A 72,089-nucleotide genomic window follows, 5' to 3' on the forward strand; every position below is an offset into this window, starting at 1 on the left:
TCTAATCATAGAGATCTTCCTCACCAAAAATCAGCCCATTCCAAAACTTTTAACCCATGTAGGACAAAAAACGTTTGTTAAAGTGTGGTAAAACTTAGGGTGCTGAACATTTTCCATATATATATATATATATAATATATATATATATATATATATAAGTTTTACCACACACTTTAACAAACGTTTTTTGTCCTACATGGGTTAGAAGTTTTGGAATGGGCTGATTTTTGGTGAGGATGATCTCTATGATTAGAATATCATCTTCCCCAAAAATCAGCCCATTCCGAAATGTTTAGCTCCATGTTTACATGTTGAAAAATCGTGAACCGTCTATTTTTTGTAAATCATTTTTGATGGGGTTAGAAGTTTTGGAATGAACTGATTTTGGTGAGGATGATCTCCTCACCATAGAGATCATCCTCACCAAAAATCAGCCCATTCCAAAATTTCTAACTCATGTAAGACAAAACACGTTTGTTAAAGTGTGTGGTAAAAGTTAGGGTGCTGAACGGGACCCTATATATATATATAGCTCACTGTTGATTCAGAAAAATCTATGGCTTAAATTAGCACTAATGTGGCACATAAAGTGGTTATTTTAAGTATATGGCTTAGGTCAAAGCCGATTCAAGTCTTTAATAATCATTAAATATCGGATAAGAAACAAATCCTTCCACGTCTTTGGTATACGTTGGAGATGCTCCATTTTATGCTAACTTACGACGTGCCCTACCTTTATTTATATCCATTATTATACACCATTACTAAATTACGTAAATACCCTTGTTTCCAACTTATAATAGATAAAAACCTTTTTTTCCCCAAACCTATTCAAAAAAATTTTGTAATTATTTTTAATGTATGAAACCCTGGCTTCAAATCCATTGTTTAATCTCATGCTAATCCTTAATTTTTAGATCACATTGATTTTTCTATTCAATATATATATATATATATGGGATTTAATAACAATGGGAAGATGCCGTATTTTAAATTGTATTCTTTAAAAAAGAAAAATTATTAAGAATAGTCCAAATTGTACCTTGCAATACTTGACTTCTTCCTTCAATCCATGAAAATGGGTATTACTAATTTATAAATATAAGTTCAATTCCAAACTCTCTTTGATATATAAATTTTGAATTTTCAAGCCAGGTTGAACGCTGAACATTCGATCTTGTGACTAAGAATCTTATAATTCAATCTAATATCATAAAAAATACAATAAGTATTTTCACATAATGATATCTAGTAAGTGTACGTACACACACGGAGATGAAAGATCCAAAAGTGCTTTAATTAAACAAGAGTAGCTACTCCCACTAACTAAGTAATATTTTAAATCTTATTAAGCGTGAGCTCAACTTATGGCATCAAAAAACATGATCCGATGCCAGAGGGATGTAGAAGACAAAATACTATAAACTTAAATTTTTTTATTTTCACCGTTAAATTTTATTTTTAAATTTGGGAGTTCACTGGAAGTTTAGTAGCTGTCCATTTTCAAAACGTTGGATCAAGTACAAAATTAAATTAAAAAAAAAAATTTCACACTTTTTCTAGAGGACTGTGGTGTTGGATCCATAACAACAAATTTAGGAATTAGGAACGATGTTTTAAATAAGTGTTAAGCCGTTTCTATTTAAAACGGTTTTACACAGTTTTACCAATGAAAACCGTTTCTAAATGGTGTATTTTGATTAGCAATGTCGCAGGAGAAATATGTTTTGGGTCTCATTCAAAGTTAACAAACCGAACGAAAAGAGATGAGGCAGTTTCTCTCCTTACGAGCCCTACCCATTCGATTTTGAGAAGTCGAAAAGAAGATCAGATTTCGCGTTCAATGATTTCGATTTCGAGAAGAAAACTTCAAGTTCACTCTGATCTTTATCTCAGGGAATAGAATTCTAAAGCTCAAGAAGGAGATCAGATAGCTTCTCCATCCTCACAAAATCCTATTCATTTGGATTTCGCGAAGGAATCATCAAGTTCGCTCTGATTTTTGTCTAGGGAATGAACCCTAAAGCTCAAGAAGGAGATCAGTCTTCTCCATTCTCACAAACCCACCTATTTCGATTTAGATCTAAACACTAGAATCTTAGAAATCTTTATAAAAGCTTTAATTCTCTTCGATTTCGGAGTTTTTTTTTAATCCAGTAATGGCTTTGATTTAGTTTAAAAACCTGAATTTTCAATGATTTATTGTTTATTTTTCTCTCATATTGATATGTAGGATCGAAAACCTCATAATTTAGAGGTGAATTAGTTCGAATAAATTAAAAGTTTTTTTTTTTTTTTATCACAAATTTATTGAATTTTGAGGTTTAATTTCTGAGCACTTCTTGATTTCTTCTGACATAAACTAGAATTAGCTCTGCTAGTTTTCTTTCTGTAAGTTATTTTGGAGTATTTTCCTTTTTCGACCTACTAGTCCCTAGGAAGGAATTTTGAGAATAAAAAACAAGTTTGAAATTTTTGACCAAATACTCGATCAGACCAAATTGTCATAAAATTTTCTTCATCGAAACTAGCTAATTTGATTTATATAGTGATTTTGATCTCTCTTCAGAGATCTCTAAATGGAGGCAACAAAGAGTGGAAAAAATAGTCATGGGGGCAACTAAGAGTGGAAAAAAATTTGTGGAGACAATAGTGACAGATTTCTTTATTCGCCACTAAAACCTATGGCAATAACACATTAATCCATAGAATTTGAAAACTCTTGTCTCCTGTGGCAGAATCTATGGCAAGTGCCACCACAGCCCCCACTCTAAATTTGCCCTTGTCTTGATGGAGAGATAGGTGGATCAATTGTTGCTTCCTACTTCTGATCACCAATGAAACGAATAATTGGTTTTCCAAGGAAACAGGCGGGAAGAGGTTCTGAAATATAGGGTTTAATGATTGGCATGAAAGTGCCGACTTAATTAGCTAAGTTGGTAAGGTTTGTGAAGTGTTAATACCATGACCTGGGTTCAAATCCATTGATCTCATAATCATCTCTGCTGTCAACTAAACCTTCCTTGCTTAGCAAAATTAAAAAAGAAACAAGTGGCATGGAATACCATATGGAAAGAGATTTGTTCTTCATCTATAGAATATTGCTCGTTGAGGAACTATTGTATTCTGTTTTCTATTGTGGATTCCAACAAAAAGAAAATAAATTTCTGGCTTCTGGCTTTTGGCTTCTTTCAGAAAAGTGTATTTTGTGCTTTCTAGTCTTATATGGGCATTTTAAAATCATCTTATTTGGAACAGTTGATTTACGTTGTTGGTCCAATGTGCCGAAATTATTCTTATTTGATAATCAAAGTGTTCAACAAAATGTATCATAATTCAAAACTTTGGTTTGTTAACGAGGATATAACCAGAAAGTCAATTTCTCAAGCAACTTTGGGCTTTGTGGAATTGTTTAATGGACACCAATAAAACACTACAAAAAAAAAAAAAAAGAAATTTCTGTTGGCACCTCACCTCAAACGTTATGAAGGTTTGGCTTAAATTATAATCTCAACATTCTCCTCCATATAAAATCCTAAACACATTCAAACAATATTCTCCTATAAAATCCTAAGAAAAAAAAAAAAGAAAATAAATTTCTGGCTTCTGGCTTTTGGCTTCTTTCAGAAAAGTGTATTTTGTGCTTTCTAGTCTTATATGGGCAATTTAAAATCATCTTATTTGGAACAGTTGAATTATATTGTTGGTCCAATGTGCCGAAATTATTCTTATTTGATAATCAAAGTGTTCAACAAAATGTATCATAATTCAAAACTTTGGTTTGTTAATGAGGATATAACCAGAAAGTCATTTCTCAAGCTTTGGGCTTTGTGGAATTGTTTAATGCACACCAATAAAACACTAAAAAAAAAAGAAATTTCTGTTGACACCTCACCTCAAACGTTATGAAGGTTTGGCTTAAATTATAATCTCAAACATTCTCCTTCATATAAAATCCTAAACACATTCAAACAATATTCTCCTATAAAATCCTTAAAAAAAAAAAAAAATCTTTATTTTTAATTAGGGTGCCAATAACTAATAAATAGTAGACCTAAGTTAAGTTAAATTCGAAGGCCCATTGATTCTCTCTCCGGACTTCAGCCTCTTCCTCTGGGGTGTAGTCATTCTCGATGTTAAATGTCTTGCGAATCTCCTCTGCTGTCTTTCCCTTCATCATATCAGCTACAGTCTGACACGTCAACCCCAACAAACTCTTTATTTCCAAATAGTTTGCAGCCTAACATAAATCATAAAATCAGTTAACAATATGTTGAAACCCTAGAAATCGAAAAGAAGAGAAAAAAAAAGAATCTCACTACACTAACCCAAATTAGGTCAATGAGAGTGGCTTGATCAACCTTGACAAAGTCAGCATCCCAGGTCTTGAGGTCAGTTTTATGAGCAATGGTGGTGGAGTTTTCAAAGTCAGCATCACAGATAATGTTGAAGTTATTTTTATGAGCAATGGTGGTGGTGGAGGTTTCAACGTGTTTCTTGCAGTATTCGATGATCTTTGCTAAGATCTTACCAGTAACGTTGGGTAATGGAATCAAATCTTCTGCACAATCGACCTCGATCATATGTTTGATGGTTTCAGATTGAAGAGCCACATCTTCCTCCACATCGAACACTTCTCCATCACAACTCCTCAAAGTCACTTTCTTCGACATTATAATTTCTCTTTCTCTCTCTCTCTCTATTTACAAAGATTTCAATCTATCAATTTTTTACCCCTTATTTATAGAGTAGAAAAACGAAGTATCTTTCTAATCTCAGCACTTACAGAATTGGAGTCCGACTTTGAAGCGGGCAGCCAGCTTCAAATTTCGAGGAAACCCTCTTCATTACAATATTTATGATTTATCCATCTAATTTTAGTTATACTCGTACTCGTATCTTGCCGTTATGTAATCGGGGGACTTTACCAGATAGGCCTAATTATTGCCCCCTTTTTTATTATTATTTTTTTATTATTATTTTTATTGAAAGCTCCTTTGGAGTTCTAACAAACTCCAAGGGAACCCTTGCGTTATAAAGATTGTTACCAACCAAACCTTATTTTATAAAATTTCCTATGTAGAAAAACTTAGAGCCGGGATCCACGTCAAAAATTCAAATTAATAAGATTAATTTGGTACTTTACATACTTTGTAGCTATTAACCACCTCAATTTGTGGCTTTCAAAAACATGATCTAATGCCACAAACATGGTTTTAAATTTTGTTTGAGACCGAAATGAATTGGACACTAAGACAACTTGTTTAATTTGTCATTAAAATATGCATTTGTCATTTTTATAAGTTAAGAACTTGTGAGTTCGTCACTTTTAATATCTACAAATTTATTGGTATACCAGTGAATATACAAGTGACGAATTCACTCGAAATACATGTTTTGGGAATTAAAATGAAAAGTGTACCCAAATCAGAATTTGGACATAAGTTGCGCACGTTTTGAGAAAAATCCTTTATATTTGTTAGATTTAAGATTTTATATAGACCTAATCCTAATTGTAAACAATTGTTGAAGTTGTTTGAACATGTTATAATTCTTTGTAATTTTGAAATAATAACTTCAACCAAACTTTTGTAATGTTGAATGGTGTGTGTTAATCTACCCAAAAAAAAAAAAAAAAGTTGTCATAAATAATTTAAGAAATTGGTGTGTAATAGTTAAAAGTTGCGGTGCCAATAATAATTTTATATTTTTCCTCCCAAACCTTTGTACTGTAGTCCATTTAGTAGTAAACTTTTTTCTTTCTTCTTCAACCTCATCTCTCATTATAATGTTTTTAAAATATTCAAATTACCCTTTTTTCCTCATCTTGTGAATGAAAAATGGAAAATGATATGCTTCTAATTTTGAACGTTTAGATGTATTTTTTCGATCTACTTCAATGATTTACACACACACAAAATGGAAAACGAAGTTGAGATTCTATATATATTCATTTTTGGGCGATTACATTGTAACTTTTGATTCTAGTGTCCGTTTTTAACTAGGATGTATGCATTTTGAATGTTTCAAGAATATATATCCAGTATTGAAGTTGAAAAAAAGTAAAAGAAAAACGGAAAAAATCTGGATCGCATTTACAATATTGAGTTCACTCCATTTTAATGGCAAGTTAGACAACTTTTATTATTGAGTTCAATAAAATTTTTGAATTCAAGCTTTTGTAATGGATATATCCACACTGTAGTTGACATATCTGCCACAATAGCTCTTACAAATGTCCCCCTCAATAGTTTTTGAAATTTGATGAATTCAACAATAAGAGTTGTTGTGGCGAATATATCGATTATATATTTGTCGTATTTATAGCTTGAATAAGAAATTTTAAAAATGTCAAACTTGGCAATAAAACGGTTAAACTCGACATTATAAATGTGATACATTTTTTTTTTTTTTTCGTTTTTCGACTTAAATATTGGATAAACTTCTCGAAATACCCAAAATGCATAGATCATGGTTGCGTAACAGACACTCGAGTCAACAAGTTACAACGTAATCTTCAACTTCAATTTTTTTTTCTTTTTTATTTTATAAATTGTCTTAAGAAAAAAAAACATCTAAATGTTCAAAATTGGGAGTATATTGTAATGCCCCATATTTTTATTCACATATCTCGAGGAAATTTGTAGGCAACCAATATAATTTTTTTTTGAGTTGGAATTTGATAAATTTGATTACACCATTAGATGTGCAACAAAAAATTAATCAAAATAAACTATAAGATTGCAAAAATCAGAGTTCGGGACACAAACTTACTAAAAATACGAGAACAATTATATTAATGATCATTATGACCCTAGGATTAAATAACAACATAAAGACAAATTTATAAATTTTATTCTTAGTACGTACTCTCCCTGCGTCAAAACAGTAACATTTCGATGTCACTGTAGCGCTAAATTCGGCGGCCCTAATCCATCATTTATATTTCGTCAATCCACAGCCCACGTTTAGGCCTATTAAAAAAATTCGACAGGCTTAGTGCACCGAATTCTTTTCCCTCGTTTTAACGGCCCATCTCTTAATTACCGAACTCTCGAGTTTCTCTCGTCTCTCTCTCATTCGAGTTTCTCTAATCTGTAAGTCTCTCGTCTCGATCTCTCGATCTCTGATCTCTCCTCTCTCTGTAACTCTCTCGATCTGTATGTCTCTCGATCTCTCATCTCTCTCTCACCTATTCGATTGATTGATTCAGAAAATTACTGATCATCTTCTTCGATTTAAGCTCAAATCGAAGAACTGAATCTCAAATCCTCTCGATCTCGTCGTCATCTGCGCCTTCCAAGAACTGAAGCTCAAATCGAAGAACTGAATGAAATGTTGATTGAAGAAGAAGGAGATTTAATTATTTGAGTCAGATCTCAGGAGGAATTTAAGAGGAGTTGACAATCATCTAAGTGATCACAACAAGAAGTAAGTATTAGAAAGAATCAAGGTTCTTTGTTATCTGAATCTATGAGGGCTGTTTTCTTTCTTTCATTCATTCTTTTTTTTCATTTGGTTCTTTGAGATTTAATTTTGATCTGTTTAAGAAACTGTGAATTTGCAGATCTAAAATATGAGAATTGGTTTTTCAAATACTAAAATTAATAGGTCTTCTTTGGGATTTTGAATTATTTATGTAGATCTAACTGTTGATGTTTATCCAAGAATGTTTTTATGTTTTCGACTGATTGAGTGACTAAATTTTCGAATGAGGTTTGATAACATTCCATGTCAAAACCTAATTTGTCTATCAATCTCCAATATTTTTTACTTTTTTTTTTTATTCTGATTCACATAAGGAAAATCACTGAATATATCATATTGCTTGTCATATTATCATATATGATATTTTCCCCTAACAAAATGATGTTATCATCTCCTTTTTACGACCAGCTTTGTTACTTATACCTAATTTTTTTTATTGTCCTTGATACTATTAGAACTCTAAAATCCGTAGAATTTTAGTTATCGTGTTGTTTTTGCATGCTATTATGTGTTTTAAAAGGGTTGCAATTCATCCATATATGTGGATACACATATCATGTGAAGGAGTTATACTAAAATAATCATATATATAGTTGAAATGAAAACATATTTGACATACACAATACCTTAAAATAAAATCTGAGGTTCTACTAGAGTTGTGACAAGATTTCCTAGAGGTTCTGTTTATCATTAAAGGTATTGTTTAGTATGGTAGAAATTGTGTATGAATAGGTTTTGGTTGGGGTCAGGTCACAATACTCTGAATGAATGAATGTGTGATGAGATGGGCTGCTTTGAAGGGATAATAAATAAGGAAACCAGGTGGCTGTGTATATGGGACTGCTTGAAGAGGATTTGAGAGGGTGATGGATGTATTAGATCTCAGCTTTAGGAGCTTTTGATGTTGCAAGTAGGGTTAGGGTACACATGAAAGAGGAGATTAAAAGGGAACTAGATTCTTACCAATTTATGGAGGCTAAGGTCTTGGGTCACATCAACCTCATACACCAGAGGAGGGAGAGGTGTTATGCCTCTCTAGCAATATAGCTGGAACAGAACTCCTGTTCTTATCATTATCATTAAAGCTCATCCCAAAAATTTGGTTCCTCCATTTGAGTGTGACTTTCAATCCAAACATAAATGCATATGCATTTTAGGTGTTTCATAAAGATATATTCAATGGAGAATTCACCACTTTTAAAAGTGGGGAATTCGTTGCTTTGTTGGTGGTTAATACATTGCTTTTGAAACTAATGAATTAGTCGTTATATAATTTCTTTAAGAAATATTTAAAATGCATATATAATAATAAAATAGCTACTCATGTAGAGGTTTTTTGGGGATTTCGCTCTTTGAGATTTGTGTACTTTATTTATCCCAAAATAAGCCTGTATTTACCATTATGATATATCATTTAATTTGCAAGGAACAAGAGGAATTAGTTTATACTTTAAAATATATTGGTATACTTTTCAGCGGTTAGTCTAAATTACTTGACAAACATTTAAGTTATGGTATACTAACTCAATTACTGAAATATACAAACATCATATCTCTCCATCCCATAAATCAACGACTGACTTAAAGAGTCCATCAATTGACACTAGCCATTCTACTTTAAAAATCCTTTCTTGTGGAATAAGGCCCATCATTTGCAACTCCTCCTTACTTAGCTCCCAATCAAATATCTCCATATTTTTCTTCAATCTTTCCTAAAAAATGATAAAATTATATATGAATGCAGTATGAGATTTAGCAGTCGACCCAATAGGTGATATACTAAGGGAAAGCCCATTGATATATGGTTTTTGTCATGTGCAATGAAGACCGATAACAGCCCCAATTAGAAAGAAGTGTAAGTTGAAGGTTATAAAAGAGAGAGATGACCAAAAAGGATAAAATATGACGACATTTGAATTAATGTAAGAAATGGCTCTCAACATAATTGTATAGGGGAACAAGATACATTCAGGTGACTTCAAATTTTGGGGATAAATCTTTGATGACGAGGATGTATTAGTAGTTATTATGTCTGCTATCATTTGTTAGCATCAAGGCTTCTTCAGAGCTTGTATGTGCATAGGTCCTTTGCCTCTTGTGGGAATTCTTTTATGCATGAGGCACAGCATTGGTAATTAAATGCTAATAAGCAAGCCCATCTTTAGTTCTTCTGTCTCTATATAAATAGTGTTGCTTATTTATGTGTATTTTCTGGTTTGCAGGTGGAGAGTGATGCTATACATTGCTAGTGTCCCTGGTTTTATCATTACCCTTGGGGTGATGTAGAGAGAGGTTTGTCGGCTGCTCCCCTCTGCGAAAGGCGACCATAAAGGCGTAAGTAGTTATCTCTTTTGTTAAGTTAGCTATGTGGCAAAACCATGGGCTGAACTAAATAAGATAGCTATTAGCTATTAAGATTATAGAAGTGATAAATACTTGGGGCTGGACTTGGAAAGCTCTAGAAATTCCCACAAGGGTGTGGTTGGCTTTTTAATTTCACTATAGTCTTTTTATAACTGATTTCAGAATCTGTCATCTAGTCAAGGAGTTGAATAATGCTTCTAGAAGTGGTTGGTTGGTTGGTTACTGGTAAACCACTTGTTCTGTGTGAGCTCTCTTAGTTAGTATGCCATCTATTTAAGCATATATTATGAGAAGAAACCTATCATTTTTATTTTGGATGGGTTTAGAAAAATCTAGGGATCATTTGTTTACTGTTGTTATCATCAAGGTTTAAATTCTCATCTCAAGGCACTGTCGTAGTCTAAAGATGAAAACTCAAACAGTCTCTATTGAGACAGTCTGAAAGCATTGAATATTTTGGGATCAAATGTTCCGTTCCATTATCAATTCTCAGTAGAAATCAAAACATAGTCTCTATTTAGATGCAATTCATGGTCTCTATTTACTGTTGTTTCTAGGTTTATGAACTCATAGTTGAAAATGTTGGCAGGAATTTCAACTATGGTCCAACAGGTGAGACATTGGGGTTCGATGGCCAACTAGAACCAATGAACTTTGGGTGAGTATGATGACTATAGGAGAACGATTATTCTTCCATGTATCTCAAATTTACACTATATATTATAGATCCATTAGTGACTACATCACAATAATACTAATAGTGAAAATTTTGACCTGCTTTATTTGTCTAACAAATTCCACAAGTCACCTCCACAAATCCACTTTTTTGTTGTTGTTGTTGTTGTAAATGCTGCATTTGGCAGGAAAGTTAGTGTTTTGTTTTGTGCTTTCGAACTTTCTTCTGTTTTCATAGTAAAAAATTACCTACTGTTCACTTTAGAAGATCTTTGCACATGCTGTTATTTGCAATTTTTACTGTCAGTTACTAAAATTCTGAAAGACATGCTTTTGATTTTGTGCCTGTCTTATGAATTTTTTTTTTCCAGCCTCAATAGGCTAAGTAGAGATGCGTGCTCTTTATTTGTGTTTGAGGACAGAAGTGTAATTGTTTGATTGATGATGCACGTTGTACATATTTCCAGGTCAAGAACACAAGAACTGTGAATCGAACCGGGCAGCTAACTGGCTATAAGCTGGTGCCTGGTTAAAATTGTTTGTCACCAACCCTTTACCTATCAAATGCACTCTTAGACCAGCATTAAATACACGTTAATACATGATCTTTATTGTGAAGTGATGCCAGGCAATACCAGGAGGCTTTTTTCCTTCACTTATCCCTTTAATTAGAATGAAAAAGAGATATATAGTATTTGTATGGAAATAGGCTGGGCGTAAAGGCTTTCGGACTGTTTATTTTATCTATTTTTTCAGATTTTGGACTGTTTAGATGGGTGAATTTTATCTATGCAATCAGCAATCATTATGGTAGCCTAGGTGGTGGTCACTATTCTGCATATGCAAAGGTAAGAGACATAAACCAGAATCTGCTTCTATTTGGGATTTGTTGGTGTATGATTGAGAATTTGTAATTTATTTTATCGAATGTGCAGCTACTTGAAGGGGACAGGTGGTACCATTTTGATGACAGTCACGTTTCTCCTATTAGTAGAGGTGAAATCAAGACATCCATAGCTTATGTGTTGTTCTATCGGAGAGTTAAAGTTGAATCAGATGAAGGAGCAGGTGAACAATCTCAGGTTCATTCTCCAAGCAATTAGAGCAGAGCACTAGATGGGATGATGAGAAGCAACTTCAAGACATGTACTTTGATGAAGTCAAGTTCAGGATGGATACTTTCCAAGGAACTTGATCCGTTTTCATTTGGGAAAATGAAAACAGCAATGCCAAGTTCTATGGGATCATCTTCATGGAGTCAAACAACATAAAACTTTGAGTTGGCCAACTAGAACCAATGTACTTTGAATGTTTTTTGATCTCCAAAAGTTGAAGGTGCAAATGTAAAATTCTTTCATTTGTGGTACAAGGGGTTCCATTCTTTCATTTCGATGGCGAGAGGTCTTTCAAGTTACTGTGGAATCTGAATTCAATGGAGAAAACACTCATTGTACATGATTGAACTTGGTTGTTTTAGGTCCATGTCATCAAGAGTGGATGGTAAAACCTTGTTTTAGGTTTTAGACTTCATTACATTGATGTATGTGAACATGATCTCAGGAATTCTTACAATATGTGAGATTAAAATTTTGACTTATATAAGTAATATTTTTTTTTAAATCTTATTATTCTTTGATACTATGAATTGAATGCTTGAATGCAAATTGGTGTGGATGGGATGTGAATGTCAATATGGATATGAATGTGTGATTTTTTTTGTAGGTATGGGTTGAAGACAAATGCATAAAAAAGAGTTTTCAGTAGTCTTTAAATATAGTATTCGGCGGCCTAAAGCCGTCGAAATTCTGTTAAAAAATTCAAATTCGACAGTTTTGGACCGTCGAATTTAATAATTCGACTGTTTTTGGCTGTCTAATTTATAAAATTCAAGTCGAATTTATAAAATTTCTATGGTTCTTAGCCGTCGAATTTTTTTTCGACAAGGCAAAATTCGACAGTTCAATTCGACGGTCAGGGCCGATGAATAGTTACATAATTCGACGATTTTGGGCCGTCGAATTTTGTGTATTTTCACGTAGTGTCTCCTCTTCTAAATAAAATCCTAGAGAAATCGTTGCCTCCACAAAGCCTTCCAATTAGATTTTTCTAGACTTAGAGGATTCATTAGATTTCAACGAAGGAGGGGATAACGATCACCTCGTCGCAAGTTTCAAGGGGAACCGAAAAAACGAATCTTTGAATCACCATCTTAAGGAGAAGACTTTGACTCAACTTAGTTTTTCACTTTTCTTTGAGTTTTAGCATCAATGTAAGGTAGGAAACTTCTAGACCTTCCAAATAGTCATTATTTTCAATGTATCGTAGCTTTTGATTTTAAAACCTGATATACTTTATTTTAAATTAAGAAAAATATTAATCTCTTATAAAAATCATATATAGAATTGTTTGTTTAGTGTATTTTCTGGTTAAAAATTATTTTGAAGACTTTTTATAGATGTGAGGAAAAATCGTCGAAGGGATGACCAATCTTTTTTTCTCGGTCAACCTAAGGAAGTTCGGTCGACCTACCTTTTACCATGGTCGACCGACCTTTATCCCCATGAAGAACTTGAGTGTGAGCAACTCTTGGGTTATGTCGATTGACCTATCGTCCTAACAACTTTCGGGTTCAGTCGACCGAACTACCTTAGTCTCCCGACCTTATGTAAAAGGTTGTAGTTTAGTTTGTTTTCAACACTGTTTTTTCCTACCAGCTTATACACTTTTTAGCACCTTAGTTTCATTAAAAACATTTAAGTTCCAATTTACTTTAAGATATTTAATGAAAATAAAGGATTACCCCCATTTGGAAACAATAAGAATGATTTAAAAATCCAAATCTCAACAAAGAAAAATCTAATTTTTGAGTTTAAGAACAAAATATGATTTATGACGTTTTTGTTAGATTTTTTGAATCTTGACTTTTTGGACTTTTTGTTCGAACTAAACTTTTAAAATTACATGATGTCAAATTTCTTAATTAAGACTTTCATTTTGCAAAAATCCATTTTAATTTGAAGAACTTTGAAAAATCATTTTTCCAACAGTTAACAAAATTTTCACTAGCTTTTTATAGTTTTAATCAACCTTTGATGGTTTTGCCTTGAAGTACCTACATAAACTATCTTTGACCATTTTCGTCATTATATAGAAATTCTTTTATAAAATGAATCTTGACATTTGAATTTATTGAAAAATTTACTTTCATTTCTTTAAATAATTAATAAAGATTTTGATTGAGTTGAGAAAAAAAATGATTTAAAGATTTAAATTCGGAAACGATCCGAGGCCTAGCAAGAAGCCATTACATCAAGGATCTAGGGTTGTCTACTATTCCTCATAATGAGACATACAAATATACTCCAGCCAGAGCTCATTACATCAAGGATCTAAGGCCAAGCAAGAGGCCGAGGGTTGAATATATGGTGTTTTTTTCTCAACTTAAGCTAGATCATATTGTATGGTGCAGGGATTGGTGCAAGATTAATCCAAGGTTGAATATGGAAAGTAAGAGACATATGATCCTTACTGGCCTATTCACGACAACTCTTTATGCCCCTCTTCGAGTGCTCAGACAATTTGCTTTGATCCAGATTACGCCACAGATTGAGCTAGTATTCGAGGACTTGCACATTCTAAATCATACAACTTCACCGGAGTACATGAGAAATTGCAATCACACTGGATCAATAGTAACCAAAACCTAATCAAACCTACACTATGTTTTCTTGCAAAAATGTCTCAAGAATATAACCAATGATTCTACCAGACTTATCCAAATTATGATAAGAAGGCTGCAACAACGATTGGTTGATCATGGCATCAATCCCAATCTTTGAACCTTGTATGCATTTTATAATTGTTTGTTTTTGTGTGTTCTTTAGTTGTAATCCTTGACTGGAATTTGTTGATGCTGTAAAATTTTCTATTTTGTCTCGAGCAAGGTAGAACCAAATTTTGACTGTTAAGACTAGAATAGATCATTAATAACAAGACTTTAATCTCGAGCAATAATATATGGGTTCAAAAAAAAAAAAAAAAAAGGGAGTATCTATTAGCATGAATGCACAAGTATCCTGAACCATCACAAGGTTGAGGCCCATCATTCTCATAGCATTGCATGCCTTAAGAATGAGGCAATCCAAAGTCATACCTCATATTTCTAACAGTTATTTTCCAAAGTTACTAGAGTTTTTTCTAGAGCTATCAAAGTCATTTTTCAAAGTTACTAGAGCTCATGCCAAAGTTAGTTATTTCCATAATTCATACCGGAGTTATCTACTAGAGTCAATACCAGAGTTGCCAGAGTCCATACTTGGGTTGAGTTCACACTAGAGATTGTTTTCCAAAGTTATCAAAGTTTTTCTGAGTCACTAGAGTTTCTTAAAGAGTTTGTATTTTCTTTTTAGAATTAAGTCATAAGTCATTAGTTCAAGGGAAGTCCCAAGAATATTCATAAGTTGTTTCGAAACAAAAATAAATAAAAAATCATAGCATTACATCATTGATCATTCCTCGAGTGAAAGGGAAAATTGCTTGAAAAGCTACGAAAATCCAATCGTTTCTCGATGAACTTAGGATTGACGAAGATTTATCAATTTCTGAGAGAAAATCCATTTCGTTCCTCAATGTCGATCGATTCTTTGTCGAAATCCATTCCTCTCCCATGTAAGATATTGTTTTCTTTCAATTTTCTCTTCGATCTATCATTTTCTATGATTTTGGAACCCTATTATGCGATTTTTAGTTAGATCTAATTTGATTTACCATTGATTTACATGTATTCTTTCCAACAAGGTTTTTGGCTTCGAGATTTGTTCAGAAAATCAGTTTGTGTGTACAAATCGGGTTTTCTTTGGCGTCTATGGTGGATTTCGTTCAAGGATTGGTTAGGGTTTCGTTTTTATATTTTGAACTTAAATGTGCAATTTGAATAAAGATTTAGTGCTTTTAGTTTAGAATTTTTTTTTTCCTGATTTTTAAATCATGCTGTGGAGTTCTTCAATTTGCAATGATCGATATGAGACACTAAAATGTTGAAATGAAATATCCCTTGTATTTTTAGTCAGCAAAAATCTGTTGATTGTGTAACCGAACCATTTATTTATGTAGGTTTTGCAAAGCCATCTAATTTTGTAATTAATCTTGAAATAATGGGAACTTATTTACTGTTGATTGTGTTTGTTCAGTCTTTACAGTCAATCTTGCACCCCCTTTCATTGACATTGTTCTATGTTCTAGGTTGGGATCATTGCATTGAAACAATATTTTGTGAGTTTACTGATCCTTGGTTCACTGAGGATGCTGGCTAGCTACATTGCAAGTGTTTATGTGATCAACTTGGGTTCAAAGCCCTCTTCACTTAGTCGACTTACTCACCGGAAAAGAACGAGGTTAAACCCATTTGGGCTGCTTTTACTTCCTCCCCTCTTGATAATTTGTTTGCTCGTATCAGATTTGAATTACTCGATAAAAATTTAAATTGTGATTTGTATAGAACTCTATAGTTTATACGTCATAAATGGGGTTTACTCGTTCTGAAGCATGAAACTTTTTATCATTATTGATGGTAATATTACTAAATTTAATACTCAAATAGTAGTGATTATAATTATTCTTTTTTATGAATTATTTCCAATAAATTTGTGATCGTAATAATTCTTTCCATATAAATTCTATTTAGGAAAAAACACCAAACGGATAAAACTTCGGTTAAATTGCGTAACCGGATACCATTTTAAAATGTTTCTTATTCGGATTATTTTTCTTGATGGTGGTTTGACAATCTACTTGAAAAATCTAGACAAGTATAACGTATGTTATCTCAAGTACAAATGGCTATTTCTCATATAGACAGAGGATCACTTGATTCTTATCATGCACGCTTTGTTTTGGTAGGTAAACTACATTAAGGGGGCATCACACACAAGAACCTTATAATCCGAGCTTGGGCACCACTCAATAAGAGGTTGTTCACAGCTTAGAGACACATTTGGTTGCAGAGTATGTATATCCATATTTTTTTTTATGCTCCGAGACATTTGGTTGTTCACATCTTTTTGTACGTGCGGTAAACATTCCCATGTACATTACTCTTAGGTGCACCTCAGTAGTATTTACAATGATTATAGAATATGGTCTGATGGGTCAAGAAGTATTCATATAGAGTTGTTGGCAGGTAAGCAGCTCTTTCTCAACGCATCTCTCTTTTAGCTCATACTTTTGTTCTGCATGCATGTTTAAAAGAGATGCTATTTTTCTTACTAGTGTAAACAATATTTGTTGTCCATAAGACTACTTGAAACTGAAGTAGACACCCCTTCCTGTGCTTGGTTTAGGGATATTGATTTTGAAATTATTGTTGTGGATGATGAGAGTCCTAATGGTATTCAAGAAGTTGTAAAACAGTTACAGCAACTGTATGGAGAAGATCACATGGTAAGTGTTATACTTGGGCCTGTAATTTTTTTGGGCTGGTTTATTCAGGCTTTGTGATAACCACCCATGGTTTTGCTCTCGATAATGCAGCTATTAAGAGCTAGGCCAAAGAAGCTTGGTTTAGGTATGCCTATCCTCTTTTTTTTTTTTTTGTTTTCTGTTTAACATAAACAATTAGTGACTAATATGCGATCCCAAATTTATTTTAGTCACCGCTTACTCTCATGGGCTGAAGCATGCATCCATAAATTTTATTCTTATCATGGATGCTGATATATCCCACCATGTAAGTGTCTTTGATAGGATTTAGGATCATTACATGGTTTTGTTCTGGTAGCATACTAGGAACTGTATAGTAGTAGATATAGCCTATGATACCTTGATGCTGGTATATGTGTCAAATCAAGTATGATAAAGGATGTAATGTAGAAAATGGAAGAAAATCTTAGATTTAAATTGTTGTCTAGAATTATATTTACAAGACATCAATGTGACTATAACGATGTCTAGTTAGAAATGTTACAATGAAATATTCATGATTTTCAACTGTTTAAATTCCATGCCCTTGTGTCACGGCCGTATTCTTTCGAAGCGAAGTCGTGCGGCGCAAAGGGGTCAAATCCACTTGTAAGCCTGTAAAATGATCGTACACCACACACACGTAGCTAGCAAACAAGTAAATGAGGCAACACGAGGCAAAGCCCGTAGGCAACTTTGTTGATATAATATTGATTACACGGGATAACGCGTTACAAGCAATAGATGATCCTATGACACGCGGGACTTCCACGGAGCTGGGCTTTAAGGGCTTCAACAACGTGGGTGTTGGTCGGGGATTGGGATAGCACTGACACCATTCCTACAAAGAGTATGCTAAGTCTTTCCTAGGTTTCTAGAAGGAAACATCAAAAGTAAAGGCCGGTCATATTCCCTTATTACAAAAATGCCACTAAGCTAACAAGAGTGCCCTGGCACGGGGCTGACATGTACCTCTAAGCTAACAGATATGCCCTGGTATGGGGGTTGACATGGCTTCATAATGAGCCTTACATACTGTTACATGGGTGCCCCCGGGTAGCTCTGGGGCAAGCTTACACCTAACTCTAGGTGATAGATGATATAGCCGTTACAGACTCCCCCCCCTATTCTGTCGACGTCCTCGTCGCATTAACCTGGCAAACTATTCAATCGACTGCTTGAAAGGTTGTAGATTCTCTGCACTCTCCTGTGTGACTTCAAATTCTGGCATGTTCTGTGTGACAAAGTACTCCATGTGCTGCTACTGCTGTTGCTGGATGGAACTGCTGCTGAAATGACGTCTTTGAGAACTTTATCGACAACACGCTCTGGTTAAAAAGTTGAATGAGAAGATGTACTTGTTGGAATGCTGCGCGCGGGATCTCCTATATCTACATGGTACGACTTGAGACTTCTTGCATAGATGACAGAGTGGATGCTGCGTAACCTGTACGGTAACCAGAGTTTAGCAAACCTGTACATCCTTGGACTGTGTCTCCTGTAGTCCGAAACAATAGTGTGAGAAGTTAAACACTGTCGGCCTGTAATAAGTTCAAAATTACTCTTGTTGGAAAAAGAGTTCTTCTGAAAGGTGGAATTAAATAAATTCGCCCAATTCTGATGATCGGCATTGGCAAGATGCCTAAAATACTCCAACGCAGAATTGAATTTCTCCGTTGGCCAATCTGATTGATGATGTACATTGGTTAGAAAATCAAGCTGGAACCCAAGTAGTCTGCACGGTCCGTCCCATAACTTCCCTGTGACTCTTGAATCTCTAACTCTGACAACACTCTGAGGTACATTCCAATTCTTGCTGACACTTTGACGAAGTAATTGAGGGGCTTCTTCTGCAACTTGAATCTTATAGTAACCTGATCTCTGACCTAACTCTGAAGAACACTTGGCTATCCCACGTTTATCAAACAAGTCGGTAACTAGCTGGATAGGATACTTGTTCTGGAAGGTGATCTTTTTCGATGCTCGATAATCGATACAACGCTGCGAAGACCCAAACTTCTTCTATTGCTTGCTCAACTCAACTAGTTTTGGAGGATTCATCTTGAAAGGCCTCTCTATAAGAGGTGTGGCAACAGGTAGTAATTCATTCTAATGATCTATCGACCTACGTGGTTGTAATATGTTCGGAAGCTCATTCGCTATCACGTCATCAACTTCTACTAAAACCTGTGTAACTTGTGTGGGAGTTGAACTATAGCCTTGTTCTGCGGATTCAATTCTCAAGGAAGCAATATACGGTTGCTTACCTTTCTTCAACCCTTTCTTCACCTGAATGGCCGAAATCAACTTTCCATATTCCTTGCCTGTGGAGACGGGAACAAAGCTTAGATATTCACCTAGCATACCCAAGGTGTTGGCAAATGTCATTGGTACAACCCTGTTCTGTCGCATGAAATCCATCCCAATGACAACTCTGAACTCATCGAGCGGAATTGCTAGTAAATCAAGCTTACCCTTCCATGTACCTATCTTGACGGACACTGACTTGACCGAACCTTGGATAGGAGTGACTTGGGAGTTTACAGCTTTCATACGACTTGAACCCTTATCGAGCCGGATATTGAGACGCTTCGCTTCTGTAGGGTTAATGAAGCTGTGTGTTGCTTCTGTATCAACCATTGCCTTGGTGGTCTTCCCACCAACTTCAATATCGATATACATAAGACCCTTCCGTTTCTGACTATTCTGAGTCTCAGATGTCTGTTTCATTGCATTCAAAAGATGCAAGGCTCCCATGTGAGGAGAGTCTTCATGATCTCGTCTATTCGTATTTTCGTGACTAGGGTCACTCTGGAAGCTAAAAGTGCAGTCAGTTTGGCTCACTGTGGGCGCTTAAATGTTTTGTGAGGCCCACCACACAAAACACATACATACTTGTGACGACGCTTGACTGGCGAGGTACTTCTGCTCTGTGAAGGAGATGAGTTCTATGAGGATCCTGGACTAGAACTCCGTCTGTGCCCTCCATTCTGGCTATTCAAAGACTTCTTTGTGTACTCAGGTTGCTGGTAGTAACCCTTCGACTGAGGATGTACATACTATTGGCTCCCTCCCGTGGGAGTATAATCAGTCAACCGCTCGGTTGTTGTAATTGCAGATGCGAGATCTTCCACACGTTGCCGTTGGAGTTCTGTCTGAACCCAAGGCTTGAGTCCTTGGAATGAGAACAGCTTGTCTTTCTCTGACATGTCACGGATATCAAGCATCAGGCGAAAAACTGCTTGACGTACTCGTGAACTGTACCTGTATGTTAGAGTTGCCTCAATGTTCTGCGAGCAATGAACTCCACGTTCTTTGGTAAGAACTGGTGCTTCAATTCTTTCTTGAGGTCCTCCCATGTATCGATGGAACATTGGCCACATTCCATCTCGGTGTACTTTGTTCGCCACTATAGCTTGGTGTCACCTGCAAGATACATAGAAGCAGTTGTTACTTTTACCTCTTCGGAATTCGGACGAGCTACACGGAAGTACTGCTCCATGTCGAACATAAAATTCTCGAGCTCTTTCGCATCGCAAACACCATCGAAGGTGCGTGGCTCAGGTACTCGCAAGCGCGAAGGAGAAGCATCACTACTGGTAGGCAGTTCATTACCGACGGCTCTGACCAGGAGGCCTACTTTCGTAGTGAGCTCCGTAATTTGTTCCTGTAAGGCGGCTAGATTTCCTTGGGCATCTTCCTCGAGGTCAGTCACTCTACCTCTAAGGGTCGCGGATTCTTCTTCCAGCGTGTGCTGTCAACCATCTGATTGAGTAATACCATCAATGAGACCGAATAGAATGGCTACCTTCTCTTCTAATACCTCAATGCGTTCCTTGTTTGTACGTGGTGGTGGTGTGTTTAGATGCGTTACAAACAATAGATGATCCTATGACACACGGGACTTCCACGAAGCTGGGCTTCAAGGGCTTCAACAATGTGGGTGTAGGCCGAAGATTGGGATAGCACTGACAGCCTTCCTACAAAGAGTATGCTAAGTCTTTCCTAGGTTTCCAGAAGAAAACATCAAAAGTAGAGGCCTTTCATACTCCCTTATTACAAAAATGCCACTAAGCTAATAAGAGTGCCCTGGCACAAGACTGACATATATCTCTAAGCTAACAGATATGCCCTGGTACGGGGGCTGACATAGCTTCATAACGAGCCTTACATACTGTTACCTGGGTGCTCCCGGGTAGCTCCGGGGTGAGCTTACACCTAACTCTAGGTGACAGATGATATGACCGTTACACCTTGGCCTTCTAACTTCTTCATATGGTAATGGCAGACCTTTGGAGTAAATGTATGTTCTTTTACATCTTCTAACATTGTACATCCCTTTGAAGCTTCTTTAGATGATTAAAACAGGGTTCGTCACCAGTATGTTTATTGCTAATAATTCAGTATGGTCACCCGTTTAAGTAAATGGCATCAAAGGTTTTCGTGTTTTCAATTTTAGCTTGCCCTCAAAAGGCTCATAGAAGTTCCACAATAATGGTGAACTCTTTTGTATCGAAATATATACAGATGTATTCCATTTAATTTTATTACCTTTGTGTTAACATAATTATTTATTATGCGTTATTTATGTCAAAGTACTTTGCTCTAAACTCTATTGATTTGCTGGTTTGGAGTTTTATGTATCTGCCACTGTATTATTCTTCATTGGATATCAGTCTTATCCTACTCATGCATGTGGTTTATGGTTTTTCATTTCTATCTACGCTTCATTGAATTGTATAATTGGGTAATGGGAGAATTGTTTGTGTTTTAAATCGTATTATATTTTTTGCTTGCTCCAGATGTTAAGATCATAAAATTTGGTGACGTTGTTGAGGCTAGAACAGTTCAGTTCTCATCGCTAATACCTTTAGTCCATCCCTATGAACTGCTTGTGTCTGAGGGTATATCACTCTTCCCATCACCTTTTCTTTGTTATTTGGGGTTATAGTGTTACCACCCGTTGCGTTAATTCCTTAATTTGCAACTATTAATAGGTTATGGTGTTGGATTCATATGCTCAAATCTTCCATGGATTCTTGAGTTCTACCAGTTGGACACTTGGAACGCACTCTTAAGTTACCAATATCATGCCTTTAATATCCTAAATTTTTTTGACATTCATTACTATGTTAAAAACAAAATCTAGATTCGACGTACGTGTTTGATTTGCTATGGTTTTAAAAATTAGCTATGGATTAGAGTTTGATGGATGGATATTTTCAATCTTTCCCTTTAAGGAATTATTATCTTCTATGAATTATCAAGTTATTTGTTCATTTGCTACTATTGATATCTCTTATTGGAAGAACATTAGGAATGTTTCTTGAGGTTGAAAAACTCCAACCCGATTGATGGCTTGAAAATTTCAGCCTAACATTCTTCTTATTATATAAGAACATTAGCTTGACGACCACCTAATAATTGTCCCACCAAAACCTTACAAATATTACCAATGCTGGTAGGTACAAGAATATTTCCAGAAATGGCACACAAAAGCTTAAGAAATCTCATCTAAGCTTTGGCTAGTTGTTCCCCTATTCTAGGATGTTTAAGATCATTGAATTTTTCAGATTTAAATAAGAAAGCTAAGTATTAGTACCATAGGTGGTTAGTTTTCTACAATTCCCGGATTAAAAAGTAGCCAAATCAGTTTTTAGCTAGTTGGAAATTACAATAAACTTAATGACCATGCCTGGAACATAGATAGTATGTCCTTTGGCGACTAATTCAAAACCAATGTTGGCAAACAAAGATAATGATCTATATGTTTGGTACAATAATTTCTTTAACGTGCCTCATCTCAAGAATAGGTGGGACTTGGGCAAAGGAGATTTAATGGATCTGTTAAGAGATTCAAAGGAACCAGTCTCTGATTAATGGCATAAAGAAAGCTACCTTTTGTGCATTCGTATATTACTTGGAATGACCAGGCTTCCTTCCTTGAAACTTTTAGGGGTGTGCCAAATTTTTTATGAGTTTGGTTTGGTTTTTCGAGGATAAGTTGATTTTCTTCTTGGGTTGCTCTGTTTTTATCTTTACTGTTGCTTATAGTTTTATTCTATTTGGAAACAGTTTTCTCTAGGGTTGAACTTTCAAGAAAGAATAAACAAGTAGAGGAGCAAAGAGAAATAAAACAAGATAAAAAACAACTAGGATTATAACCCATTAGGACATGGCCTTTTGGGCAGGCATAAGTTATCATGTCCTCTCCCTACATTAGATTACTATGATATTTTTTTATAACCCATATTCCTATAATTATTTTGTTTGGTTGTTAGACCTTCTAGAATTATAGTTGGCATCTCTTTTTTTTTTTTTTACTATATCTTACTAAAAGTAGAGTAGCATTCTTGTCTACATTTATTGGAGAAATCAATTTCTGTAAACAACATCCTTCCAAAAATTTATTATTTCAGAAAATATTTGATGGTGTTTGATCCTAACATTCCCCCCCCCCCCCCCCCCACTACACACAAAAATAATATTTTCCCGTAGTAAGAAAAATCAAGATAAGCCTCCCAACAGAAAAAATGTACTAGGCAAAACCAATATTAATGGTGCCTTATTCTAGCTACTTAGGGTCATCGATACAACTCTTGTCCATCATTCATTTCTATCCAGAACCATATATTTTGAATTTCATCCAGTATCAACACCATCACTAACTTTGAATGAAGAAAGCATGGAGAGTTCATGTAGGAACTTTTGTAGTGGTCAACACATTTTGATTGCAGAACAAACACATTGGGCTGTCTGCACGACATTTAGTTAGGAGCCCAAGGTGTTTTAAACTCCAATTAAAGCATGCCACTTAGACACGATACCTTACTGGATCCTGATTCGTTCTATAAATATAAACATATATGTAAAAGGTAGTTCCTAGACATGTTTTGTTTGAATTTAGTAGATTTCTTACTTTTTTTTATTTTTTTGTGTGTGAGTGTGTGCTTGCGTGTGAAAATCCAAATTTTGTGTGTGTGTGACATGTCATTGAAGTTTCTTGATCGAAGAGAGGGGAATCACAGCACTTGCCTTTGGTATACTATTATTTTCCAATCTGTTTTAATGTAATTCAAAATGAATCTGATTGTATTCTCATCTCATTTAATATAGGTGATGGAAATATCCGAATTGGAAAGACTGCACTCAAAAGGGTTGACAGAAGCTTGTAATTGCATTCTGTTCAATTCAGGGGTCATAGACCTGGTGTGCGAGGGGTGAACGTTGTTGTGGATTGGCAGCAACAATCTGTATATTTGGTATAAACTACAGATTTGGAGAATGTTTTCTATAGTAAAATATATTATTTGGCTATGTGGTAGTCTCTCTTACGCTTTGACATTAATTAGTATACTTCTGGGGAGATATCATCCATCATGCTTTGGGATCTGGATAAAGAGCAGCTTGTTAGTTCCATCCCCTCATCATCAGATAGCAGCATATCAACATTGGTGTGTTTCTCTCTTTCTTTTTTCTTTTTCTATACATAGACATGTTGTTTCCTGGAACTTGGATGTTCATGTTTGGGAAGCCATTCTCCATGTAAACTAGTTCTTCTATATTTTATGCATTTGCTGGTTTATTATCATTTTGTTATGAAAGAGGAGTGAAGGAACCATCCATAGGTTGTATAAACACTTTTTATTTTAATTTTTTTAAATCTTCCATTTAAATAAACAAACATGCATATCCATTTATGTCTGATACAATAGCTACCCATGTCTTGGTATTGTTTGAGTTGCACTTGAGGCCAGCTCTTTAGTCTTTAACCTATTAGCTTGGTTGACACTTGAATTTGTAACCCCATATAGTATTTATCCTATTGTGTATCCCTAGCAAAGTTATGTTATAAAACTCCACTCTGTAAAACTAGAGAAGTTTAGCTGTTTGGACCCCACGACTTAATTATCTTTATCTAAATATTGGCTTGAAGTAGTAAGTTTGTGGGGGACCCTTGTCATTAGCAAAAGAAATCTCTATCAAATATTAATAAATGAGTAGATATGCAAGTGTTCAGATGTGGTAGCTGTATGAGATGTGTTAAATATTATATTTAAACCTAATGAATAAAGTTAAACACATCATTGTCCACTTTGATTAGCTTTGTTGGTCTTCTTTTAAGGGGTACTCCAAGAAGGATGTACTTGGAGATGGATTTTTTATTTCAAAGGCAACCCATTTTGATGGGTTTTAATACTGAAAGATTTTCTATTTACAAGCTGCTGCAGATTCGGTATGAAGTAGCAACTATCTTGTCCTTTTATTCATGAAATTTTAGTGTGATTTTGGTAATAATGGAGATTTCTAACATGTAAGCTAATTTTATGGTGGAAAACATCTTTCATTGAATGGTTTTGTTAGTTATACTTACCAATCTTGATAAGTGGCATTGGCTTCATAGTTATTGCAATTTTATGATGTTTTAGGTTTTCTTCTGACATTTTTGTCATGCTTTCTTTTCTTAAGGTTTCCAATCCCAAACGTTTCTCAATGAGTAGATTTATTTATGGGTGTAAGGGACAAGCAATTCTATTGCTAACAAATAGTAAAGTATTTGGGAATGGTAGCCCTGGTGGTAGTGGATCTCCAACTGAGGGACAATTGCGGTTTGTTTGTAGTATTATGCAACATTTTGTAATTTCGATGGTGAAGTATTTAGTAATTTTGTAAATTATGACTAATTGTAACTCTTTTTGTATATAAATGAATGTGATAGAGAACCTCAATGTTCTCTATTTGTGTATTTTGACTGCAGTTAATAGGTAGGTGCGTAGAAAGAAAAAAAATTTCAAAAGTAAATTTTTTTTAAAAACGTTTAGACATCGGTTTCAAACCGATATCTAACGTCTCAGAACATCAGTCTAATAGACATCGTATTTTAAATCGATGTCTAAGGTGTTATTTTTTTTCGAGTTAATGCTTTCAGATTTGGAACGGTTTTAAACTGTTCCAAATTCTAAGATCTGGAACGGCTTTTAACCGTTCCAAATCCTGAAATCTATCCAGCCGTCTAAACTCATTAACGATGCCTCGATTAAGGACAGCCTGTGGATTAGGAACGATCATAAACCGTTCCTAATGGCCATATTTGTTGTAGTGAATCAACTGGTTGTGGTAACCCCAGTAGTCCAATCTCCAGCTGCACCGACCCAGCCCATTTATTTTCCCATTCATACTTTCCAACAAGAACAGACAAAGAGAAGGAGAATCTGGTAACCATCAAGGGAAAGGGGTTATAGATGAAGATATAAACAAGTTGGAGAGTCTTCATGGGGAAATTAGACAAGTAAAAGGTCTCGATACTTATGGAGGTGTTAATTTTGAAGATCTTTGCTTGTATCCTGATGTTGAGCTACAAACCAAATTTAAGTTCCCAAACTTCAAAATATAAAATGGAGTCTTTTGCTCAATGACACATCTCAAATTGTATTGTGGGACCCTAGGGGCAATCGGTAGAGATGAAAGGATATTGGCATACTTATTCCAAATAAGCTTGATTGGTCTAGCACTAAAGTGGTTTTTAACATGAGATCATTCTCGTATCAAGAGTTGGAAGGACTTGGCTGATGCATTCCTCTTCAATTATCGATTATACACAAATATTGTACCCAATCGGTATGATCATATACGAGTAACAAAGAAGTTGGGCAAGTCTATTCTAGAATTTGCTCAACGATGAAGAGACACGTCATCTTTAGTGAAGCCACCTATGTTGGTGAAGGAGATGACAACAACTTTCATCACCACCTTGGGGTCTCCATTCTATACCCACCTAGATGGGCAGACCACCACTAGTTTTTCTACTCTTATGCAAATTGCTAATAGGATTGAGGACGGCATCAAGAAAGGATTGATTGCGGATTATTCTATGGTGCAGTCGACTAATCAACTAGGTTCTTTGAGTAATAGGCAGAAAAGGCTAGGCAACGGCCAAACAAAGAAGTTTGAGGTAGTGAAGAAAGAGGGAGAGAGTTACTCACACTATAGACAACCTCTCTATTGATTTAGTTAATAGTGCCTCGTCCACCATCTTCAAGGCCTCAAGTCCCAGTCCGGCCTATTCCTCCCCCCTTCCAACCAAATGCTTACCAAAATTGGTAGGGGTTTCCAAATCGACCACCAATAATCAAGCATTCCCTGGTAGAAGGAACAAATAGTTAGATTCACTACCTATGAAGTCATCTCAATTCCTACCCATGTTGATAAAAGGAGGATATATTTTTCCTCGTAGACCTCTAACAGATGCTTCCACCCAGCCAGGATATAACTTGTTCCATGTGAATTTCACATAAACACACCTGGCCATTCTACTGATCAGTATTGGACACTAAGGCATGCCATTGACAAGAAAATATTGTTTGCAATGTAGTACCTCCTCAACCAAAAAATATCCATCAAAATCCTTTACCTCCTCATAATTCAACAATGCCTCAAAATAACATTAATACCATCTCAAATAAATAGCCAAGCTTTAATCCCTCCCTTCTGAAAGCCTCACCAGGCACAATAGTGAGAATCCCATTTAACCAAGAGCCTTCTACCATTAGCACCTTAGGCATTCACGTACCATCAACCCCATTAATCATAACCCAAATGATTGACCTTAGAGTCCAATCTTCTTATCAAACCATTAACCCTTCTCTACTTCTCATCGATATCCCTACAGATTCTTTACACACACCCAATCTACCACCACCCCTAGTCTTTAATATCCATGTTTCCTTCCCATATCAATCTAATAAAGCTGTTATATGGAATTATGAGGTGAAGTTGGCTCCAACTTGCAAGGCATTAGGGGTAACAAGGAAAAATTCAGTAGTGGTTGATCAGATAACTAGATCTAGGAAATTCTATCAACTTAAGAAAATGACCATTGGGGAGTCTAGTGCGGCAACAACTGAAAGGAGTAAAGTAGAGGAAGAGGTAAAGGAAAAGGGCAAGGTCATTTTAGTTGAAGGAAAAGAGGCAGTCCCTAATAAGACATTGCCTAAGAAAAAGAGTCCAATAACTGATGATAAGGCCATGGAGTTCTTGAAAATAGTTAAGTAGAGTGAATATTGAGTCCTTAAAAAAACTACAGAAGACCCTGGTTCAGATTTCTATATTGGGTTTACTTCTTAACTCTCAGAAACATCATCATGCAGTATTGAAAATTCTAGGAGAAGCTCATGTGCCTGAAAGTACCTCTCCAGATCAGTTAGGAAAGACAGTGGGTCATATCTTGGATCACAACATCATATCATTTTCTGAGGATGAGCTAAGCTCTGAGGGGTGTGGACATTTGGAGGCATTGAATATTATGGCTATGTGTCGTGGTATGATGGTGGCACAAGTTCTTTTTGATAATGGCTCAGCTTTGAACATGTCCTTCCACTCTATCTAGACTTAATGCAGATTGGTCCTTGATCCGGTGCAATGGGAGGCAAATCAGAGCTTTTGACAACTCCAAGAGATAATCCCTAGGGGAGATAGAACTACTTGTTACTATTGGGCCATTTTTCTTCCAAATTACCTTTGAGGTTGTTAACATCACAACGACATTCAATCTTCTATTAGGCAGGCCTTGGATACATTCAGCAGGGGCAGTTCCTTCTTTCTTACATCAAATAATCAAGTTCATCAGGGGGTAATGAGATAGTTACCATCTTAGCTAAAAGCTTGATTCCTCCAAATAGAGCACCAAATATGCCGTTCATAGATGTGAATTGGATGAAAACCAAATGAAATATAATTCATTCCAATTCTAGGCAGTGAATTATACTCCCGACGATACAAAATCAAGGAAATTCAAAGTCCCAACAGCTCACAAGATCATAAATTTTCTATTCGATAATAAGTTTGAGGATGCATTTCCATCAAGACCACAAGATCCAATTCCAACAATTATAGTTCAGGCAGTTTCAATTCCAGAAGATTGGGCACTAGCAGATTCAGTTCTGACAGTTCTAGTGACTCTAGTTCCATTAGTTCCAGCTCCAGCAGATTTAGTTCAAGCAATCACAGTCGTAGTTTTGACAGTTTCAACAACTTCAGTTCCAATTCAAGTCTAGCAATTCCAGATATAGTACATGCAGTTTAAACAGTTCCAATTCCAATAATCTCTGCACTAGCAGTCTATTTCTCGGACGATTGTTCCTACGCTATAATGTCAATATTAGACACAGAGGAGAAGCATTCAGCACTACCACTTGAAAGCAATCTAATCCTTATCAACTGGGATACTATTCCTATTATTTCATCTGCCTTGCAATAAAGTAGTCTAATTCACATGAAATGAATTTATTGATCAACGCTACGTAATTTATGACCATTTCCTTGAGATTCGCCATGATTTGTCCATGTCATCACATCAATACTGAATTCTCCCACATAGATTCAATATGATCCTGCCAAAATCTATTTAAAAGGAATAAGTAGGTTTCTACAGTGTCCCAATTGATAGATTGTTACCGAATCCTTTCAAGAAGATTCTATAGGATCCTATTGAGTCTAAGAGAAGACTTTTGGTATCTTCCCACCGAACAAAAAAATAAGTTTTCTTTATGCTAGTGTGGCGAGTACTTTTGCTATTTATATAAGAAAATAGTGTTTTAAGTGAGTGAAATGAGAAAACAAATGGCTGCAAATAGTCTACCGGTACTGTTATACATTCCACCAATTTTTGATGATCAAATACAAATAAAAAATAATGTAATACTCATCATTTTGATAATTTGTGAAGGTATATACAATGGTATTCATCATTTTTGAAAATCACTATATAGATCGTTATAAAATATTTAATATCTATATAATAAATCATAACGAGTTGGAACAGTTGTGTGTGAGACAAACCTCCCATCATTTACAATTTTGTGGATTAAACCTCCCATCAAGCTATAGTGTCATGGGACTCTCTTTATTTCTTTTATTTTTCATCTCCTCTAATTTCATAATATTTTTTCTTCCACACCCTTTAATTCACTTTATTATTTTTCATCTTTTACCCTTTAATCTTGATTTTTTTAATAATACTCTTCAACCCTATTTTTCCACTTTTACCTCCTTAACCCGAAAGAGGATGCCCCGTCCTCTAACTTTACTATATATATATATAGATGTTTATTGTAATCGAGGGAGTATCCCATCAACACTCTCAAGTAAGCGTGACAGACTAATCTCCCTTAGGGGCCCCGCATGACCAACCCCATACGAGTTTTAAGGGGACGAACCCAAACCCATTTAAGTGCCACACAAGGTGGTGGGCAAGGGATTCAAAGACAAGACTTGGGCAGCACACCCAGTCTTACCATCAAGCCCAACCCTGATTGGTTAAATTTACTATATTTTCCATTGTAGCCCTTTAAGCCAATTTATTATTTTTCATCTCTTACGTCTTTAATCTCAATTAATTTTTAATAATATCATTTCAATCAAGTTATAGTTTTTTGTGACCCACTTGATTTCATTTATTCTTCACCTCCCTTAAATTTACTATATTATTTCTTTTAACCCTTTAATCCACTATATTGTTTTTCATCTTTATCCCTTTAATTTCAAATTTTTATAAAAGTTTTATCAGTTAAATCTCTCATTAAGTTATAGTTTCATGGGACCTACTTTATTTTCTTTATTCTTTACCTCTAATTTTACTATATTTTCTCTTTTACCCATTTAATCCACTTTATTGTTTTTCATATTTTACCCCATTAATCTTAAAAACGAGGTGATTGTGAATATGGCAATAGACTTATTAAAAACGAGTGAAAAATTACTTTATGCTTTCCAGCTACCCATTTCAATCTTGAATGTTAGATCTGTCAAGATTTAACCGATGTCACGATTGCTGTATTTGTTATTGGATTCCAAAAATACCCACTTTAACATTTAAACTTAATATAATTACAATCAATTTGATTAAAAACCAAGAAAATTCCAGCGCACTACTGTAGAAAATCGAATTGGTTAGTTTCTAAAATTATAAAAATATTTTTTTTTACTTTATAATATTCACAAACCCTTTAATCAACGTTATAAATAGAGATTTTAATTAATGTTTTAATTAAGGATAAGCCCTTCTTATACATGTGCGTTTGCACATGCGACCTGCTAGTATATATAATATTAATAATCAAATGAATGTTCGAACATAATTAAGATTTTAAAGTTTAATTTCATCAATTTTAAATACAATGCAACAAATTTGCAACTTCAAAATGATTTGGTTGCTTTCTTCAATGACAAGGGACATTTGGTGTATTTTTAGGTGATGAATTCAATCTTTTCTTTAAACGAGGATATTCAACTCAAATCTTTAGAGAGCTGCCATTGGCACCCTAACTTTTACTTATTACAACCTAATTAGAAATAAAGAGTTGGAGTGCCAATAGAAGCTCTCTCATGTTTTTTGCTAGATTTATATTTTTTGGGGTTTAAGATTTTACATGAGCCTAATCATAATTTTAAGAGTCGTGATGAATGCACGTGGTAAATCATACACGGTCTATATGCAGTTGACATGGCAAGGGTACAAAACCATAGATCTTTTTCTTTGGGATACACAAGGAATAGATCTGTGGTTCCGTGTCCTTGTCACATCAGCTGCGTACATGCCATGTAAGATTTACCACGTGCATTCATCATTATTGTAATTTTAGACAACTACTGATATTGCTTGGATGATTGTTATAATGTTATGTAATGTTGAAATTATATTTTGAGCCAAACCTTTGTAATGTTTGAAGAGTGTGTTTTAATTAGTAATTGGGGTGTGATAAATAATTTAAGAAATGAGGTGTACTAAGTAAAAGTTGGGGTGCTAGCAGCAGCACTACCAAGACATTGCCTCAAAATTGGTGGGTCAAAGGATGTAAGGGTTTGTTCCTGGAGAGTGTACTCCAAATGATCATAGAAGCATATGATGAGAATGATCTTAATGATGCTCATTAATTTCAGTCCATCAAACTAGTTTGGACCCACTAAGGTAAGAATCCAAAAGACAACTAGTATAGATGATCCTCATCCAATCAACTGTATCTTCTGAACAGTCTAAACAGATAAGCATTTTTCATATATTTAAGATCATCTGATGAAGTTCAGTTTTGGGCCAAGAGATCTCCTAAGTGGGCCAATAGATTGGATCACCTATGCCCATAGGTTACCCACTGGAAAGTACTTGAAGCAAGAGAATTGAATTGAATTTATTGCAGTTCTTAATTAAATTTATTTCTTTAAATTTGATTTTGATTTATAATATTACCTTTTTTGTAAATCTAGACATTAGAAAATTTCTTTCCTTTTTTGTGTTAGTTGAAAGTTAAAGATTCCCTTAGTTTTGTTGTTTGGGAGAGTTGTTGAGACGATTCTTCAAAAATGTAGTCCCACATCCAATAAAGGCGAATAGTGTTCAATTTATAAAGGATTTCACTCTCCCTCTTGCTTAAAGTTAGTGAGAAAGAGAGTGGACCTCGAACGCACAACAGGACCCAAGACACCATGGCACTGTAGCCCATTGACCTTTGGTGCAATCCGTTAGAAAACCTTAATGCGTGTATGTCTCCACGTAATAACACACACACAGACACACATGTGCCAAGCTAGGCTGGGCTCGGATTTGTGTTGGTCTTGAAGATATTTTTACTCAACATTTCATTATTTTTATCCAATCTCAACCATTGATCTCCTTGAATTTTGAGAATAATAGTTTCCAAACTTTGATGTGTTTAAATGGGCTAATTAAGGTCCAAAAGCATATGGTGTTATGGAAAAATGGATTGACGAAGAAGTGACAAAAGAAACGGTTTGAGTGAAAGAGAAAAAGAGAGAAAGAGGTGGTGTAATTTGGGAGAGATAGATGGTTTGAGTGGGAGGTTCCTGATTTTGGAAAAGAAAGGGTTGGGTTGAGAGAGATCTGGAATGAGAAACACTTTCCTTACTAAGTTATATTAAGTTTCAAATCTTATTAAGTATCGTTGAAATATAATCAAAGCCCGCCAAGTACGAAAATAAAATGAGATAAGATATCGATATAAAAAAAAAAAAACACTACCATGGACTATTTTCAAGAACTCCATGGAATTGTTTAATGCACACCAATAAAACACTAAAAAAAAAAAAAAGAAATTTCTGTTGGCACCTCACCTCAAACGTTATGAAGGTTTGGCTTAAATTATAATCTCAAACATTCTCCTTCATATAAAATCCTAAACACATTCAAACAATATTCTACTATAAAATCCTAAAAAAAAAAAATTCTTTATTTTTAATTAGGGTGCCAATAACAAATAAATAGTAAACCTAAGTTAAGTTAAATTCGAAGGCCCATTGATTCTCTCTCCGGACTTCCGCCTCTTCTTCTGGGGTGTAGTCATTCTCGATGTTAAATGTCTTGCGAATCTCCTCTGCTGTCTTTCCCTTCATCATATCAGCTACAGTCTGACACGTCAACCCCAACAAACTCTTTATTTCCAAATAGTTTGCAGCCTAACATAAATCATAAAATCAGTTAACAATATGTTGAAACCCTAGAAATCGAAAAGAAAAGAAAAGAAAAGAAAAGAATCTCACTACACTCACCCAAATTAGGTCAATGAGAGTGGCTTGATCAACCTTGACAAAGTCAGCATCCCAGGTCTTGAGGTCAGTTTTATGAGCAATGGTGGTGGAGTTTTCAAAGTCAGCATCACAGATAATGTTGAAGTTATTTTTATGAGCAATGGTGGTGGTGGAGGTTTCAACGTGTTTCTTGCAGTATTCAATGATCTTTGCTAAGATCTTACCAGTAACGTTGGGTAATGGAATCAAATCTTCTGCACAATCGACCTCGATCATATTTTTGATGGTTTGAGATTGAAGAGCCACATCTTCCTCCACATCGAACACTTCTCCATCACAACTCCTCAAAGTCACTTTCTTCGACATTATGATTTCTCTCTCTCTCTCTCTCTCTCTCTCTCTATTTACAAAGATTTCAATCTATCAATTTTTTACCCCTTATTTATAGAGTAGAAAAACGAAGTATCTTTCTAATCTCAGCACTTACAGAATTGGAGTCCGACTTTCAAGCGGGCAGCCAGCTTCAAATTTCGAGGAAACCCTCTTCATTACAATATTTATGATTTATCCATCTAATTTTAGCTATACTCGTACTCGTATCTTGCCGTTTTGTAATCGGGGGACTTTACCTGATGGACCTAATTATTGTCTTTTTTTTTATTATTATTTTTATTATTTTATTTTATATTATTTATTTATATATATTTATTATTATTATTAAAGGCTCCTTTGCAGTTATATCAACTCCAAGGGGCCCCTTACGTTATAAAGATTGTACCGACCAAACCTTACATACTTTGTAGCTATAAACCACCTCAATTTGTTGCTTTCAAAAACATGATCTAATGCCACAAACATGGTTTTAAATCTTGTTCGAGACCAAAATGAATTGGACACTAATACAACTTGTTTAATTTGTCATTAAAATATGCATTTGTCATTTTTATAAGCTAAGAACTTGTGAGTTCGTCACTTTTAATATCTACAAATTTATTGGTACACCAGTGAATATACAAGTGACGAATTTACTCGAAATACATGTTTTGGGAATTAAAATGAAAGTGTACCGAATCGGAATTTGGACATAAGTTGCGCACGTTTTGAGGAAAATCCTTTATATTTGTTAGATTTAGGATTTTATATTAGACCTAATCCTAATTGTAAACAATTGTTGAAGTTGTTTGAACGTGTTATAATTCTTCATAATGTTGAAATAATAACTTCAACCAAATTTTTGTAATGTTGAATGGTGTGTGTTAATCTATAAATAAGGTGTCATAAATAATTTAAGAAATTGGGGTGTAATAAGTAAAAGCTGGGGTGCCAATAACAATTTTATATTTTTCCTCCCAAACCTTTGTACTGTAGTCCATTTAGTAGTAAACTTTTTTCTTTCTCCTTCAACCTCATCTCTCATTATAATGTTTTTAAAATATTCAAATTACCCTTTTTTTCTCATCTTGTGAATGAAAAATGGAAAATGATATGCTTCTAATTTTGAACGTTTAGATGTATTTTTTCGATCTACTTCAATGATTCACACACACAATAAATGGAAAACGAAGTTGAGATTCTATATATATTCATTTTTGGGCGATTACATTGTAACTTTTGATTCTAGTGTCCGTTTTTTCATTTTGAATGTTTCAAGAATATATATCCAGTATTGAAGTCGAAAAAAAGTAAAAGAAAAACGGAAAAATCTGGATCGTATTTACAATATTGAGTTCATCCCATTTTAATCGCAAGTTAGACAACTTTTATTATTGAGTTCAATAAAATTTTTGAATTCAAGCTTTTGTAATGGATACATCCACACTGTAGTTGACATATCTGCCACAATAGCTCTTACAAATGTCCCCCTCAATAGTTTTTGAAATTTGATGAATTCAACAATAAGAGTTATTGTGGCGAATATATCGATTATATATTTGTTGTATTTATAGCTTGAATAAGAAATTTTAAAAATGTCAAACTTGACAATAAAACGGTTAAACTCGACATTATAAATGTGATACATTTTTTTTTTTCGTTTTTTTGACTTAAATATTGGATAAACTTCTCGAAATACCCAAAATGCATAGATCATGGTTGCGTAACAGATACTCGAGTCAACAAGTTACAACGTAATCTTCAACTTCATTTTTTTTTTCTTTTTTATTTTATAAATCGTCGTAAGAAAAAAAAACATCTAAATGTTCAAAATTGGGAGTATATTGTAATGCCCCATATTTTTATTCACATATCTCGAGGAAAATTTGTAGGCAACCAATATAATTTTTTTTTTAGTTGGAATTTGATAAATTTGATTACACCATTAGATCTGCAACTAAAAATTAATCAAAATAAACTATAAGATTATAAAAATCAGAGTTTGGGACACAAACTTATTAAAAATACAAGAACAATTATATTAATGATCATTATGACCCTAGGACTAAATAACAACATAAAGACAAATTTACAAATTTTATTCTTTTAGTACGTACTCTTCTTTTCTAAATAAAATCCTAGAGAAATTGTTGCCTCCACAAAGCCTTCCAATTAGATTTTTCTGTACTTAGAGGATTCATTAGATTTTAACGAAGGAGGGAATAACGATCACCTCGTCGCAAGTTTCAAGGGGAACCAAAGAAACGAATCTTTGAATCACCATCTTAAGGAGAAGACTTCGACTCAACTTAGTTTTTCACTTTTCTTTTTGAGTTTTAGCATCAATGTAAGATAGGAAACTTCTAGACCTTCCAAATAGTCATTATTTTCAATGTATCATAGCTTTTGATTTTAAAACCTTGTATACTTTATTTTAAATTAAGAAAAATATTAATCTCTTATAAAAATCATATGTAGAATTGTTTGTTTAGTGTATTTTCCTGTTAAAAATTATTTTGAAGACTTTTTATAGATTTGAGGAAAAATCGTCGAAGGGATGACCAATCTTTTTTTCTCGGTCTACCTAAGGAAGCTCGGTCAACCCACCTTTTACCATAGTCGACCGACCTTTATCCCTATGAAGAACTTGAGTGTGAGCAATTTTTGGATTATGTCAATTGACCTATCGTTCTAACAACTTTCGAGTTCAGTCGACCGAACTACCTTAGCCTCCCGACCTTATGTAAAAGGTTGTAGTTTAGTTTGTTTTCAACACTCTATTTTCCTACCAGCTTATACACTTTTTAGCACCTTAGTTTCATTAAAAACATTTAAGTTCCAATTTACTTTAAGATATTTAATGAAAATAAAGGATTACCCCCATTTGGAAACAATAAGAATGATTTAAAAATCCAAATCTCAATAAAGAAAAATCTAATTTTTGAGTTTAAGAACAAAATATGATTTATGATGTTTTTGTTAGATTTTTCAAATCTTGACTTTTTGGACTTTTTGTTCGAACTAAACTTTTAAAATTACATGATGTCAAATTTCTTAATTAAGACTTTCATTTCCTAAAATCCATTTTAATTTGAAGAACTTTGAAAAATCATTTTTCCAACACTTAACAAAATTTTCACTAGTTTTTTATAGTTTTAATCAACCTTTGATGGTTTTGCCTTGAATTACCTACATAAACTATCTTTGACCATTTTTTGTCATTATATAGAAATTCTTTTATAAAATGAGTCTTGACATTTAAATTTATTGAAAAATTTACTTTCATTTCTTTAAAGAAAAAAATGGTTTAAAGATTTAAATTCGGAAAGGATCCGAGGCCTAGCAAGAAGCCATTACATCAAGGATCTAGGGTTGTCTACTATTCCTCATAATGAGACATACAAATATACTCTAGCCAGAGCTCATTACATCAAGGATCTAAGGCCAAGCAAGAAGCCGAGGGTTGAATGTATGGTGCTATTTTCTCAACTTAAGATAGATCATATTGTATGGTGCAGGGATTGGTGCAAGACTAATCCAAGGTTGAATATGGAAAGTAAGAGACACATATCCTTACTGGCCTATTCACAACCACTCTTTATGCCCCTCTTCGAGTGCTCAGACAGTTTGCCTTCATCCAGATTACGTCACAAATTGAGCTAGTATTCGTGGACTTGCACATTCTAAATCATACAACTTCACCAGGAGTACATGAGAAATTACAATCACACTGGATCAGTAGTAACCAAAACCTAATCAAACCTACGTTATGTTTTCCTGCAAAAATGTCTCAAGAATATGACTAATGATTCTACCAAACTTATCCAAATTATGATAAGAAACACCAATCAAATTATGATAAGAAGGCTGCAACAACGATTGGTTGATCATGGCATCAATCCCAATCTTTGAACCTTGTATGCATTTTATAATTGTTTGTTTTTGTGTGTTCTTTAGTTGTAATCCTTGACTGGAATTTGTTGATGCTGTAAAATTTTCTATTTTGTCTCGAGCAAGGTAGAACCAAATTTTGACTGTTAAGACTAGAATAGATCATTAATAACAAGACTTTAATCTCGAGCAATAATATATGGGTTCAAAAAAAGAAAAAAAAGGGAGTATCCATTAGCGTGAATGCACAAGTATCCTGGACCATCACAAGGTTGAGGCCCATCATTCTCATAGCATTGCATGCCTTAAGAATGAGGCAATCCAAAGTCATACCTCATATTTCTAACAGTCATTTTCCAAAGTTACTAGAGTTATTTTTCTAGAGCTATCAAAGTCATTTTTCAAAGTTACTAGAGCTCATGCCAAAGTTAATTATTTTCATAATTCATACCGGAGTTATCTACTAGAGTCAATACCCGAGTTACCATAGTCTATACATGAGTTCATAACAGAGTTATCTATTAGAGTCAATACTAGAGTTGCTAGAGTCAATACTCGAGTTTCCAGAGTTTATACCTGAGCTCATACCAGAGTTATCTACTAGAGTCAATACCAGAGTTGCCAGTGTCCATACTTGGGTTGAGTTCACACTAGAGTTTGTTTTCCAAAGTTACCAAAGTTTTTCTGAGTCACTAGAGTTTCTAAAAGATTTTGTATTTTCTTTTTAGAATTAAGTCATAAGTCATTAGTAGTTCAAGGGAAGTCCCAAGAATATTCATAAGTTGTTTCAAAACAAAAATAAATAAAAAATCATAGTATTGCATCATTCATCATTCTTCGTGCAAATTCACATAATAATATTACATATGTTATTAACCTACTACAAGGGCCGATCATTAATTAATCTGGATTGGGATAATTGATAATCATCATTAATCTGCTAAAAACAAGAAAATTTATCTTTAAGCACTGACATTCTGAACTAATACAAGTGCTTTTACGTTCAAAAGCACCAATGAGTTCCTCATTTGATCAGAGTTAACACTCTCAAGACACGACTGAAGTTATCATCAATTTGGAAAATAGGTTCCTCACATTGTCTGGAAAAATAAAGGACGTCATGGAAGCCGTAAGCATCATCATGGCCCAATAGAATCAGCCTCCTACTTTTCAACTTGAACCTCCAACCGCACCAGTACCTCCGGCAACATTGCCACCCAATCACTAAAAGAAAATGTCTATTTTGGAACATGAGGGTGAAACGGACTTTGACCGTTTGTAATAAAAAACGGGTTGAAACCGTTTTTTATATTAGAAACCGTTTCTCAATCGTGAGTCACTCGTTTTAACCCTCACCAAACCGAAGTAGGTCTTTCTCTCGTTCTTGTAAGAACGAAGGACGGAAAGAGTTCGAGTGAAAGGGAAAATTGCTCAAAAAGCTACGAAAATCCAGTCGTTTCTCGATGAACTTAGGATTGACGAAGATTTATCAATTTCTGAGAGAAAATCCATTTCGTTCCTCAATGTCGATCGATTTTTTGTCGAAATCCCTTCGTCTCCCATGTAAGATATTGTTTTCTTTCAATTTTCTCTTCGATCTATCATTTTCTATGATTTTGGAACCCTATTATGAGATTTTTAGTTAGATCTAATTTGATTTACCATTGATTTACATATATTCTTTCCAACAATGTTTTTGGCTTCGAAATTTGTTCTGAAAATCGGTTTGTGTCTACGAATCGGGTTTTCTTTGGCGTCTATGGTGGATTTCATTCAAGGATTGGTTAGGGTTTCGTTTTTTTATATTTTTAACTTAAATGTGCAATTCGAATGAAGATTTAGTGCTTTTAGTTTGGATTTTTTTTTTTTTTTTTTTTTTTCTGATTTTTAATTCATGTTGTGGAGTTCTTCAATTTGCAATGATCGATATGAGACACTAAAATGTTGAAATGAAATATCCCTTGTATTTTTAGTCAGCAAAAATCTGTTGATTGTGTAACCGAACCATTTATTTATGTAGGTTTAGCCGAACCATCTATTTTTGTAATTAATCTTGAAATAATGGGAACTTATTTACTGTTGATTGTGTTTGTTCAGTCTTTACAGTCAATCTTGCACCCCCTTTCATTGACATTTGTTCTTTGTTCTAGGTTGGGATCATTGCATTGAAACAATATTTTGCGAGTTTACTGATCCTTGGTTCACTGAGGATGCTGGTGAGCTACATTGCAAGTGTTTATGTGATCAACTTGGGTTCAAAGCCCTCTTCACTTAGTCGACTTACTCACCGGAAAAGAACGAGGTTAAACCCATTTGGGCTGCTTTTACTTCCTCCCCTCTTGATAATTTGTTTGCTCGTATCAGATTTGAATTACTCGATAAAAATTTAAATTGTGATTTGTATAGAACTCTGTAGTTTATACTTCATAAATGGGGTTTACTCGTTCTGAAGCATGAAACTTTTTATCATTATTGATGGTAATATTACTAAATTTAATACTCAAATACTAGTGATTATAATCATTCTTTTTTATGAATTATTTCCAATAAATTTGTGATCGTAATAATTCTTTCCATATAAATTCTGTTTAGGAAAAAACACCAAACTGATAAAACTTCGGTTAAATTGCGTAACCGGATACCATTTTAAAATGTTTCTTATTCGGATTATTTTGCTTGATGGTGGTTTGACAATCTACTTGAAAAATCTAGACAAGTATAATGTATGTTATCTCAAGTATAAATGGCTATTTCTCATATAGAAAGAGGATCACTTGATTCTTATCATGCACGCTTTGTTTTGGTAGGTAAGCTACATTAAGGGGGCATCACACACAAGAACCTTAGAATCCGAGCTTGGGGCACCACTCCATAAGAGGTTGTTCACAGCTTAGAGACACATTTGGTTGCAGAGTATGTATATCCATCTTTTTTTTATGCTCCGAGACATTTGGTTGTTCACATCTTTTTGTACGTGCGGTAAACATTCCCATGTACATCACTCTTAGGTGCACCTCAGTAGTATTTACAATGATTATAGAATATGGTCTGATGGGTCAGAAGTATTCATATAGAGTTGTTGGCAGGTAAACAGCTCTTTCTCAACGCATCTCTCTCTTAGCTCATACTTTTGTTCTGCATGCATGTTTAAAAGAGATGCTATTTTTCTTACTAGTGTAAACAATATTTGCTGTCCATAAGACTACTTGAAACTGAAGAAGACACCCCTTCCTGTGTAGTAGGAACTGTATAGTAGTAGATATAGCCTATGATACCTTGATGCTGGTACATGTGTCAAATCAAGTATGATAAAGGATGTAATGCAGAAGATGGAAGAAAATCTTAGATTTAAATTGTTGTCTAGAATTATATTTACAAGACATCAATGTGACTATAACGATGTCTAGTTAGAAATGTTACAATGAAATATTCATGATTTTCAACTGTTTAAATTCCATGCCCTTGTCCTTCTAACTTCTTCATATGGTAATGGCAGACCTTTGGAGTAAATGTATGCTTCTAACATTGTACATCCCTTTGAAGCTTCTTTAGATGATTAAAACAGGGTTCGTCACCAGTATGTTTATTGCTAATAATTCAGTATGGTCATCCGTTTAAGTAAATGGCATCAAAGGTTTTTGTGTTTTCAATTTTAGCTTGCCCTCAGAAGGCTCATAGAAGTTCCACAACAATGGTGAACTCTTTTGCATCGAAGTATATACAGATGTATTCCATTTAATTTTATTATCTTTGTGTTAACATAATTATTTATTATGCGTTATTTATGTCAAAGTACTTTGCTCTAAACTCTATTGATTTGCTGGTTTGGAGTTTTATGTATCTGCCACCGTATTATTCTTCATTGGATATCAGTCTTATCCTACTCATGCATGTGGTTTATGGTTTTTCATTTCTATCTACGCTTCATTGAACTGTATAATTGGGTAATGGGAGAATTGTTTGTGTTTTAAATCTTATTATATTTTTTGCTTGCTCCAGATGTTAAGATCATAAAATTTGGAGACGTTGTTGAGGCTAGAACAGTTCAGTTCTCATCGCTAATACCTTTAGTCCATCCCTATGAACTGCTTGTGTCTGAGGGTATATCACTCTTCCCATCACCTTTTCTTTGTTATTTGGGGTTATAGTGTTACCTCCCTTTGCGTTAATTCCTTAATTTGCAACTATTAATAGGTTATGGTGTTGGTTTCATATGCTCAAATCTTCCATGGATTCTTGAGTTCTACCAGTTGGACACTTGGAACGCACTCTTAAGTTGCCAATATAATGCCTTTAATATCCTAAATTTTTTTGACATTCATTACTATGTTAAAAACAAAATCTAGATTCGACATACGTGTTTGATTTGTTATGGTTTTAAAAATTAGCTATGGATTAGAGTTTGATGGATGGATATTTTCAATCTTTCCCTTTAAGGAATTATTATCTTCTATGAATTATCAAGTTATTTGTTCATTTGCTACTATTGATATCTCTTATTGGAAGAACATTAGGAATGTTTCTTAAGGTTGAAAAACTCCAACCCGATTGATGGCTTGAAAATTTCAGTCTAACATTCTTCTTGTTATATAAGAACATTAGCTTGACGACCACCTAATAATTGTCCCACCAAAACCTCACAGATATTACCAATGCTGGTAGGTACAAGAATATTTCCAGAAATGGCACACAAAAGCTTAAGAAATCTCATCTAAGCTTTGGCTAGTTGTTCCCCTATTCTAGGACGTTTAAGATCATTGAATTTTCCAGATTTAAATAAGAAAGCTAAGTATTAGTACCATAGGTGGTTAGTTTTCTACAATTCCCGGATTAAAAGGTAGCCAAATCAGTTTTTAGCTAGTTGGGAATTACAATCAACTTAATGACCATGCCTGGAACATAGATAGTATGTCCTTTGGCGACTAATTCAAAACCAATGTTGGCAAACACAGATAATGATCTATATGTTTGGTACAATAATTTCTTTAACGTGCCTCATCTCAAGAATAGGTGGGACTTGGGTAAAGGAGATTTAATGGATCTGTTAAGAGATTCAAAGGAAGCAATCTCTGATTAATGGCATAAAGAAAGCTACCTTTTGTGCATTCGTATATTACTTGGAATGACCAGGCTTCCTTGCTTGAAACTTTTAGGGGTGTGCCAAATTTTTTATGAGTTTGGTTTGGTTTTTTGAGGACAAGTTGATTTTCTTCTTGGGTTGCTCTGTTTTTATCTTTACTGTTGCTAATAGTTTTATTCTATTTGGAAACAGTTTTCTCTAGGGTTGAACTTTCAAGAAAGAAGAAACAAGTAGAGGAGCAAAGAGACATAAAACAAGATAAAAAACAACTAGGATTATAACCCATCAGGACATGGTCTTTTGGGCAGGCATAGGTCATCATGTCCTCTCCCTACATTAGATTACTATGATCTTTTTTTATAACCCATATTCCTATAATTATTATGTTTGGTTGTTAGACCTTCTAGAATTATAGTTGGCATCTCTCTTTTTTTACTATATCTTACTAAAATTAGAGTAGCATTCTTGTCTGTGTAGACTTTAAAAAAAAAAAATGTCATTTAAGGAGTGTTTGACAACAGCGAAAACATTTATTGGAGAAATCAATTTCTGTAAACAACATCCTTCCAAAAATTTATTATTTCAGAAAATATTTGATGGTGTTTGATCCTAACCCCCCCCCCCCCCCCCCCCCCCCCCCAACTACACACAAAAATCATATTTTCCCGTAGCAAGAAAAATCAAGATAAGCCTCCCAACAGAAAAAATGTACTAGGCAAAACCAATATTAATGGTGCCTTATCCTAGCTACTTAGGGTCAACGATACAACTCTTGTCCATCATTCATTTCTATCCAGATCCATATATTTTGAATTTCATCCACTATCAACACCATCACTAACTTTGATTGAAGAAAGCATGGAGAGTTCATGTAGGAACTTTTGTAATGGTCAACACATTTTGATTGTAGAACAAACACATTGGGCTGTCTGCACGGCATTTGGTTAGGAGCCCAAGGTGTTTTAAACTCCAATTAAAGCATGCCACTTAGACACTACACCGTACTGGATCCTGATTTGTTCTATAAATATAAACATATATGTAAAAGGTAGTTCCTAGACATGTTTTGTTTGAATTTAGTGGATTTCTTACTTTTTTTTTTATTTTTTTGTGTGTTAGTGTGTGCTTGCGTGTGAAAATCCAAATTTTTTTTGTGTGTGACATGTCATTGAAGTTTCTTGACCGAAGAGAGGGAATCATAGCACTTGCCTTTGGTATACTATTATTTTCCAATCTGTTTTAATGCTTCAAAATGAATCTGATTGTATTCTCATCTCATTTAATATAGGTGATGGAAATATCCGAATTGGAAAGACTACACTCAAAAGGGTAGACAGAAGCTTGTAATTGCATTCTGTTCAATTCAGGGTCATAGACCTGGTGTGCGAGGGGTGAACGCTGTTGTGGATTGGCAGCAACAATCTGTATATTTGGTATAAACTCAGATTTGGAGAACGTTTTCTATAGTAAATTATATTATTTGGCTATGTGGTCGTCTCTCTTACGCTTAGACATTAATTAGTATGCTTCTGGGGAGATATCATCCATCATGCTTTGGCATCTGGATAAAGAGCAGCTTGTTAGTTCCATCCCCTCATCATCAGATAGCAGCATATCAGCATTGGTGCGTTTCTCTCTTTCTTTTTTTCTTTTTCTATTAGACATGTTGTTTCCTGGAACTTGGATGTTCATGTTTGGGAAGCCATTCTCCATGTAAACTAGTTCTTCTATATTTTGTGCATTTGTTGGTTTATTATCATTTTGTTATGAAATAGGAGTGAAGGAACCATCCATGGGTTGTATAAACACCTTTTATTTTAATTTTTTAAAATCTTCCATTTAAATAAACAAACATGCATATCCAGGCCGCCAAAATGATTGGTTTATGTTTGATACAATAGCTACCCATGTCTTGGTATTGTTTGAGTTGCACCTGAGGCTAGCTCTTTAGTCTTTAACATATTAGCTTGGTTGACACTTGAATTTGTAACCCCATATAGTCTTTATCCTATTGTGTATCCCTAGCAAAGTTATATTATAAAACTCCACTCTGTAAAACTAGAGAAGTTTAGTTGTTTGGACCCCACAACTTAATTATCTTTATCTAAATATTGGCTTGAAGTAGTAAGTTTGTGGGGGACCCTTATCATTAGCAAAAGAAATCTCTGTCAAATATTAATAAATGAGTAGATATGCAAGTGTTCAGATGTGGTAGCTGTACGAGGTGTGTTAAATATTATATTTAAACCTAATGAATAAAGTTAAACACATCATTGTCCACTTTGATTAGCTTTGTTGGTCTTCTTTTAAGGGGTACTCTAAGAAGGATGTACTTGGAGATGGATTTTTTTATTTCAAAGGCAACCCACTTTGATGGGTTTTAATACTGAAAGATTTTCTATTTACAAGCTGCTGCAGATTCGGTATGAAGTAGCAACTACCTTGTCCTTTTATTCATGAAATTTTAGTGTGATTTTGGTAATAATGGAGATTTCTAACATGTAAGCTAATTTTATGGTGGAAAACGTCTGTCATTGAATGGTCTTGTTAGTTATACTTACCAATCTTGATAATTGGCATTGGCTTCATAGTTATTGCAATTTCATGGTGTTTTAGGTTTTCTTCTGACATTATTGCCGTGCTTTCTTTTCTTAAGGTTTCCAATCCCAAACGTTTCTCAATGAGTAGATTTAGTTATGGGTGTAAGGGACAAGCAATTCTATTGCTAACTAATGGTGAAGTATTTGGGAATGGCAGTGGATCTCCAACTAAGGGACAATTGCGGTTTGTTTGTAGTATTATGCGACATTTTGTAATTTCGATGGTGAACTATTTAGTAATTTTATAAATTATGACTAATTGTAACTCTTTTTGTGTATAAATGAATGTTATAAAGAACCTCAATGTTCTCTACTTGTGTGTTTTGACTGTGGTTAATAGGTGCGTAGAAAGAAAAAAAATTTCAAAAGTTAATTTTTTTTAAAAAAAGTTTAGATATCGGTTATGGTCATTTTAGACATCGGTTTCAAACCCGATGTCTAACGTCTCAGAACATCAGTCTAATAGACATTGCTTTTTAAATCGATGTCTAAGTTGTTTTTTTTCAAGTTAATGCCAGATTTGGAACGGTTTTAAACCGTTCCAAATTCTAAGATCTGGAACGAATTTTAACCGTTCCAACTCCTAAAATCTAAAACTGCTTCCAGCCGTCTAAACTCATTAACGATGCCTCAATTAAGGACAGCTTGCTGGTCGTTTCGTTCTGGCTTAGGAACCGTCATAAACGGTTCCTAATGGCCATATTTGTTGTAGTGAAACCACCGGTTGTGGTAACCCCAATAGTCCAATCTCCAACTGCACCGATCCAGCTCATTTATTTTCCCATTTATACTTTCCAACAAGAACACACAAAGAGAAGGAGAATCTGAAAACCATCAAGGGAAAGTGGTTACAGATGAAGATATAAACAAGTTGGAGAATCTTCATGGGGAAATTAGACAAGTAAAAGGTCTCGATACTTAAGGAGGTGTTAATTTTGAAGATCTGTGCTTGTATCCTGATGTTGAGCTACAAACCAAATTCAAGTTCCCAAACTTCAAAATATAAAATGGAGTCGGTTGCTCAATGACACATCTCAAGTTGTATTGTGGGACCCTAGGAGCAATCGGTAGAGATGAAAGGATATTGGCATACTTATTCCAAATAAGCTTGATTGGTCTAGCACTAAAGTGGTTTTTAACATTAGATCATTCTCATATCAAGAGTTGGAAGGACTTGGCTGATGCATTCCTCTTCAATTATCGATTATACACAAATATTGTACCCAATCGGTATGATCATATAAGAGTAACAAAGAAGTTGAGCAAGTCTGTTTTAGAATTTGCTCAACAATGGAGAGAGACGGCATCTTTAGTGAAGCCACCTATGTTGGAGAAGAGATGACAACAACTTTCATCACCACCTTGGGATCTCCATTCTATACCCACCTAGTTGGGCAGACCACCACTAATAGGATTGAGGACGGCATCAAGAAAAGATTGATTGCGGATTATTCTATGGTGCAGTCGACTAATCAACTAGGTTCTTTGGGTAATAGGCAGAAAAGGCTTGGCAACGGCCAAAGAAAGAAGTTTGAGGTAGTGAATAAAGAGGGAGAGAGTCACTCACACTATAGACAACCTCTCTATCGATTTAGTCAATAGTGCCTCGTCCACCATCTTCAAGGCCTCAAGCCCCAGTCCGGCCTATTCCTCCCCCCTTCCAACCAAATGCTTACCAAAATTGGTAGGGGTTTCCAAATCGACCACCAATAATCAAGCATTCCCTGATAGAAGGAACAAATAGTTAGATTCACTACCTATGAAGTCATCTCAATTCCTACCCATGTTGATAAAGGGAGGATATCTTTTTCCTCGTAGACCTCTAACAGATGCTTCCACCCAGCCAGGATATAACCTGTTCCATGTGAATTTCACATGAACACACCTGGCCATTCTACTGATCAGTATTGGACACTAAGGCATGCCATTGACAAGAAAATGTTGTTTGCAATGCAGAACCTCCTCAACCAAAAAATATCCATCAAAATCCTTTACCTCCTCATAATTCAACAATGCCTCAAAATAACATTAATACCATCTCAAATGAATAGCCAAGCTTTAATCCCTCCCTTCTGAAAGCCTCACCAGGCACAATAGTGAGAATCCCATTTAACCAAGAGCCTTCTACCATTAGCACCTTAGGCATTCACGTACCATCAACCCCATTAATCATAGCCCAAATGATTGACCTTAGAGTCCAATCTTCTTATCAAACCATTAACCCTTCTCTACTTGTCATCAATATCCCTACAGATTCTTTACACGCACCCAATCTACCACCACCCCTAGTCTTTAATATCCATGTTCCCTTCCCTTATCAATCTAATAAAGTGGTTATATGGAATTATGAGGTGAAGTTGGCTTCAACTTGCAAGGCATTAGGGGTAACAAGGAAAAATTCAGTAGTGATTGATCAGATAACTGGATCTAGGAAATTCTATCAGCTTAAGAAAATGACCGTTGGGGAGTCTAGTGCGGCAACAATTGAAAGGAGTAAAGTAGAGGAAGAGGTAAAGGAAAAGGGCAAGGTCATTTTAGTTGAAGGAAAAGAGGCAGTCCCTAATAAGACATTGCCTAAGAAAAAGAGTCCAATAACTGATGATGAGGCCATGGAGTTCTTGAAAATAGTTAAGTAGAGTGAATATTGAGTCCTTGAACTACTACAGAAGACCCTGGTTCAGATTTCTATATTGGGTTTACTTCTTAACTCTCAGAAACATCATCATGCAGTATTGAAAATTCTAGGAGAAGCTCATGTGCCTGAAAGTACCTTTCCAGATCAGTTAGGAAAGACAGTGGGTCATATCTTGGATCACAACATCATATCATTTTCTGAGGATGAGCTAAGCTCTGAGGGGTGCATACATTTGGAGGCATTGAATATTATGGCTATGTGTCGTGGTATGATGGTGGCACAAGTTCTTATTGATAATGGCTCAGCTTTGAACATGTCCTTCCACTCTATCTAGACTTAATGTAGATTGGTCCTTGATCCGGTGCAATGGGAGGCAAATAAGAGCTTTTGACAACTCCAAGAGAGAATGCCTAGGGGAGATAGAACTACCTGCTACTATTGGGCCATTTGTCTTCCAAATTACGTTTAAGGTTGGATACATTCAATCTTCTATTAGGCAGACCTTAGATACATTCAGCAGGGGCAGTTCCTTCTTTCTTACATCAAATTATCAAGTTCATCAGGGGGTAATAAGATAGTTACCATCTTAGCTAAAAGCTTGATTCCTCCAAATAGAGCACCAAATATGTCGTTCATAGATGTGAATTGGATGAAAACCAAATAAAATATAATTCATTCCAATTCCAGGCAGTGAATTATACTCCCGACGGTACAAAATCAAGGAAATTCAAAGTCCCAACAGCTCACAAGATCATAAATTTTCTATTCGATAATAAGTTTGAGGATGCATTCCCATCAAGACCAAAAGATCCGGTTCCAACAGTTATAGTTCAGGCAGTTTCAATTCCAGAAGATTGGGCACTAGCAGATGAAGCTCCAATTCCAGACCTAGAAGTTCGACCAGTTCCAGTTCCAGCAGATTCAGTTCTGACAGTTCTAGTGACTCCAGTTCCATTAGTTCCAGCTCTAGCAGATTTAGTTCAAGCAATCATAGTCCTAGTCTTGACAGTTTAAACAACTTCAGTTCCAATTCAAGTCTACCAATTCTAGATATAGTACATGCAGTTTAAACAGTTCCAATTCCAATAATTTCTGCACTGGCAGTCTATTTCTCGGACAATTGTTCCTACGCTATAATGTCAATATTAGACACAGAGGAAAAGCATTCAGCACTACCACTTGAAAGCAATCTTATCCTGATCAACTGGGATACTATTCCTATTATTTCATCTGCCTTGCAATAAAGTAGTCTAATTCACATGAAATGAATTTATTGATCAACGCTACGTAATTTATGACCATTTCCTTGAGATTCGCCATGATTTGTCCATGTCATCACATCAATACTGAATTCTCCCACATAGATTCAATATGATCCTGCCAAAATCTACTTAAAAGGAATAAGTAGGTTTCTACAGTGTCCCAATTGATAGATTGTTACCGAATCCTTTCAAGAAGATTCTATAGGATCCTATTGAGTCTCAGAGAAAACTTTTGGTATCTTCCCACCGAACAAAAAAATAAGTTTTCTTTATGCTAGTGTGGCGAGTACTTTTGCTATTTATATAAGAAAATAGTGTTTTAAGTGAGTGAAATGAGAAAACAAATGGCTGCAAATAGTCTACCGGTACTGTTATACATTCCACTAATTTTTGATGATCAAATACAAATAAAAAATAATGTAATACTCATCATTTTGATAATTTGTGAAGGTATATACAATGGTATTCATCATTTTTGAAAACCACTATATAGATCGTTATAAAATATTTAATATCTATATAATAAATCATAACGAGTTGGAACAGTTGTATGTGAGACAAACCTCCCATCATTTACAATTTTGTGGGTTAAACCTCCCATCAAGCGATAGTGTCATGGGACTCTCTTTATTTCTTTTATTTTTCATCTCCTCTAATTTCATAATATTTTTTCTTCCACACCCTTTAATTCACTTTATTATTTTTCATCTTTTACCCTTTAATCTTGATTTTTTTTAATAATACTCTCCAACCCTATTTTTCCACTTTTACCTCCTTAACCCGATAGAGGATGCCCCGTCCCCTAACTTTACTATATATATATATATATAGAGAAATGTTCAGCACCCTAAGTTTTACCACACACTTTAACAAACGTTTTTTGTCCTACATGGGTTAGAAGTTTTGGAATGGGCTGATTTTTGGTGAGGATGATCTCTATGATTAGAAGATCATCCTCCTCAAAATCAGCCCATTCCGAAATGTTTAGCCCCATGTTTACAAGTTGAAAAATCGTGGACCGTCCATTTTTTGTAAATCATTTTTGATGGGGTTAGAAGTTTTGGAATGAGCTGATTTTTGGTGAGGATGATCTCCTCACCATAGAGATCATCCTCACCAAAAATCAGCCCATTCCGAAACTTCTAACCCATGTAGGACAAAACGCGTTTGTTAAAGTGTGTGGTAAAACTTAGGGTGCCGAACGGGACCCATATATATATATATATATATTGTAATCGAGGGAGTATCCCATCAACACTCTCAAGTAAGCGTGACAGACTAATCTCCCTTAGGGGCCCCGCATGACCAACCCCATACGAGTTTTAAGGGGACAAACCAAACCCATTTAAGTGCCACACAAGGTGGTGGGCAAGGGATTCAAAGACAAGACTTGGGCAGCACACCCAGTCTTACCATCAAGCCCAACCCTGATTGGTTAAATTTACTATATTTTCCATTGTAGCCCTTTAAGCCAATTTATTATTTTTCATCTCTTACGTCTTTAATCTCAATTATTTTTTAATAATATCATTTCAATCAAGTTATAGTTTTTTGTGACCCACTTGATTTCATTTATTCTTCACCTCCCTTAAATTTACTATATTATTTCTTTTAACCCTTTAATCCACTATATTGTTTTTCATCTTTACCCCTTTAATTTCAAATTTTTATAAAAGTTTTATAAGTTAAATCTCTCATTAAGTTATAGTTTCATGGGACTTACTTTATTTTCTTTATTCTTTACCTCTAATTTCAGTATATTTTCTCTTTTACCCATTTAATCCACTTTATTGTTTTTCATATTTTACCCCATTAATCTTAAAAACGAGGTGATTGTGAATATGGCAATAGACTTATTAAAAACGAGTGAAAAATTACTTTATGCTTTCCAGCTACCCATTTCAATCTTGAATGTTAGATCTGTCAAGATTTAACCGATGTCACGATTGCTGTATTTGTTATTGGATTCCAAAAATACCCACTTTAACATTTAAACTTAATATAATGACGATCAATTTGATTAAAAACCAAGAAAATTCCAGCGCACTACTGTAGAAAATCGAATTGGTTAGTTTCTAAAATTATAAAAATATTTTTTTTACTTTATAATATTCACAAACCCTTTAATCAACGTTATAAATAGAGATTTTAATTAATGTTTTAATTAAGGATAAGCCCTTCTTATACATGTGCGTTTGCACATGCGACCTGCTAGTATATATAATATTAATAATCAAATGAATGTTCGAACATAATTAAGATTTTAAAGTTCAATTTCATCAATTTTCAATACAAAGCAACAAATTTGCTACTTCGCAATGAATTGGTTGCTTTCTTCAATGACAAGGGACATATTTGGTGTATTTTTAGGTGATGAATTCATTTTTTTTTAAATGACGATATTCAACTCAAATCTTTAGAGAGCTGCCATTGGCACCCTAACTTATACTTACTACACTCCAATTAGAAATAAAGAGTTGGGGTGTCAATCGAAGCTCTCATGTTTTTTGCTAGATTTATATTTTTTGGGGTTTAAGATTTTACATGAGCCTAATCATAATTTTAAGAGTCGTGATGAATGCACGTGGTAAATCATACACGGTCTATATGCAGTTGACATGGCAAGGGTACAAAACCATAGATCTTTTTCTTTGGGATACACAAGGAATAGATCTGTGGTTCCGTGTCCTTGCCACATCAGCTGCGTACATGCCATGTAAGATTTACCACGTGCATTCATCATTATTGTAATTTTAGACAACTACTGATATTGCTTGGATGATTGTTATAATGTTATGTAATGTTGAAATTATATTTTGAGCCAAACCTTTGTAATGTTTGAAGAGTGTCTTTTAATTAGTAATTGGGGTGTGATAAATAATTTAAGAAATGAGGTGTACTAAGTAAAAGTTGGGGTGCTAGCAGCAGCACTACCAAGACATTGCCTCAAAATTGGTAGGTCAAAGGATGTAAGGGTTTGTTCCTGGAGAGTGTACTCCAAATGATCATAGTTTGGCCATTAATTTCATTAATGATGAGAATGATCTTAATGATGCTCATTAATTTCAGTCCATCAAACTAGTTTGGACCCACTAAGGTAAGAATCCAAAAGACAACTAGTATAGATGATCCTCATCCAATCAACTGTATCTTCTGAACAGTCTAAACAGATAAGCATTTTTCATATATTTAAGATCATCTGATGAAGTTCAGTTTTGGGCTAAGAGATCTCCTAAGTGGGCCAATAGATTGGATCACCTATGCCCATAGGTTACTCACTGGAAAGTACTTGAAGCAAGAGAATTGAATTGAATTTATTGCAGTTCTTAATTAAATTTATTTCTTTAAATTTGATTTTGATTTATAATATTGCCTTTTTTGTAAATCTAGACATTAGAAAACTTCTTTCCTTTTTTGTGTTAGTTGAAAGTTAAGGATTCCCTTAGTTTTGTTGTTTGGGAGAGTTGTTGAGACGATTCTTCAAAAATGTAGTCCCACATCCAATAAAGACGAATAGTGTTCAACTAATAAAGGATTTCACTCTCCCTCTTGCTTAAAGTTAATAAGAAAGAGAGTGGACCTCAAATGCACAACAAGGCCCAAGACACCATGGCACTGTAGCCCATTGACCTTTGGTGCAATCCGTTAGAAAACCTTAATGCGTGTATGTCTCCACGTAATAACACACACACAGACACACATGTGCCAAGCTAGGCTGGGCTCGGATTTGTGTTGGTCTTGAAGATATTTTTACTCAACATTTCATTATTTTTTATCCAATCTCAACCATTGATCTCCTTGAATTTTGAGAATAATAGTTTCCAAACTTTGATGTGTTTAAATGGGCTAATTAAGGTCCAAAAGCATATGGTGTTATGGAAAAATGGATTGACGAAGAAGTGACAAAAGAAACGGTTTGAGTGAAAGAGAAAAAGAGAGAAAGAGGTGGTGTAATTTGGGAGAGATAGATGGTTTGAGTGGGAGGTTCCTGATTTTGGAAAAGAAAGGGTTGGGTTGAGAGAGATCTGGAATGAGAAACACTTTCCTTACTAAGTTATATTAAGTTTCAAATCTTATTAAGTATCGTTGAAATATAATCAAAGCCCGCCAAGTACGAAAATAAAATGAGATAAGATATCGATATATAAAAAAAAAAAACACTACCATGGACTATTTTCAAGAACTCCATGGAATTGTTTAATGCACACCAATAAAACACTAAAAAAAAAAAAAAGAAATTTCTGTTGGCACCTCACCTCAAACGTTATGAAGGTTTGGCTTAAATTATAATCTCAAACATTCTCCTTCATATAAAATCCTAAACACATTCAAACAATATTCTACTATAAAATCCTAAAAAAAAAAAAATTCTTTATTTTTAATTAGGGTGCCAATAACAAATAAATAGTAAACCTAAGTTAAGTTAAATTCGAAGGCCCATTGATTCTCTCTCCGGACTTCCGCCTCTTCTTCTGGGGTGTAGTCATTCTCGATGTTAAATGTCTTGCGAATCTCCTCTGTTGTCTTTCCCTTCATCATATCAGCTACAGTCTGACACGTCAACCCCAACAAACTCTTTATCTCCAAATAGTCCCCAACAAACTCTTTATTTCCAAATAGTTTGCAGCCTAACATAAATCAGAAAAATACCCTTCTAGACTAACTACCTATATACCTATGAGAATTAAATCAAGAAGAATTCATTAAGAATAAGTTCTCATAAGGAATACACATGCAACCTGAGTATATTCATATCTCAAATTAGCATATGCTAATCTATCTAGGTCATGAACACAAAATAACTCTGCCGATATTATTAAGGTTCACCAAATCAATTCAATCAATGGCCAGTTAATCAAATCGCATTAAACATTGGATAGAATAAACAATCACATGTGGGATCATAGAAGAAAAAAAAGAAAACTAATCAAATATAATGAATGGATTCCATTATAACCCTAGAATATAAATTAGTTCATCATTGAAAGGAAAACAAAATCACAAAAGTATTCAGTCATTCTTAGAGATTACAAAATTAAGAGAAGAGTTAAAGTTAAAGAAGATAAAACTCAAGAGCCGATCTCCAATTCCCGTCCTCCTTCTCAATCTTCTGCCTCTAAGAAAACCCCAAAAACTTCTGTCCTCAATAAGGTTTAATCGTTCCTATTTATAGGTATGGAGTCATTAGGGTTTTAGAGTCCCAAAATCCGTCTCTAATTCGGTCCCAAAAAATTAACGTGTAAAGCTGAAAACGTAAGCAGGCCATGGCCTCAAAACATGTCATGCCGCAGCTTTTATTTTAATATTTCTGTTGTGCAATTATTGAATTCCCGCCGCGGCCTTGTTTTCTATCAAGTTGCGGCTTGATAGACTTTTTAGCTTGTATGCTTGACATCCTTCTTCTGAGAGTGAACCGATTTGAGCAAGAATTTTCTTCTAAATGTTGACAAATATCCTAATGTTCCATACTGTTCCTAAACTGCAAAATAAACATAAAAACCAAATAAAAATATAAAATCACATAAAAAATATAAAACAAACTAAACTTAAATAAAAATAACTAAAATACTCTAAATTTAACAAAATATTACATTTAAAAGTGGTTAATTCGCAGGTATAAAACCCACTCATCAATAGCCCCCACTCTAAATTTGCCATTGTCTCAAGGGAGAGATAGGTGGATCAATTGCTGCTTCCTACTTCTGATCACCAATGAAACGAATAATTGGTTTTCCAAGGAAACAGGTGGGAAGAGGTTCTGAAATATAAGGTTTAATGATTGGCATGAAAGTACCGACTTAATTAGCTAAGTTGGTAAGGTTTGTGAAGTGTTAATACCACGACCTGGGTTCAAATCCATTGATCTCATAATCATCTCTGCTGTTCACTAAACCTTCCTTGCTTAGGAAATTAAAAAAAGAAACAAGTGGCATGGAATACCATATGGAAAGAGATTTGTTCTTGATCTATAGAATATTGCTCGTTGAGGAGCAATTGTATTATGTTTTCTATTGTGGATTCCAACAAAAAGAAAATAAATTTCTGGGTTCTGGCTTTTGGCTTCTGTCAGAAAAGTGTATTTTGTGCTTTCTAGTCTTATATGGGCATTTTAAAATCATCTTATTTGGAACAGTTGAATTACGTTGTTGGTCCAATGTGTCGAAATTATTCTTATTTGATAATCAAAGTGTTCAACAAAATGTATCATAATTCAAAACTTTGGTTTGTTATGAGGATATAACCAGAAAGTCATTTCTCAAGCTTTGGGCTTTGTGGAATTATTTAATGCACACCAATAAAGCACTACACAATTAAAATATATAAAAAAAAAAGAAATTTCTGTTGGCACCTCAAACGTCATGAAAGTTTGGCTTAAAATAGAATCTCAACATTCTCCTTCATATAAAATCCTAAACACATTCAAACAATATTCTGCTATAAAATCCTAAAAAAAAAAAAAATTCTTTATGTTTAATTAGGGTGCCAACAACTAATAAATAGTAAACCTAAGTTAAGTTAAATTCGAAGGCCCATTGATTCTCTCTCCGGACTTCAGCCTCTTCCTCTGGGGTGTAGTCATTCTCGATGTTAAATGTCTCGCGAATCTCCTCTGCTGTCTTTCCCTTCATCATATCAGCTACAGTCTGACATGTCAACTCCAACAAACTCTTGATTTCCAAATAGTTTGCAGCCTAACATAAAGCATAAAACAAACCAATCAGTTAACAATATGTTGAAACCCTAGAAATCGAAAAGAAAAGAAAAGAAAAGAATCTCACTACACTCACCCAAATTAGGTCAATAAGAGTGGCTTGATCAACCTTGACAAAGTCAGCATCCCAGCTCTTGAGGTCAGTTTTATGAACAACGGTGGTGGAGTTTTCAAAGTCAGCATCACAGATAATGTTGAAGTTATTTTTATGAGCAATGGTGGTGGTGGAGGTTTCAACGTGTTTCTTGCAGTATTCGATGATATTTGCTAAGATCTTACCAGTAACGTTGGGTAATGGAATCAAATCTTCTGCACAATCGACCTCGATCATATTTTTGATGGTTTGAGATTGAAGAGCCACATCTTCCTCCACGTCGAACACTTCTCCATCACAACTCCTCAAAGTCACTTTCTTCGACATTATGATCTCTCTCTCTCTCTCTCTCTCTCTCTCTCTCTCTCTCTCTCTATTTACAAAGATTTCAATCTATCAATCTTTTACCCCCTATTTATAGAGTAGAAAAACGAATAATCTTTCTAATCTCAGCACTTACAGAATTGGAGTCCGACTTTGAAGCGGGCAGCCAGAGGAAACCCTCTTCATTACAATATTTATGATTTATCCATCTAATTTTAGTTGTACTGGTACTCGTACTCGTACTCGTATCTAGCTGTTTTGTAATCGGTGGACTTTACCTGATGGACCTAATTATTGCCTTTTTTTTTAATTTTTTAATTTATTTTATTTTATATTATTTATTTATATATATTTATTATTATTATTAAAGGCTCCTTTGGAGTTATAACAACTCCAAGGGAACCCCTTGCGTTATAAAGATTGTACCAACCAAACCTTACTTCATAAAATTTCTAATAAAGAAAAACTTAGAGTGGGGATCCATGTCATAAAATTCAAATTAATAAGATTAATTTGGTACTTTACATACTTTGTAGCTATAAACCACCTCAATTTGTGGCTTTCAAAAACATGATCTAATGCCACAAACATGGTTTTAAATTTTGTTCGAGACCGAAATGAATTGGACACTAAGACAACTTGTCTAATTTGTCTTAGTATCATCCACAAATGAGATGGATTGAGAAGTTGTCTCAAACCTGATGTGTTTATCAAAAGTCAATCCGTTATGTCTTGAAATTCCAAGTTTCGTACACAACACATTTTAATTCTTAAAATATGCATTCGTCATTTTTATAACCTAAGAACTTGTGAGTTCGTCACTTTTAATATTTACGAATTTATTGGTATAACAATGAATATACAAGTGACGAATTCACTCGAAATACATGTTTTGGGAATTAAAATGAAAAGTGTACCGAAATCGGAATTTGGACATAAGTTGCGCATGTTTTGAGGAAAATCCTTTATATTTGTTAGATTTAGGGTTTTATATAGACCTAATCCTAATTGTAAACAATTGTTGAAGTTGTTTGAACATGTTATAATTCTTTGTAATTTTGAAATAATAACTTCAACCAAACTTTTGTAATGTTGAATGGTGTGTGTTAATCTACCAAAAAAAAAAAAAAAATTGTCATAAATAATTTAAGAAATTGGTGTGTAATAATTAAAAGTTGGGGTGCCAATAACAATTTTATATTTTTCCTCCCAAACCTTTGTACTGTAGTCCATTTAGTAGTAAACTTTTTTCTTTCTCCTTCAACCTCATCTCTCATTATAATGTTTTTAAAATATTCAAATTACCCTTTTTTCTCATCTTGTGAATGAAAAATGGAAAATGATATGCTTCTAATTTTGAACGTTTAGATGTATTTTTTCGATCTACTTCAATGATTTACACACACAAAAAATGAAAAACGAAGTTGAGATTCTATATATATTCATTTTTGGGCGATTACATTGTAACTTTTGATTCTAGTGTCCGTTTTTAACTAGGATGTATGCATTTTGAATGTTTCAAGAATATATATCCAGTATTGAAGTCGAAAAAAGTAAAAGAAAAACGGAAAAAATCTGGATCGCATTTACAATATCGAGTTCACCCCATTTTAATGTCAACTTTGACAACTTTTATTATCGAGTTCAACGATTTTTAAAAATTTTGAATTCAAGCTTTTGTAATGGATATATCCACACTGTAGTTGACATATCTGCCACAATAGCTCTTACAAATGTCCTCCTCAACAGATTTTGAAATTTGACGAATTCAACAATAAGAGTTATTATGGCGAATATATTGTTTATATATTTGTCGCGTTTATAGCTTGAATAAGAAAATTTAAAAATGTCAAACTTGACAATAAAACGGTTGAACTCGACACTATAAATGTGATACATTTTTTTTTTTTTTTTTCGTTTTTTGAACTTAAATATTGGATAAACTTCTTGAAATACCCAAAATGCATAGATCATGGTTGTGAAACAGACACTCGAGTCAACAAGTTACAATGTAATCTTCAACTTCATTTTTTTTTCTTTTTTATTTTATAAATCGTCGAAAGAAAAAAAAAAAAAAAAACATCTAAATGTTCAAAATTGGGAGTATATTGTAATGCCCCATATTTTTATTCACATATCTCGAGGAAAATTTGTAGGCAACCATTATAATTTTTTTTTCTTGGAATTTGATAAATTTGATTACACTATTAGATCTGCAACAAAAAATTAATCAAAATAGACTATAAGATTGCAAAAATCAGAGTTCGGGACACAAACTTACTAAAAATACAAGAATAATTATATTAATTATTATTATGTCCCTAAGACTCTATAAATAACAACATAAAGACAAATTTACAAATTTTATTTTCTTAGTACGTACTCTCATCTTCTAAATAAAATCCTAGAGAAATCGTTGCCTCCAAAAAACCTTCTTATTAGATTTTTCTGTATTTAGAGGATTCATTAGATTTCAACGAAAGAGGGGATAGCGATCACCTCGTTGCAAGTTTCGAGGGGAACCGAAGAAACAAATCTTTGAATCACATCTTAAGGAGAAGACTTCGACTCAACTTAGTTTTTCACTTTTCTTTTTGAGTTTTAGCATCAATCTAAGGTAGGAAACTTCTACACCTTCCAAATAGTCATTGTTTTCAATGCATCGTAGCTTTTGATTTTAAAACCTTATATACTTTATTTTAAATTAAGAAAAATATTAATCTCTTATAAAAATCATTTTTAGAATTGTTTGTTTAGCGTATTTTCTTATTGAATAATTATTTTGAAGGCTTTTGATAGATTTGAGGAAAAATCGCCGAAGGGATGACCAATCTTTTCTTCTCGATCAACCCAAGGAAGCTCGGTCGACCCACCTTTTACCATGGTTGACTGACCTTTATCCCCATGAAGAACTTGAATGTAAGCAACTCTGGGGTTAGGTCGACCGACTTTCTACCTCGATTGACCGACCTATCGTCCCAACAACTCTCAGGTTCAGTCGACTGAACTACCTCGGTCTCCCGATCTTATGTAAAAAGTTGCAGTTCAATTTGTTTTCAGCATTGTTTTTCCCTACCAGCTTGTACATTTTTTAGTACCTTAGTTTTATTAAAAACATTTAAGTTTCAATTTAATTTAAGTTATTTAATGAAAATAAAGGATTATCCCCATTTGGAAACAATAAGAATGATTTAAAAATCCAAATCTCAAGCAAGAAAAATCTAATTTTTGGGTTCAAGAACAAAATATGATTTTTGACGTTTTTATCAAATTTTCGACTTTTGACTTTTTGGATTTTTTGTTCGAACTAAGTTTTTAAAATTACATGATGTCAAATCTCCTAATTAAGACTTTCATCTCCAAAAATTCGTTTTTAATTTGAAGAACTTTGAAAAATCACTTTTCCAACACTAAACAAAACTTTCACCAGCTTTTTACAATTTTAATTAACCTTCGATGGTTTTACCCTGAATTACCAACATAAACTATCTTTGACTATTTTTTGTCATTATCTTGAAATTCTTTTATAAAATGAGTGTTGACATTTGAATTTATTGAAAAATTTACTTTTATTTCTTTAAAGAATTTATAAAGATTTTGATTGAGTTGAGAAAGAAAATGGTTTAAAGATTTAAATTCGGAAAGGATCCCAGGACAAGCAAGAAGCCATTACATTAAGGATCTGGGGTTGTCTACTCTTCCTCATAATGAGCCATACATACTCCAGCTAGAGCTCATTACATCAAGGATCTGAGGTCAAGCAAGAAGTTGAGGGTTAAATATATGGTGTTATTTTTTCAACTTAAGCTAGATCATATTGTATGGTAAAGGGATTGGTGCAAGACTAATCCAAGGCTGAATATCGGAAGTAAGAGAGACATGATCCTTTCTGGCCTATTCGCAACCACTCCTTATGTCCCTCTTCGAGTGCTAAGACAGTTTGCCTTCATCCAGATTAGGCCACAGATTGAGCTAGTATTCGAGGACTTGCATATTCTAAATCATCCAACTCCACTAGGAGTATTGAGATATTACAATCACTCTAAGTTAGTAGTAACCAAAACCTAATCAAACTTACGCTATTTTTTCCTGCAAAAAAGACTAAAGAATATGTCCAAAGATTCTACCAAACTTATCCAAATTATGATAAGAATCACCAATCAATTTATGATAAGAAGGCTACAACAACGATTGGTTGATCATGGCACCAATCCCAATCTTTGAATCTTACATACATTTTATAATTTTTTGCTTTTGTGTTTCTTTAGTTGTAATCCTTTACTGGAATTTGTTGATTCAATAAAATTTTATATTTTGTCTCAAGCAAGGTAGAACCAAATTTTGACTGTCAAGGCTAGAATAGATTAATAACAAGACTTTAATCTCGAGCAATAATATATGGGTTAAAAAAAAAGGGAGTATCAATTAGTGTGAATGCACAAGTATCCTGGTCCATCACAATGTTGAGGCCCACCATTCTCACAGCATTGCATGCCTTAAGAATGAAGCAATCCAAAGTCATACCTCATATTTCTTAGTCATTTTCCGAAGTTACTAGAGTTATTTTTCTAGAGCTATCAAAGTCATTTTTCAAAGTTACTAGAGCTCATGCCAAAGTTAGTTATTTCCATAATTCATACCAGAGTTATCTACTAGAGTGAATGCCCGAGTTACCGTAGTCTATAGTCTATACATCAGTTCATAACAGAGTTATCTGTTAGAGTCAATACTAATGTGGCGCCCCGCCGAACGCTAACACAAATCCCCATGTTAGATCTCGAGGTATTAAGTGGCACCTCAAAATTTCGGCATGGTCTCCTCTGTTTATGTTAGCATTCCAAGGCGTTCAACCTGCACCTGATAAACGACATACAATCCTGCATACATATACAAAATATAATACTAGCGGAAGCTTATACATGTCTAATAACGTACGAAAGATCAGAGTGCGGAAGAATAAAATTTACGGGATTATACAAAAATTTCTCACTCTAACAAGAGTCCTAACGCTCAATACAAATCTATAATACTCCTAGACAAATGGAGTATAACTCCAATACTTACCAGGTGACGGACTCTGACTGTCTATCTGACCCACCAGATGATTCTCACTCATGTTCTACTCCTGCCTCGCTAAGCTTCGGATCTGAAACTAAAAAAATGGAGGATGAAAGGGTGAGTAACAATGGTTACCCAGTAAGGAAGCAACAATTTCTGCCAATAACCTCTCCTAACATGAACGAATAAACATACTGAATCATTTTAAAATAAACAAAATTTTACAGAAGAAAACTACGATTAACTGGTACATATAACCAGGGATGAGCAACTAAACATTTTAAAACTCACATTACATCGATCAGCAGTACTCACTATAACATTCTCTTTTTATACAAATCTAATTGATCAAATGGAAACAATAAACATGCATTTCATTTTATATATCAAAATAAGCAACAGATACATAATACACGATGGTGGAGTATTGGAATTAGAGAGTTGGGATTCACGACTGGATCGCTCCCAGTCGGGATATGATGTTACAATTCCTTTCTGGCTTTTAGTTCCTGATTTTGTGGCCGGTCGCTGCCCTTACCACGTTTGGTTGACCATTTATCCGGCTCAGGCTGGCCGTTTGACGTGACCGTAAGCAATGGGTCTCTTTTCGATGTGTCAGAACGTTCGACTACTATAGATTGTTAGTGATCACTGACCAATCATCTTCGTCTATGCCTATCAGGCGTACATGTGATTCCCAAATATACAAATCATTCGTATACGACCACCTTTACATTACAAGTTCACTGGTAAAGATAGAGAGGAATAAACCCGGATTCCAGTTGTGACTCCACTCTCATACGCGTCCCATACCACGTATGAGTTTGGTGGTCCCTACCGTACATCCCAGGATAGTACACCACTCCGGATGATATGATGCACTATCCCTTCAGGCATTCACAAACTCTTTAACAGCTCACAAAATAGCTACTTATATATATTATTTTCATTTGAAAACAAAAGAGAAATTAACAATACAAGGTTGAGAATAGATATCCAGTTTCCTACCATGCAAGTATGGCCACCCGGCCTAAAATAAATAACATAACAGAGTGCCTCGCGCTAATAGAAAGTAAATAAACATGCAACCAGTAACATTATCCCTGGATATCCGTTCACCAACCTGCATACAACACAACAACGTAAAATGCAGACATCACCCCTCGGGTGTGACTCTGACATTTTACCGTTTCATACCCTTTTTCCCTTTTTTCGACTTTTACAGTTTTCAATCTCTTCATAAAATATCCATTTTCTGATATTCATCAACTCAGTATGAGTTCATTGAATATTAAATCACATTTTTCAATTATAGAATTTATTTCTATCAATAATATTGAAAAAAAATACAAATTTCATATCAAAACGGGGTCCGAGCAGTGCACAAGACCCAATTTATGGCAATAACCCGTTAAAATACCCTACCCACGTATAATTTATTAAAAATACAATTAAACATATCAAACATGCAATTTCTGGCGTGAATTTTGAAATAAACAAAGAATTCTATATTTCGGAAATACATCCAAAATTTTCCAATAAAATCCTAAATGCAATTTTCATAATCTATGATTACTAATAGAAATTGAGAGTTCCTTACAATGTCTAGGCGAAATGATCAAAGCGTGTGCGCGAAAATCGAGGCGATCGGCACGGAAATCGAGACAGACCGAACTTCGAAGCGGCTGATTTTTGAAATCGACCTGGTGGTTTTGAAGATCTCGATGTGCTCGTCTCTTCTCCCTTCTACGGCGAAAGGCGGTTTGACCCCGAAACCGATGAAAATTGAGGTCGAAATTACGAAAATCTCCGTTTAAAAATACGGCTGATTTTTGACTATACGGGGTGAAAAATACGAGAAAACGGAAGGAATTTGGTTGGGTTATGTAGAAAATGAGGCTGCGGACGTTTCTCCCTTCTGCGTCGAAAGACGATTTGACCCCGAAACGGACGAAATCCGAGGTCAAAGTTTCGAAATTTCCATATCCAAATACGGCTGATTTTTGACGATATTTGATGAAATAGAAAGTGAAACGAAGAAAGGTTGGGTGGGTTTTGTAGAGAACGTAGTTGCGGACCTTTTTCTCTTCTGCGGCGATCGTCGAAAATGGACCGTTTGCGAGAGATCTAAAGTGGAAAAATCGGAGGAAAAACAAATTTCTTTTTTTTTTCGTTTTTTTTTTTCGCACTGTTTGGACAAGTGGGGAAGATGAGAGAAAAAAAAATTTTAAAAATATTATTTAAATAAAATGTGGGACGAATTCGGTATTTTGTCAATTGTTTCGATCGATGATAATTTGATCATCCGGATTCCAAAACTGACAAATGAATACTCTATTTCATCTAATTTTTCGTTCCGGATCTAATGGTATAGTCAATTTTTACAAATTATGTCTCCATCAAAAGTTTACATTTTTGGCCTGAGGTGACACATAAACTTGATGTCGTTTTCGTTTTTGACGATAATTCGACTTTCTGGTCTTCAAATTTGACAAATAAATAGTCCATGTTGAATAATTTTTCGTTATAAACCTAACGGTATGATCGAATTTTACAAATTATTGCTCTAATAAAAAGTCATTATTTTAGCCTGGTCCGACCCGGTAATCGAGGATTTTGCAACTTTTATATTCGGACTAGCATTTGAGCGTGCTTACAGGCTAAACTATGTTTTTCGATCATTTTGAATCTAATGGTGAGGTCAGATTCTATTAAAAATGATCAAAACAAGGTCCCACAGTTTTACCCTAAGTCCCACTTTCAAGATTTTCTTAAAATTCCACTATTTATTTTTCCTCGAGATACGAATTAAAAATTTGGGGTGTTACAACTAAAGTTGCTAGAGTCAATACCCGAGTTTCCAGAGTTTATACCTAAGTTCATACCAGATTTATCTACTAGAGTCAATAGAAGAGTTGCCAGAGTCCATACTTGGGTTGAGTTCACATCAGAGGTTTTTTTTTCCAAAGTTACCAAAGTTTTTTTTGAGTCACTAGAGTTTCTAAAAGAGTTTGTATTTTCTTTTCAGAATTAAGTCATAAGTCATTAGTAGTTCAAGGGAAGTCCCGAGAATATTCATAAGTTTTTTCGAAACAAAAATAAATAAAAAATCATAGCATTGCATCATTCATCATTCCTCGTGCAAATTCGCATAATAATAACACATATGTTATTAGCCGACTACATGGGCCGATCATTAATTAATCTAGATTGGGATAATTGATAATCATCATTAATCTGCTAAAAACAAGAAAATTTATCTTTAAGAACTGACATTCTGAACTAATACAGGTACTAGGATTCATCGGGAAATACCATCATAGCTTCATTCAGGAGTCCGTACCTTTTACGTTCAAAAGCACCAATGAGTTCCTCAATTGATCAGAGTTAACACCCTTAAGACACTACTGAAGTTATCATCAATTTGGAAAATAGGTTCCTCACATTGTCTGGAAAAATAAAGGACATCATGGAAGCCTTAAGCATCATCATGGCCCAACAGAATCAGCCTCCTACTTTTCAACTTGAACCTCCAACCGTACCAGTACCTCCAGCAACACTGCCACCCAATCCACTGCTTGTGGTAACCCCAGTAGTCCAACCTCCAACTGCACCGACCCAACCAATTTATTTTCCCATTCATACTTTCCAACAAGAACACACAAAGAGAAGGAGAATCTGGTAACCATCAAGGGAAAAGGGGTAATAGATGAAGATATAAACAAGTTGGAGAGTCTTCATGGGGAGATTAGACAAGTAAAATGTCTCGATACTTATGGAGGTGTTAATTTTGAAGATCTGTGCTTGTATCCAGATGTTGAGCTACAAACCAAATTTACGTTCCCAGACTTCGAAAAATATAATGGAGTCGGTTGCTCAATGACACATCTCAAGTTGTATTGTGGGCCCTAGGGGCAATCGGTAGAGATGAAAGGATATTGGCATACTTATTCCAAAGAAGCTTGATTGGTCTAGCACTAAAGTGGTTTTTAACATTAGATCATTCTCGTATCAAGAGTTGGAAGGACTTTCCTGATGCATTCCTCTTCAATTATCGATTATACACAAATATTGTACCCAATCGGTTTGATCATATAAGAGTAACAAAGAAGTTGGGAAGTCTGTTCTAGAATTTGCTCAACAATGGAGAGAGACAGCATCTTTAGTGAAGCCACCTATGTTGGAGAATGAGATGGCAACAACTTTCATCACTGCGTTGGGTTCTCCATTCCACTACGTGAAAATCCCAACTTTTTCTAAAAAAATTTGTTGGGCGTGGCCCGTCAAATTTTAAACCCGAAATTCCGCGGCCTGTGGACCACGTTTTTGGTCCATCACACTCACTCTCTACTTCTATCTCTCTCACTGTTTCTCTTTCTCTCTGCCTCTCTTACTGTTTCTCTCCGTCTCTCTCTCACAGTCGATCGATCGACTTCTCACTCTTTGCCTCTCTCTCGATCGACTTCTCACTCTCTGCCTCTCTCTCTCTCACTGTTTCTCTCTTTCTCTCTCTCACACACACTCAATCGATCGACCTCTCCATTACTTTCTCACAGTCGATCGATTTCTCTCCCTGTCTCCCTCGATCTCATCTCTGGAGTATGGATCGATGTCATCGCTCGATTTCTCCATTTGTGATCTATTTGTCTATTTTGATCTGGTTGTTTCCGTTAATGCGTCTAGTGTAAATCGGTCGTGTACCAGGCGTTAGGTCGTTTGATTTACTTTTGGTTTGGTGAGTTTTGTTGATCGACTTGTAGATAAGTTGGTGATTTGATTGCATTTGATGTTTTTATTTGGTTTTTGTGTGAATCGAGTTGGAAAAAACGAGAAATTTTGTTAATTTGCTTTGTTTTAGTTGGTTTTTTCTGGGATTTGTTTGTGCATTGAGTTGTTCTTGCTGTTCTTAGTGATATTTTTGACGATCTGTTACTTGATAAGTGATTTTTCACTATTTTGTCTCTTTTTGAAAGGATTTGAACTCCTGAAGACGACATTTCCTCACCTTTTATTTGTTTTTTTGTGTGCTCATTTTGTTCTTTTTTATCTCAATTTCCAGTAAATCAAGTGGAGAGAGAGTGATTTTTCCTTGTTATCTCATGTTGTCTGGCTTCACTTGTTTTCAATTGCCGTCTTTTCTCCAAATCAAATTGGAACCAAGGCGATCATCCTAAAAAACTTCATTTTTCTACAAATGTGTCTCCTACCTTTCACATTTATGGCTTGTTTGGTTGTTTGAATCGGTTAATTTTAAAGGTGTCTCCAAATGTGTCTCTTTCCTTTCACATTTTTCTACAAATGTGTCTCTTACCTTCTAAACATTTTAACCAGTAGAAAACCTGAGTTCTGATTTTTTTCCTACTGATGTTATTATCAATATATCTGATTTCAATTGCATTCTGAAACATCACAATAATTTGCATTTCAGAAAACTTTGTTTAAGGTTCTGATATTCTGCCGACATAATAGAAGAAATAATTAGTCTATTTTCTATTTTTCTTATATATTTTTTGTAGTCTTTTGTGGACTTGTGTAAATATTTCACAATGGAGAATGGTGACCACTCAGTGAAGAAGGGGTACAAGTTGTGGAAGCTCTGACTAGAAACATTAGTCACAATGTGCATTGCACTGAGTGCGGGAGCGAGTCCATTGATATTCTCAAGCAGATGTTGCTATTCTCCTCATAAGGGTACAGTTTTTGGTTCACTTCTTTTCCATTATTTTTCCCATTTGACCTCTGAATCACTACAGTTAACATGCTTGCTATCGTCCAATCATATATTTATATCCTTTAGTCAATTGATTATTGATGAGACTAGGTTGTATTTTGAACTTCGACTTGTGTTTTGGTGACACTATGTTATTTCTTCATTTATAACTTCAGTTAACATTCATTTTTTCTGCTTAGTCTACTATAAGGATGCAGTTAGATTCATTTTCCTTGCTTGCCGGAATTCAGCCAGATTCTTGCCAATGTTCAAAATAAGTTCTTCTTCCTCTTAGATTTTTTTTTTTTTCATTTCTGAGAAAATGAAATGCTGAACCTGTTTTCAACCTATTTTTCAAAAGAGCTAGAACTCATATTATTTCTTTAAATATACCATACCAACTCAACATTTAGATAAATTTTAAAATAACTGAAACTATTAATTATAGAACAAATAACAACTTTCATTTCCTCTGATCTCATTACATATTCTGCAAGCACAAGTCCTTTTTGTCATGTAACGTTGTGAACCATGAGTATTGCCTTGTCAGAAGTTATTGTTCATTAGTAAAATTATTTAGCTAAAAGTCTTCATTAACTGGACTAAAGAAATTCATCAATGTTGCTTTTGAGTATCTTAGCCAATTTTGCACTCTCTGATTCTCGAATTCCTGATTATACAAGGAAAGTCGATGTGTATAGCTTTGGGATTGTGCTTTGGGAGCTCACGACAGCTCTACTTCCATTTCAAGGCATGACTCCTGTGCAGGCTGCATTTGCTGTGTCAAAGAAGGTTGGTTATTTGATACTTCTCTAGTTATTTTTGGCATATTAACATTTCAGATAATTTTCAGTAACTCCTATCATTTTATATTAGATGATTTGTTTATTCTTTATATATATATCGCCTTGGGATTTTACGAAAGTAAAGTTGTTTTAGAATTAAGTGTTTAGAAAAAGTTCCTAGAGAGAAAGCTAATTTGATTGTATGATTCAAACTATCGATTTGGCTGATTGTCACAAAAATGAGATAGACTTATTTGCATGCTTATGAAGAATTTCTGTATGTCTTTCTAATATTGAAAGAGGTGCCACTTTGGCTTGAAATCAAAGGTTGTTCTTCTTTGATTTTAGACATTTAGTAAGTTCTCCTAGAGTCCTCCTTTAGAAAAATCTACTCATGGAAGTCCCTAGGACATTTGCTTTTCTCTAATTGAAACTTGTAATTTATCTCCCAAGAAGCTTAATATGTTTGTGTTGATATCCCAGATCTGGGTTAAACAATAACAAGAATAAGCTCAAACCTTCACATCATTTATGTTGTCTCTAATCCTTCAATGGAGTATTTTATCTCCCAAGATCTATATCCAAAAAACCTTTCTTCATGTAGGATTTGTAAAATTATTGTATTGACATCAGGAGTTTGACAAGGCTAAAAAGGAGTTACATGGTAATACATATATGCAGAAAATTCAATAGTACCCACAATTATAATTATATGATACTGACGTCTCACTGTTATTGCAGATTGCTTTTCTCATATAAACAATAATCATCCTGTAAGAGGTATGCATGCCACTATCACATTTTGAGTCCTTGTTGCAACTTTGATATTTAGGTTGACTTGTTGGTGCCTCAATTTATATGTATCCATTCCAACTGAATACTTTACCTTTCTTGGGCTTCAACAACTTCAAATCAAATATGTTGACTCCTAGACTGCTATTTAGACTTCAGGGAAGAGCTTGAAGTTTTTGCTTCAGATTTTTCAAATGATGTACTCTTTAGCTACAATTACAGTTATGATCCAATAGCTGAGTATCTATCATTTGTTGACAGTGATAACTTCTCTGTTGATGGTGTGCTGTCTGGCTTCCCTATAACTCCATTTCAGGCCTCTCTTATAGTTTGGACAAGTTGGTTCAGTTACGGGACTATGTTGCTGCTGCAAGTGATGATGTGAACCTTGTTTTTATTGTAAGTTTTGAATTTTTTTTTAAACACTTCCATTATCTCATCTTTTCTTGGGTTTATTATTCCATTAGTGCTTGTTTATTGCAACTGCATAACTGATTGAAACATGTATCTAATCTCATATGGTGTATGTTCAGGTTGGTGCAATGTCCCATGGGAAAATTGATAAGGAATATGTAGATTTTATTTCAGGTTAGTTCCCTTTCATTTAAATAGGTCTTATGTCATCTTAGTGTACTGACCAAACTACAGGAATAATAATATGAGACACCTGTATGACTAGCCGTGCAACATGGAGTTGAGTGTTGGGAAGTTAAGAAACGTGTTCATAGAATGATCATAGAATAGATGAGGATAAAGAATTTTAGATTGGTGAGTGGTAAGTATAGGAAAAGACTAAATTAAAAAAAAAAAATGTAGACTAGACAAAGTTAGTATATTTGAAGGAATTCATGAATAGCCCCAAATATAATAACAGCCCAACGAGAGTAGCCCTGTGGTGAAGGTTAATAAAATAGTACATGGGACTTGGGACAATGAAACACACTAGCCATCTTTAAGAGATAATTTTTTTTTTAATAAAAATATTAAAGTGGAGGATGAGACTGATTTAAGTGTTAGGATTTTTCTCGGGATGTGGTAGCATGCATGTAGATGCAGGAACGTTCTACATGAAGTTGATTTATAGTTTTTTTTCTTCTTTTTTTTTTTTTGCTAAGCAAGGGAGGTGGTTAGTAGTCAAAGTAAAAGCCACAATGCTTTTATCGATAAAAAAAGGAAGCCACTATGCTTTTATCTATACTTGTGGATTTAGTACACTGTGCAGTTCTGCAAAGTTCTTTTAGTGCCCTTTCTATGTGTATACTAATTGAATGTTCATTGCTTTCAAGAAATGTCGTAAATTTGATAAGCCACTCTGTTCCACTTTCTTTACTACTAGTTTTATAATCATCAACACAGCCTCTTTTTTTAGGTTAGACTTCTTTGTTGTTTTATATATAACCTAAAACTTCAACAAATGCTCTTTAAAATCCCATTTAGTAACTACGTTCCCATACCCCAACACCTTTTTTTGAGCATTGAATCTAATAATACTTCCATGGCATACATACTAATTGTTACCTAATGATAATTTGTATTTCATTATAAAATTGCACATTTCTGCCTTTGGCTTGGTCTTTGCTTGTCATGTTGGTATCCCCACTTTCAATTTGCTCTTAAATTGATGGGCAGCCTGCTGGCACTATGAATCTCTACGACACTTCTAACATCAGTAAAAAGATGAAGCACAGTTTGCCCTCTGATGACATCCATAACCAATGTGAGTGTATATCTGTTATTCTTATCATTAAGAGGAGACTGTTCTTGCCCTCAGATTCTTTATTATTATTTTTATTGTTATTCTTTCGATAGGTTTATTATTGCCTAACTCGTTATTCAAGATTTCATTTGATAAACTAACTTGGAAAACAAATTTTATCTGCTGCTGGTAAATGGCACAAAATTGTTATTGCAAACTTTGTTTCAATCAAACAGGTGGGGTACCTTGGTGTTTGTATTGCTTGAGATCTTGTTTTGGTGTCTTTTTGCATCTTTACATTTTATTGGGTCCTGTGAACAGCTAACATGGAGAGTATGGGTGGATAGCTAACATGGAGAGGACAATGAAGGCACAGCTCTGAGGGACTCTAGCATGGCTGGGTACATATCAAGCAAGAAGACAATGGTGATCAATCCAGAGAATCCCATTATGGAGGAGCTGAGGAAGAGAGCTGATGCAGACAAGAATGAAGCCAGTCAAGGATCTGGTTCTTCTGAATTTTCTTCGATTTAATGTAAAGTTGGGTCTATTACAATTTCAAAATATTAATTCATGAATATTGATTCAGTTTTCTATTTTTGGTTCTTTAGTCAATATGGATGCCCATCATATTCTTATTCTATGATTTTTCTTTTGTTTTTTATTTTTCTGATTTTTTTTATTATTATTTCGTGATTGGTGAATTAGAGGACCGTGCTATTGTTTGTTAAACCTCCAAATTCGACGGTCATACTCTATTAATTTTTTTTTTTTTTTTAAAGCCCATTCTCCAATAATTTGATAGTTCAGGGCCGTCAAAAAAAAAATTCTACAAGAGAATATTTGACGGGCATATTTGATGGGAGGGTCCGTCAAATTTCTCAAAATTTGACGGGCTAAGACCGTCAAATATGGGCTTTTTTCACATAGTGTTCTATACTCACCTAGTTGGGCAGACCACCACTAGTTTTTCTACTCTTATGAAAGTTTCTGATAGGATTGAGGATGGCATCAAGAAAGGATTGATTGCGGATTATTCTATGGTGCAGCCGACTAATCAACTAGGTTCTTTGAGTAATAGGCAGAAAAGGCCTGGCAACGGCCAAACAAAGAAGTTTGATGTAGTGAAGAAAGAGGAGAGAGTCACGCACACTATGTACACAACCTCTATTTATTTAGTCAATAGTGCCTCGTCCACCACCTCCAAAGCCTCAAGTCCCAATCCTGCCTATTCCTCTCTCCCTCCTTCCAACCAAATGTTTACCAAAATTGTTAGGGGTTTCCAAATCGACCACCAATAATCAAGCATTCCCTGATGGAAGGAACAAATAGTTAGATTCACTCCCTATGAAGCCATCTTAATTCATGCCCATGTTGATAAAGGTAGGATATCTTTTCCTTCGTAGACCTCTAACAGATGCTTCCACCCAACCAGGATATAACCTGTTCTATGTGAATCACATGAAGACATGGTCATTCTACTGATCAGTATTGGACACTAAGGCATGCCAATTACAAGAAAATGTTGTTTTCAATGCAAAACCTCCCCAACCAACAAA

General features: G+C 34.6%; 3 protein-coding genes and 4 long non-coding RNA genes across 11 annotated transcripts; 4 read left to right on the top strand and 3 right to left on the bottom strand.

Moving 5' to 3' along the window:
* Nucleotides 1-4,013: 4,013 nt before the first annotated feature.
* On the bottom strand, nucleotides 4,014-4,824 carry LOC147388242 (SKP1-like protein 1A). Its single transcript, XM_086420915.1, has 2 exons — nucleotides 4,329-4,824; nucleotides 4,014-4,240 (listed from the first exon to the last, which is right to left on the bottom strand). The coding sequence occupies exons 1-2, from the start codon at nucleotides 4,671-4,673 to the stop codon at nucleotides 4,055-4,057; spliced, it is 531 nt and encodes a 176-aa protein (XP_086277041.1). The 5' UTR covers nucleotides 4,674-4,824; the 3' UTR covers nucleotides 4,014-4,054.
* Nucleotides 4,825-7,079: 2,255 nt separating this feature from the next.
* LOC147388243 (uncharacterized) lies at nucleotides 7,080-12,144 on the top strand. 2 transcript variants are annotated; one of them, XR_015171104.1, is made up of 5 exons: nucleotides 7,080-7,431; nucleotides 9,711-9,822; nucleotides 10,442-10,510; nucleotides 11,284-11,375; nucleotides 11,463-12,144. It is a non-coding gene; the product is annotated as an uncharacterized LOC147388243 (long non-coding RNA). The 2 variants fall into 2 exon arrangements; XR_015171103.1 differs by lacking the exons at nucleotides 7,080-7,431; nucleotides 9,711-9,822; nucleotides 10,442-10,510 and having other exon boundaries at nucleotides 10,518-11,375.
* Nucleotides 12,145-15,047: 2,903 nt separating this feature from the next.
* On the top strand, nucleotides 15,048-16,473 carry LOC147388244 (uncharacterized). The gene is made up of 3 exons (XR_015171585.1): nucleotides 15,048-15,195; nucleotides 15,350-15,415; nucleotides 15,769-16,473. It is a non-coding gene; the product is annotated as an uncharacterized LOC147388244 (long non-coding RNA).
* A 16,743-nt stretch (nucleotides 16,474-33,216) lies between these two features.
* On the bottom strand, nucleotides 33,217-34,042 carry LOC147388245 (SKP1-like protein 1A). Its single transcript, XM_086420963.1, has 2 exons — nucleotides 33,541-34,042; nucleotides 33,217-33,447 (listed from the first exon to the last, which is right to left on the bottom strand). The coding sequence occupies exons 1-2, from the start codon at nucleotides 33,883-33,885 to the stop codon at nucleotides 33,262-33,264; spliced, it is 531 nt and encodes a 176-aa protein (XP_086277089.1). The 5' UTR covers nucleotides 33,886-34,042; the 3' UTR covers nucleotides 33,217-33,261.
* A 5,089-nt stretch (nucleotides 34,043-39,131) lies between these two features.
* On the top strand, nucleotides 39,132-45,709 carry LOC147388246 (uncharacterized). 4 transcript variants are annotated; one of them, XR_015171555.1, is made up of 7 exons: nucleotides 39,132-39,345; nucleotides 39,933-40,084; nucleotides 40,590-41,293; nucleotides 41,782-41,883; nucleotides 44,151-44,295; nucleotides 44,385-44,486; nucleotides 45,519-45,684. It is a non-coding gene; the product is annotated as an uncharacterized LOC147388246 (long non-coding RNA). The 4 variants fall into 4 exon arrangements; XR_015171553.1 differs by having other exon boundaries at nucleotides 39,133-39,345; nucleotides 44,385-45,703; XR_015171554.1 differs by having other exon boundaries at nucleotides 39,142-39,345; nucleotides 40,590-40,695; nucleotides 44,385-45,698.
* A 10,118-nt stretch (nucleotides 45,710-55,827) lies between these two features.
* Nucleotides 55,828-56,539, bottom strand: LOC147388247 (SKP1-like protein 1A). The gene is made up of 2 exons (XM_086420964.1): nucleotides 56,148-56,539; nucleotides 55,828-56,051 (listed from the first exon to the last, which is right to left on the bottom strand). The coding sequence occupies exons 1-2, from the start codon at nucleotides 56,490-56,492 to the stop codon at nucleotides 55,866-55,868; spliced, it is 531 nt and encodes a 176-aa protein (XP_086277090.1). The 5' UTR covers nucleotides 56,493-56,539; the 3' UTR covers nucleotides 55,828-55,865.
* Nucleotides 56,540-65,800: 9,261 nt separating this feature from the next.
* LOC147388248 (uncharacterized) lies at nucleotides 65,801-69,145 on the top strand. Its single transcript, XR_015171107.1, has 5 exons — nucleotides 65,801-66,282; nucleotides 67,064-67,238; nucleotides 67,941-68,049; nucleotides 68,784-68,822; nucleotides 69,096-69,145. It is a non-coding gene; the product is annotated as an uncharacterized LOC147388248 (long non-coding RNA).
* The last annotated feature ends 2,944 nt before the right edge of the window (nucleotides 69,146-72,089 follow it).

Source organism: Akebia trifoliata, chromosome 13 (genome assembly GCF_017979445.1).
Source record: "Akebia trifoliata isolate Shusen 1 chromosome 13, ASM1797944v1, whole genome shotgun sequence".
Taxonomy (NCBI): domain Eukaryota; kingdom Viridiplantae; phylum Streptophyta; class Magnoliopsida; order Ranunculales; family Lardizabalaceae; genus Akebia; species Akebia trifoliata.

Excerpts from the sequence above, each read along its gene's own strand:
- LOC147388242 (XM_086420915.1), bottom strand. The coding sequence starts at position 4,673 with ATGTCGAAGAAAGTGACTTTGAGGAGTTGTGATGGAGAAGTGTTCGAT. Across the intron at positions 4,241-4,328 it reads CTCTCATTGACCTAATTTGG|GCTGCAAACTATTTGGAAAT; the intron begins GTTAGTGTAGTG and ends GATTTATGTTAG.
- LOC147388247 (XM_086420964.1), bottom strand. The coding sequence starts at position 56,492 with ATGTCGAAGAAAGTGACTTTGAGGAGTTGTGATGGAGAAGTGTTCGAC. Across the intron at positions 56,052-56,147 it reads CTCTTATTGACCTAATTTGG|GCTGCAAACTATTTGGAAAT; the intron begins GTGAGTGTAGTG and ends GCTTTATGTTAG.
- LOC147388245 (XM_086420963.1), bottom strand. The coding sequence starts at position 33,885 with ATGTCGAAGAAAGTGACTTTGAGGAGTTGTGATGGAGAAGTGTTCGAT. Across the intron at positions 33,448-33,540 it reads CTCTCATTGACCTAATTTGG|GCTGCAAACTATTTGGAAAT; the intron begins GTGAGTGTAGTG and ends GATTTATGTTAG.